The following is a 68103-nucleotide window of genomic DNA, read 5'->3' on the forward strand; positions in this document are numbered from 1 at the left end:
CAACGATTTCAGTGAATGGGAACCACTACTACGGATTGGGTACGGAATGATAACGCCCACTTCTCCGATTACGTGCAAGCAAGAGGGTGAATAGATTACTCTATAGAAGCTATACATGAAATAGTTAGGAGAATCTAGTGTACATTAGAGAACTACTCCTCAATCTACTTTTGAGTTATTTTTATTAGGGAATTTTAGGATATTACCCAATTTTTTAACATAATAACACAAATAATAAATTTTTTGACTTCTTTGCACAAATACCTAACTATGACCGGTCAACTGCACATGTATAAAATCAAATGTGACAAATAAGCTTTGACGGATTATGTGGTGCCACATCATCATGTCACATTAGCACCTAATGAGTCTTACACCATGTCATTGAGAAGCAACGTCGCCCCAAAGGACGCCATGTCAACCTGCCCAGCCATCAAATAAATATTAAAAAATATTAATTTTAAAATTAAATATTTAAATAAATTTAAAATTTTAATTAAATAAAAATAATTTTAATATTTTATTAACTTCTTAAATATTTTATAAGTTTTTAAAATAATTTAAATAATTATTAAAAATAAAATTATTTAAAAAACAATTTTAATTTTTTTGAAAAAAATTAAAATTTTACTTAGTTTTGAAAATATTTTAAAAATTAAATATTTATTTTCTAAAAAATATTAAATAAATTAAATTTTAAAATATAAGGTAATAAGATGTGTACCGATAAATTAAATTTTAAAACTTTAAAAATAAAATTTAAATATTTTTAAATTTAAAAAATATTTTAAAGAAATAATAAAAGGTGTTAACTAGGTAGGAAAATTTTTTTTAATTAATTAATATACAAACGTTATGTGTTGTAAATACAAAAAGAAGGAAATTATTTGTACCAATAAATAAGTATTTTAAAACTAAATTATTTTTTAAAATATTGTATTAAATTAAAAAATATCTTAAATTAAAATGATTACATTAAAATATTAAGTAAAATAAAGTATTAATAATATATTATAAATTAATTATAATAAAATTTTATAATTTTTTATTATATTAAAGTGAAAGTATAAAAATTTTTAAATCCAGAAATTAAATTTTGTTTTAAAATTTGAATTAAAAAATAACCGTAATCAATCATGGAAAAAATGGGAGAAAAAAGGCACGCTAACGTGGAGGGTGATGTGGCATTTAATGATGTGGCAAATGGAGGATAACGTGGCTTGCCTATGACATGCCAATTGATGTGGCGTAAGACTCTTCGATGTTGATGTAGTATGGTGATGTGTCACCCCGTAATCGGGCAAAGCTTACGTATCACCACTAACTGTCCACATGTACAGTTTACCGATCAAAGTTGGGTATTTGTGCAAATAAGTTAAAAAGTTGGTTATTTGGGTTATTATGTTAAAAAGTTGGATAATATCCTAAAATTCCCTTATGATTTTTATATGGTTTTGCAGTTTTGAATAATTCTTCAATTAGGCATTCCCTTCATAAGAGATGAGAGATGTGGGTTCAAAAGTATCGTGTGCATAATTGAACAACCTGTAAATTAATTGCATCTCTATTTGGAATAACTGCTACCTCGAATGTAAAAAGAATTCTAGTAGTTTCAAGACATCTAATATTGAAATTGTTTATGCATGAGATATATAGGATTATCTTTCTTTAAAAGTATTTTATTAAAATTTAAAATCAATGGTTTAGTTTACTTGATTTGTGGATGTAGAGATGGTTGAGGTATAGGTTCAGTTTTGGTTTTTTAAAACCCATCGTGTTAAACCTATTGGGTTTTTGGTTAGGTTAACAGGCTTGGATGAAAAATAATTAATTGTAAAATTTCTTAAAACCTATAATATTTTTTTGTAAAAAATTATTTACATTAATTAAATTAACCTCCAATAATAACAACAATAATAGAAATATAATTATTTTATCTTATTAAATTTATAGATCATTTTTTAAATATGTTGTTTAAAATAAACCTATAGGTTGAATGAAAATCCATTTTTTTAAATATGGCGTGGGTGACAATTGTGAAACATATTTTTTATTACATTTGTTAGAAATACGAATAGCTTGTATTATTTTATTTTATAATTATTAAAGGTTTCACAAAAATAATTAAATTCTAAATTTCTTCTCAGCATGCTAATGTAGACCATTGGGCTTAGTTAAGAATTAAGAAATTTTGTCTTAAAAATTTCTGTGCATACTGATATGTTCAAGTGTAGTTATTGAAATAAGAAATAAAACAGAAATGAAGAAACTAAAAGCATAGTAGAAGAATACACATAAGCAGTAAAATTAAGAAACGAATCAGAAAAATATTGGAGAAATGTCTGAGACTTTTATATGTATCAATAGGTCTTTTATCGCCGTCTTGTGAATGATAGACATTACCCACTTATCACTTATTTCTACTTTTCAGAGCCAGTGCCCGGGTTGGGACATTGTGATAGAAGAACTTATTACTACATCTATGTTACTTGGTTCAAGCTGAGATCACTATCATTACCTCACAGCTTGAGGGGGAGAAGTACAAGAAATTCAAGAAAGCGGTCTTACAAAGCCAAAATTATTATGGAAGTAGGACTCACAGAAGAGTTTCAGTTTAAAGGTGTTTTAGTTATGTTTGTCTTCTATTTATGTTGGGTTATTTAATTACGTTGGGAATTATCTTTAAGTGTTTGAGATTTGGTGTAATTGGGACAAGGGTAGTTTAATTGTAATTGGACTCTACTATTTTTCTCTATTATAAATAGGGGTTCATGTACTCTGATTACATTAGTTCAATGAAGTTATTCTTTTTTCCATAAATTCAACAAATTGGAAGGTGATATCCTCTTTATTTTAATTTATTTTAATTTTGAAGAAAACGTGATATGATTACATGATTTTCTGTATCACTACCTGCAATCATCAGTGAATTATCAATAACACACCCCTTGTTGGTATTTTTCCTTAATGTTTTTCTCTAGGCCTGTACAGAGAATATCTTTATTGATAAGGTCCCTTGTGTAAAGAATGTAAAAGACTATTTTTAAGTGGATATAAAGATCTTGAGTTTATTAGTTGTAAAAGAGTCTTCTGAACTTTACTAGTTATTTTAGATGAGACTTATACCCAACTTCAGAGAGTAAAGCTGGCATCCTTGTAATATTCTTCCTCTTCCATTTTGCTTAGTTTTTCATTTCTCACATGTACTGAAAAAGTTATTGAAAGATGAGTTAGCTCCTAATTCAGTCATAACCTGTGTGGATTTGTTCTAAGCAAAAATTCCTTAAAAGATGATTGCAGGTATCAGACCTAACTTTTTTCTTTTTTTGCGGGTTCTCTCAGGTTTGACATATAGAAGAAAGCTAGAAGCTTTTCATGGAAAATGACCTCTCTAGAGATTTTGTTTCTCCCTTATTTATAAGATGTTTTCACGATTTATCACGTTAATAATTATTAATCTATTTATCATTAATATAATCCAGTAATCTATTATTTTATTTTATAATTATTAGGGGTTTCACAATAATAATTAAATTCTAAATTTCTTCTCAGCATGCTAATGTAGACCATGGGGCTTACATAAGAATTAAGAAATTTTGTCTTAAAAATTTCTATGCATACTAATATGTTCAAGTCTAGTTACTGAAATAAGAAATAAAACATCAATGAAGAAACTAAAAGCATAGTAGAAGAATACACATAAGCAGTAAAATTAAGAAACAGATCAGAAAAATATTGGAGAAATGTCTGAGGATCATAATGGAAAAAAAAAAAAATTGGGCACTATTCTGTGTTGGATTCTGGAAGTGACGAGAGAGAAGAAATTCTGTTTATCAGAGAGGTCCAGAGAGAAGATTTAAGCATCAGAGCATATTTTGTGACCGAGGGCATTTTGGTAATTATGATTACGAAATATACATTAGAGAAATTTGATGTGTAGATGAGTTTCAGTTTGTGGCGCGTGAACATGTGTGCCTTGTTAGTACAACAAGAATTCCATAGAGCATTGAATGGAAATGATAAGAGTCCAGCTATGATGTCAGAAGAAGCCAAGGAGGATCTTAACATCAAAGCTCTCAGTTCCATTCAGTTGTGTTTGACTGATGTGGTTTTGCGGGAAGTTGTAGATGAGATGACAACAGCTGGTTTGTAGCTGAAGTTGGAGAGTATTTATATGATTAAATCTCTCACGAACAGGCTATATTTGAAACAACGCCTTTACACTCTTCAGATGAAGGAAGGTACATCTCTCAAAAAACATCTTAATGAGTTCAATAAGATTGTTATGGATTTGAGAAATATAGATGTTACCATTGAAGATGATGATCAAACACTAATTGTGTTGTGCTCTTTACCCCCATCCTATGAGCACTTCGATACGACTATGCTCCATGGGCACAATACCATATCTATGGAGGATGTTAAAGCATCTTTATACTCTAACGAGTTGAGGAAGAAGGTGTCTACCAGTGGGAGCAAGGAGCAAGCAGATGGTCTGTTTTTTCAATGGCGAACGAAGGAGAAGGATTCTGGAGGTAGTGGCCGTTCTAGGCCGAAGTCAAAGGGAAAATGTAGCAAGTGCTATTATTGTCATCAACCAGGTCATTTTGCAAGAGATTGCCCAAAACTCAAAGAGAAGGAGAAAAGAGAAGAAAAGGAAAAGGTTGTTGGGGTTGCTGAAGATCTTTCTGATGGTTCAGAATATGTTCTCACAGTTGAGTGTTGCATACTCACAGGATGAGTGGATACTTGATTCGAGCCACTCCTACTACATGTGTCCTATCAAGGATTTTTTTTGCGACATATCAGTCAGTTGATGGTGGTACAGTTTTGATGGGGATTTTTTGCTCTGTAAAACTGTTTGGGATTGGAACGGTTCAGATCAAGATGTATGGTGGTATAGTGAGAATTTTGTAAGAAGTTCGGCATGTACCAGTTTTGTTTTTTTTTTTTTCTCTAGGTTCTCTTGTTTCCCTTGGCTGTAGATATACAGCTGAAGGTGGAGTTTTTTGGAAGTCTGTTTGGGTACATTGGTTGTGATGAAAAGGAAAAAGGTTGGTAACCTTTTATGTACTTCAAAGCAGTACAGTCATAGGTACTGCAGCAGGTTCCTTATCTTCAGATTCAGATATTGACACGACTCGTCTGTGAAATATTCGGTTAGGGCATATCAGTGAGCAGGTGGAGTTTGAGGGTGATGAGTACGGCTATGCCGACATGGTCGCTTATGCATTACCTGTGGCAGAGACCGTTCAATTTCCAGAGCCCTCTAACTACCGTGAAGCTGTCACGGGTAGTGATACTGCTCAATTCAGACTTTCAGGTTCTACACTCAAGTTCAAGCATAATTTGGACTTTCGTTTGGTGTTCGCAATACCTGAGGAGGATGCCCTAAGGGGCAAGGTGGATAAGACGATAGACAGTTTGTTTTTTCAAAGAGGATTATTTCCATTTAAGCCAAGGTGGAGATTTGTTATTTGGGTGTCTTAAATGGATACCCGAATACCCAAGTATCTGCTCTGAGTTACTGTACCCGATTACGGACCTGCGTATGTTACCCGATTAAATCATTTAATCGTGATTTAATCGGGATCTCTCTGTCAGGAGAGTTTTGGAGTAGAGACTTACGGGAAGGGGGTTTTTCGTTGGGGAAGAGGGTTTCGTGGAGAGTAAAAGGGTTTTTCCTAGAAGAGGGCTTCATTCGGAGAAATCGGTGTTCGATTTGTATGCATGGAGCCGCAAACCTCTCTTCTTCACTCGACTTAGTGGAATCATCGTCATCACCCATGGAGTAGGCTATTGCTGAACCACGTAACCCTTGTCTTTTCTCCTTTGAGATTTATTTACTATTTCAGTACCCATTTATGTTTTCTCTCTTTGATTATATGTTTCGTAGTTTGATATCCTTGATTATATGCTCGGATTAGTGTCTTCGTTATAACATATTTTAATCGAATCGGTAATGGCATAGACATTGGAAGGAGTGGCGGAGGTGTTTTCTCCGCGGACACCGGCACTTATGTAGGACGAGTGGTTGATCGGTACTTAGCTGCTCACAAGGACAATGGTTTTGGAGGCCTCGGGTGCCATAATGTATGGTCCACCGTACTCAGGGTCACCGACCGCGTCGGGATATAAAGATCCGTAATAACTGCCAAAAGTTTTGATCAAGGACGTGTTCTGAGGAATGGAAGAGCAAATACTGCTACCTAGAGAGGCATCCATGACTCGTATCCGCTGAGACTCGTAGAAGATCTGTTTGACATAGAGCTTGTTGGAGTTGAGATTCAAAACGGTTTGATTGTTTCGGCACTCTAATTCATAGCTGACTTCACCGCAGTGGCTACCAGGATCACCTTTCAAACGGAAAGGATATCTGATGTTCGGAATATTTCCACAGGAAGATGGTTGGCATGAGTACCCTCCCGCGTCTGCGCAATTTAGCAGATGTGAGAGAGTGAGAAGGAAAACTAAGGCCATCGGAAGGAGCATCCTTCTTCCTATTTCATACATTACTCTGAAGTCAGAGGCATCAATTTTTTTGTTGGTGTCGCGGTGTTTAGACGTTAGATCTTCAAGTCAAGTCGTCGGGGTTGTCGTCTTCCCTGTAATGGTTTTTTCGCAGTCCCTTCCTCTACAAATCAGGTTAGACATAAAAGATAATCCCAATCCGCCTCCTTCAAGATATTTTTCCCGCGTTTGTTTTTCAGCCATCCAAATAAACATTAGAAAGATAATTTTTATAATAAAAATGTATTTCGACATCAAGGATGTAACATGTACAGCAACGATTCTTAGGGACTTCCTCTCAGTGTTATCTAATTCTTGTCAACTTCAAGACATAATGATTTTAAGGGTTATTTTCCAAGATAATTGTATTATTACTCAGAGTCATTTTAGAAATAACATAAATTCAACATTAACAATTTAAAGTTATGCGTATAAATAATACATCTAGTTAGATCTGTAATAAAAAGATCATCCATTTAAATCTGATTTAATTCGCAAATAAATGGATAGTCAAAAATGTTGGGTACAAACAAAACCTAACCTAATTTGATAGATCCACAATTTAAAAAGGATAATATTAAATTAAATGTGAAATTTTAAGACCCGACTAGATCGAGAAATAGTTCATTTTATTATATTTTATATACATTATTTTTAATAATTAACATTATGAATTAACTAAAACTAAACTCTTCCACATGAGAATATGTTCCTTAGATGTAAACAGTCCAATCATTATTTGTTATTGATCGATATGACTCTTACTATCTTAGTTTCAATGTGTATCATTCGCCTAAAGTTTGTAAACAACACATGTTAAAGATGTGTATTTACTCTTTAAATTCAAGAACAACACATGTCATTTAAGTAATCATGTTAAATATTAAAAATAGAAAGCAGATGTCACCAAAAAAATAATGGGTCAATCAATTCATGAATTATCTTCAATATACCTAAGCTAAAAAAAATATATCATAAATAATTCTTATATTAATTCGCTCCAATCTACACCTAATACTATCTGTATAGAAATAACTTGCTTATGGATTTCGAACTCAATCAATCCAATCCTCACAAATGACCAAAAAATTAAATAACGCAACCTCATCTACACTTTTAGTGTGTGAGACAAAATTTTAAACTCATGCAATTTTCCAATCCTTACTCTAACTTATAAGTTATTGTTGCAATGGTCAATTAGATTGGTTTTAAAGGTATTTGATTCGTTTTAAAGAAAACGAGACGGCAAAGTAATCTCAAGGCAGGTCCTGAATAAATTATTGAACTGTGTTTTTTCGTTGGTGTTGCGGTGTTTAGACGTTAGATCTTCAAGTCAAGTCGTCGGCGTTGTCATTTTCCATGTAAGGGTTTTTTCGCAGTCCCTTCCTCAAGATATTTTTCCCGTGTTTGTTTTTCAGCCATCCAAATAAAACATTAGAAAGATAATTTTTTTTATAATAAAAATGTATTTCGACATCAAGGATGTAACATGTACACAAAAGTGTGACACGTGTTTGCTATTTCTACAAAGAATGTCGATCACCAGAACTCTTGCAACTTACCAGTTAAATTGTGTTAAATATATTCGATGCACAAATGCCTCACATGAGAATATCCAGAGAGTTGTCTCGCAATGAATTATTGGATCCTTGAAAATTTTAATTAATTAATATACGAATTTTATGTTTTGTAAATATAAAAAAGAAAGTAAAATATTTGTACCAACAAATAAGACTTTTAAAACTAAATTATTTTTTCTACATATTGTATGAAATTAAATAATATCTTAAAGTAAAATAATTACATTAAAGTATTAAGTAAAATAAAGTATTATTTTGTCTTATATATAATTAATAATCAAAATTTATAATTTTTTATTATATCAAGGTGAAAGTATAAGATTTTTTAAAACCAGAAATTAAATTTTGTTTAAAAATTTTAATTACTAAATACCCTAAATAAATCATGAAAAGATGGGAGAAAAAAAGCATACTGACGTGGGGGTAACGTGGTATTTAATGATGTAACAGATGATGTGTCCTACATGGAGGATAACGTGACTTGCCTATGATGTGCCCATTGATGTGGCATAAGACTCTTCGATGCTGATGTGGCATGATGACATGTCACCACGTAATCGGTCAAAGCTTATTTATCACCTTTGACTATCCACACGTGTAATTGACCAGTCAAAGTGGGTATTTATGTAAATAAATTAAAAAAATGGTTACTAAAATAAGAAATAAAACAGAAATGAAGAAACTAAAAGCATAGGAGAAGAATACACATAAGCAGTAAAATTAAGAAACGGATCAGAATAATATAGGAGAAATTGTCTGAGGATCATAATGGAAAAAAACATAACAAGCAACAAAAGGGGCTAAACTAAATAGAACAAATAGCGAAATTTCCAATACCAATTATGTTTATTCTGTAGTAATCTAGCCAGCTAATTTGTGATGATATCTATTGTGGTCGTTTCTGCTCCAGTTTGCGAGTGGGATCCAACTTCGTAAACACTGGGTGATGATCTGCTGATATCTGCTGCATTCTCTCCATTCAGCACACGCGGTGGAGATGACAGGAAAGGTTTGCCAGGCAAAGACAGGAGTTGATTGCCTCCCAGCAACATTTCTACGACTCCGCTCATCGAAGGACGATCACTTGGCTTCATTTGAACGCACCACAGCGCAACAGTAATTAACTTTTCGATGATCTCTTTTTCATCTTCATTGGCATTCCCCATTGCTAGATCACCTCCTTGTTGAAGCTGGTCGTATGCCCACAAATGGAAAACGATTTGACTTGAGTGCTCTGCGACAGCATTGATATTTTTCCTTCTCCCTGTCATTTCCATTAGAAGCATCCCGTAACTGTAAACGTCAGACTTGTACGAGACCTTTCCGATATTCTGATAGAACAACTCGGGCGCCATATATCCTATCGTTCCTCTTGCGGCGGTCATCGTCACAAAACTCTTTCCTGCAGGGGACATTTTCGCGAGTCCGAAGTCGGAGATTTTGGGGATAAAATTCTCATCGAGGAGAATGTTATGGGGCTTGATGTCGAAATGTAGAATTCGCATGTCACAGCCTCGATGCATATACTCAAGTCCTCGTGCGATTCCTAGTGCAATCTCGTGGATCTTTTCCCAACTCAACGACTTTGTTTCGTCTTCTTCCTGAGAGAAAATATATTTCTCCAAGGATCCGTTCGGCATGAATTCATAGATAAGAGCACGCTTTGATCCTTGTGAGCAGAATCCAACGAGTGAAACGACGTTGACATGATGAATCCTTCCAATAGTGGCAACTTCGTTGATGAAATCTTGGCCGTCACCTTTGGATTTGGATAACATCTTTACGGCAACGTGTCTACCACTCGTAAGCTTTCCTTTAAATACACTTCCATAGCCTCCTTGGCCTAATTTTTGTTTGAAACCTTTGGTCATCTTCTTAATATCCCGATAAGAGTACCTTTTTGGGGCCTGACTTCTATACCGAAGAAGGAATTCCTCGACTGCGGTATCCATCCATATGGATCTGGTTCTACACTTGTAGATGAGAAATGCGGCAAAGCATAATCCTCCGATCAACGTTCTTGCCACCAACCACACTATCAGAAAGTCAGGAAAATAAAAAAACGTTGCTATCATTTTTATTTATTCTTATTGCCACGAAAAAGGAGGAGAAAATGATCTTACCAGGGATAACACCGTAGAAGAGCCCGACTATCACTGCAGAAGAAGTGTCAGGATATAGAACTAATTACACAAACTGAAAAAGGAGAAAGTTTGATTTGCAATGACGGGATCAATATTGGTAGACTGTGTTCTAAGTGACGAGGATGGGGCTGGTCCCCTTCAATCAATCATTTCCATTGGATTGGAGGGGTCCAATCCCATGTTAGAACATGATCCCCTAATTCTGAACTCTACAATGACATACCGATTTCAAGATTGGCTCTAGACACGAGACTATCTGGGATGATTAATTTCAATGTGATGTACGTGATTTTTGCTAATTGACCTGCACGTATCAGAAGCATAATATGAGCATTTATCCGTCGAAAAAATATTCAAAGATACTTTGAATGATCATCTGGTTAAAGAATATAACACGGGAAAATTAAAGAATATAAACGTTTCGGGAGTAGTAATAACCATTGTAATAGCAGTGGCGAGTACACTACAATGACCTACCATAAGGGACCAAGATCCAGTCCAATAGACCTGCACGTATCAGAAGCATAATATGAGCATTCATCCGTCGAAAAAAAGAATTCAAAGATACTTTGCATGATCATCTGGTTATATATAACATGTTTATCCGTGGGACACTTCTTATTAATTTGTAACACGGGAAAATTAAAGAATATAAACGTTTCGGCAGTAGTAATAACCATCGTAACAGCAGTGGCAAGTAGACAACTTACAGACAACTCCTAGGCAATCGTAGTTTATGCAGTGACCATGAGGCTTTCCGTAATCCCGAACATCTTTACCCATGGCAGTCACAAAGTCTACGCAACCCTGGTTTTGGGCAAGGCAATCACGACATGCGAGCTGCTCCTTCCAAGAGATATCAAACCCTTGGTTCAAAATTTGGAGAATATTCGTATTCCCTGGACTCAGAATTCCGTGAAACCGCGTGGGATATTTTGCTACAACGTCACAAAGTGGGTGGAAGTCAGAAATTTTAATCGAATCCGTAATGGCATAGATATTGGAAGGAGTGGTGGAGATGTTTTCTCCGCAGACACCAGCACTTATGTAGGACGAGTGATTGATCGACACGGGGCAGCTCACAAGGACAATGGTTTTGGAGGGCTCGGGTGCCAAAATGTATGGTTTGCCGTACTCAAAGTACTTAGGGTCACCGACCGCTACGGAATATACATGTCCATAATAACGGCCAGACAGAAATTTGATCAAGGACGGGTCACCGACCGCTACGGAATATAGATATCCATAATAACGGGCAGACAGAGATTTGATCAAGGACGTTTTCTGAGGAATGGAAGAGCAGATACTGCTGCCTAGAGAGGCATCCACGACTCGGATCCGCTGAGACTCGTAGAAGATCTGTTTGACATAGAGCTTGCTGGAGTTGAGATTCAAAACGGTTTGATTGTTTCGGCACTCTAATTCATAGCTGTAATCACCGCAGTGGGGATCAGGATCACCTTTCAAACGGAAAGGATAACTGATGTTTGGAATATTTCCGCAGGAAGAAGGTTGGCATGAGTACCCTCCCGCGGCTGCGCAATTTAGCAGATAGGAGGGAGAGAGAAGGAAAACTAAGGCTATCGGAAGGAGCATCCTTCTTCCCATTTCATACGTCACTCAGAGCCAGAGGCACCAATTTAAAGAAAACGAAAAAGCAAAGTAATCTCAAGGCAGGTCCTGGTCCTGAATAAATTATTGCACTCTCCGGTCTTCTGAACTGTTTTTGTTTTTTCGTTGGTGTTGCAATGTTTAGACCTTCAAGTCAAGTCGTCGGCGTCGTCGTCTTCCATGGAATGGTTTTTTCGCGGTCCCTTCCTCTTCAAATCAGTTTTGACTAGAAAGATACACCGAATCCGCCTCCTTCCAAGATATTTTTCCCGCGTTTGTTTTTCAGCCATCCAAATAAAACTTTAGAAAGATTAATTTTATAATAAATATTTATTTTAACAAAACATCTAACTCTGGTAATTTTAATTTTAGAGTTGTATGGATAAAATTAATTAAATTTGAAAATTTTAGGCCCGACTCGATCCAAAAATATTACCATGGTTGGCCCCAATGTTACGAGTGCTACGAGTGTGACACGTGAGAGTTGAGCAAGGTTACCAGTATAGGGACGGGCAATGAGCCCATTTCCAACTTAAGAATTATTGGATCCTTGAAAAGTTTGATTGCTACTATGGGTTTCATGGATAGGGGTCGTACTTATAGCACCTGAACGTAAAACAACCAAGATGGATCTCGACTCAGCCCATAAGGTCCAATGGGCTCAAACCCAAAACGAATGTCTAGAATTAAGATCCAGTCTCATGAGACTTTCACTAAAGGCTACTGTATTGTTCATTGTGGTGTGTACAAACTTTATATTAATCCAAAGCGACGTGTTTTATACTGGTGAAAAAGCGCGAGTGAAACAAACGAGCAGTGCACCCTACAGACTACACACGACACATATATGAGTGATTCTGAAAGCTGACAAAATTTGACCGCTATTTTGTCTTTTCCGCTCCTAAATCGGATAGCCAGCTCCTTCTCCTCAGCCACCGAGCTGTGCACTGACATATACCCCAACCCACCAACTTTGACCAACGTCCTTCCTTTCAACAAAATACTACAAAAGAGTAAGAAAACTTCAAGGACGACGCAAAGGAAATAATGGCATATTGGAAGTGCAACTCTGGTTCATGAAATGTTTTAAACTGGTGAAAAAGCTCGAGTGAAACAAACGAGGAAGACGATCTTTGGAATAACTTTGCGTACGTAGAAACCAGCTGCCTGAAACTCGAACCAGATCCCCTCTGCTCGGACCTTCCTTTCTATGACTATCCTTCCTGCCCTAAGAGAACATGCGGGCGTGTGCATGAAAAAATAGTAAAATTATTATTCGCGAGTTCAGAAGCTGGTCGAATTAAAAAAAACTTGGCTTTTCATCACTCTATCTAATTTTAGTCCCAAGCTAATCGCCTACGGAAATTCTGCACTCCTTTAGGCTCTGGGTGCGCAGTCGGGAGATGTTGTTCCTTGATCGGTTTCTAATCATTTTGGCGGTAATTTCCATTTACAGTCATCTGAATCTGTTCTCCGCAAAAAGGAGGTATTCCTTGTTCGCACGGTCGCTGCACAACAAATGCCACTTGAAAAGAGAACACAGGGAGCAGTCCGTGATAGGTGAAGCGGGACCATGACAAAGCAAAACTAGATAAAAACAGCTCTAAAGAGAGATTGCCGTGAATAGGAAATACTAAGTGACAGGAAACGATTTTTTTTGAAAAGTTGTTGCCTTGGTTCTCAGACAATGCTGCATCTGCTAATGGAGTGTTTGTGACTCCTGATCTTTTTGTTTTGTATTTTTGAGTAACTAAATCTAGTTTTACAACTTACACCGCATTCAAATGATCATCAACAACAAAGGGAAAAAAATGTAAATATTACAAGCCTTTCTTTCCCCTGATCTTTCGATGAGCAGGCGGCGGCGGTGGTGGTGGTGGCGGTGGCGGTGCCCGTGCCGGCGGAGCAGCCCTAACCTTCGGCTGCTTTTTCTCTGATTTTTGGCTCTTGTTTGTTGCTTTTGACTGAGACTTTCTCCTTTTCTTCATCCCAAAAGCACCAAGCCTCTTCCTCTCCTTCTCTCTAATGGTCTCCAGTTTGGGCTTCCACTGGATAGACCGTCGACACCCTACAAGTTGCGAGTAGTCTTTCTGCAACTGAGGCGTCGTACATACTTTCCCCTTTAGACCATCCGAACTCTCCGATGTCCCTTCTTCCTCTCCCAGTCTTCCTTCTTCCATCAGCTGGGCTATGAAATCGTCGGACACCCTGATCTGAAGAGTCCCGGAAGGTGTCTTGTGCACTTCAAAAGGCTTACATGTCGCAGCTTTCTTTAGAAAAGCTTTCTTCGAAGAAACGGCATCTTTAGGTAGAGAAGATGCGGATGGAGCTGAAGCGAAGGAGGCTATTGTAACGAAAGATAGAACAGATTGGAAAAAATGCTTGGGAAGGAGGAAATACTTGTGGCCAAGCTTGAGCTGATCGTTCTCAGAAAGAGCCGGGATTTTCTGGCCGATTAAGAATGAATCCGAGTGGCAGATGAGATGCTTAGGGAACTCGTGCATGAGCTCCGCGGCGTTGACTGAGCGGTGGTAGATCTTCACGAGGCCATCTGACTTGATGAGCTTCACTGTTCGGCCGGATGGATCCGAAGGAACCTGGTGAACGCAGGAAAAGTGATTTCCCATCACATGGAAGCACCATGGAAACGTGTGCAAGCTCAGGAATTTTATGCCCATGCGTCCATAGACAAACCCAAATCAGAAAAGCTACAAGAGGATAGAAAAGATCAGCAGAGAAGAACCTCCAGAAGTGGGAAAGATGAAGGAAGGGTACGAAGTGTGAAGATCAGGTAGAACCGGCAATGGGTTTCTCAGGTTCCCGGAGAAGAGAGCTGGAGCTCGTCGTAGGCTTTCCTTTTGAGTTGTTGATTGTAAACTTACTTCATTAGATTATATAGAGATGTAAGAGGGAGTAGTGATTGACTTGGTTTTTTGTGTCGCCTAATCTCACCCAAACGAGGGAGCGTAAAAAGAAGTAATTTTAAAATATTTTCTCAGTATGGCAAGGGTTTGACGATTTGACCAAAACTTCAAACGGCGACTAATGCGGGAAGTTTTTTTCCGAAGATACGGAATCTACAGAGCCAAGTCTAAGGCCTTTCCTTAGCTCCGACGCCAAAAGCGGCCGAGAAATTTAAGAAAATTAAAGCCGAGTAAAAGCCGGCCTCCTTGCTTGAGTTAAAAACTGGCAACCCGTGGACCAAGGCGGGACGAGAAACGAGAACACCGCGAGATGATATAATGAACGAGCAGATCACTGTCCCCGTGAAACTCAAGAGATACGTACGGAGTCGCTTAGAAAAGAGATTGCTCGAGGCACAGCTGTGTTGGACCCACCAGATTTAAAGGCGGGCCTACAATTATTTATCGATGTATACGCGACTGATCCAAATACTAGTTGATCAGATGGGGTGAGATAGCCGTTCGATTAAGATAGTATTTCCTATGTTTATTATTCATCAAGACATCTTTGATGGAAAACATTTGAGTCTGAACCTAAGAGTGTTCAACTCAGTACAAATGGTGGAACGAATGGAAAAAGAACTGAACTCGAACGATTCATTCATTCCAAATTTGACCAGCAACCTCTGAATGTTCCAAGGTCATGGGTCTCCCTTCCGCTCTTATTTGTTTCTCTATCCACGTGCATCGCATCCTAGCTATCTCCAACACCATCTTCTCGCGAAGAACTCGGAACCTTAGTCGTCGACGATGATATCTACATCCCCAGAAAACCATTTTCGCGTTTACTGCTGCTGAGAAAGACACTTTGGAATCGGCCACCTAACTTCTTCTTTACGATACGCTGCACGAGCGAACAACGATGCATTTCAAAGCAAATTGATAAAAAATTGTGATGCTACCGGTACGCTAGGAATTATTAACATATGGAAAGCAAACGATGATAACATTCGATATACGGATATCTTTTCTCGATGCAGGTCCGCCTTTGGGATTTTTTTTGTTCAGGCATTTCAGCTCGCTGCTCTGTTGCTTGTGGACGATGGCTTCGTGTATCTCTAACGTTGAATACCGGGTTTTGCATGATCAAGGTTGAGGTGTCTGGTTTTCTGTCTGAAGCTCTCTGAGACTTGTCTGTAGTCAAGGTGGCAACGGCACCATTTCCGCTGCCACTGCTTGGGGCATAACTCTTTTGAGCTTAGAATAACTAAACATGGAATCCAGGGTCTTGATTCGTGATATATTTTATTTGATCTTGGCTTTCCTCCAGTCGAGATCTTGATACGCATTTGGAAGCAGTTCTATTTTTAATTCAGGTCTAGAGGTGAATTAGGTGATCTAATGTTTACTAAAATCTGTTTTTTTTTTCCTTTTTAAAACACCAGAAGATTCAGTAGCTGAAAAAAATCAGAAGCCTTTCCCGTACGAAGCTTTCACTCTTTAAACTGTCGGTGGGCTATCATGAAAGTAATTTTGTTGCCTGCTGTTACATCTTCTTCAACAGGATAAAATACAGAGAAGACTGGATACCTGAAATTTTAAATTGCTTTGGGACCGGTCGGTGGGGGGAAACTGTTGAAAGGAACAACCATGTCAAAAATCATAATCTACAAATCCGGATTCTTTTTTCCATACCTTGGCCTGTCAAATCAATAAAAGGCCAGTATTTTCTTCAACTCTTTAACTGTTTGCATGCACTGCAGATTCAGTTTCTGGTGAACCCAGTTTGAAAACTTTTATACACTACAGAAGAAGTTCTGTTCATCCCCCCATCCCCATTTTTTAGTTCATCATTCTCCCTTTTACAATCCTCAGTAGGCACGCCTCCACCTTCTGTACATAAATTTCTCTGCAAATGTCAATATAGGCGTCTCGTTGTCCCTCTCAAATCGTAAAACTGAAGGGTCTTTTCATTTTTATCCAAGTCCTCATCCTCCAGATGATAATCGATTTACTCAAGTTTGTCTGAATCCGTCATCATTGTCATTGGGGATTTCTTTGAAGACTTCATTCAGAAGCCTCCACATCCAACCTAAGTACGAAACTTTTCTAAGGCTGCAGTAAGCATGTTTTACTTGTTTGAAAGGTGGGCCAACAGAGTAGATGCGTGTTCTGGTTGTAAGAGAAGACAAAAGTGGCGAAGCAGACTCTAGCAGACATTCCACCTTCTTCTACCTTTCATTCCACATGTCTTATTCACTGTACAATGAATTAGAAATTTGTCAGCCATTGAAGCAAAAGTACAAGTAATTAGCAAAGGTGGCTTTCAAGATTTAAATAATAAGAGATGGTAGCTAAAAGAAGAGGTTCTGGCGGCCTTTGCAGTTGTAATCAATATATACATTATTTTAATGGGTTTGTCTTTCAACCAGCAGAGCCACTGTATGATAACAGGCTTTTTTTTTCTTTTCTCTGAGTGGAGTCATCTTCAATCTTCTCATGTCTCTGCGCAAATTAGGAAAGTAGTTTCCATAAAGAAAACTGAGACGAGATGATAGGAATGAACCACTCTGTTTGTCAAAGGAGGATCTGTTTAACTAAAGGAGGCTACTACAACAAATTTGACCAGGAAGTGAAGAATTTGTCTCTATTCTAGTTCTGAACGAAGAATTTAAGCTGTTAGGAGAGAAGTTAGGTGGGTTAGGGCCGCATAAGAACAGATTGCAGGGCCCCCCGCTATTCAAATCTAATGAATTGAAGATATAATTCAAATGGGAAAACCCCCTTTGAAGATTTTGTTAGTCTAACGCCTGTTTGAATGTCTGTTCTTAGTCGGCCATGAATGATACACTAACCGTCCTGGTGGACAAATTCAAGAGTGACGGTTGTTCTTTGCGGGCAAGACTTGTCTACTATTTATAAAGTAGGGTAGGGATTTTTCATCCCCAACAAGAGCTTGTCTCTTTGCCCTCACTGTTTCTTCCACTCTGATTTCTTCTTTTTACTCCATCTTCTTTAATTTTTACGTTGTACCGAAGCATGTCGGAGGTTTCCGTTTCTTCGTCCTCCTTCTCAACCCTAAACGCCAACAGAAATTGGAAGAGAAGGTTTCTCAAACGAGGTTTTGATTGGTTCTGGTTAATTAGTAGATGGTATTTTTTGTTTTTGTGCCACAACGTATGTGGTTGGTGCTTTATGTGTACGTATTGATGAGTTGAATTGTACCTCGGAGGTGGATTTTGTGAGAGACAAAATGTTTGGAGGGAAGTTGGATCTCAGGTTTCCATAGATTGATCAATCGATAGTATGGCATTATTCTATCATTGGGCATTGATAGATCATCCAAATTGTGTTTTTTCGGTCGATCAATTAGAAGAAAAAAAAATGTCTTTTGGTGGTTGATTCATTTTCCCTTTCGTTAATTGTTCTACAATAAGAAGAAGAGAACTTAAATATAATATTTAAAATAAAAATATATACAAATACAAAAATAACTCTATATTAAAATTCTAATTTTATTGTTATAAATAAAAGTAACCCCACCCATACCATATAAATCTGTTGAAGAAAGAAACTCCAGAGATCGAAGCGAAAAAGCCTCAAATCAGTATCAACTAAACTTACAAAAATGACAGATTGAAGAAGAGACAAATAATAATCCCTGCAACATTTAGCTATTAAGGAGGCGAATACCTTCCAGGAGGACCAGTAATTCTGCCTCTTAAGGAGTTACCGAAGCCTGCTGCACCAGAAAATTTAATTCAAGACAGTCGGGAGGAGGCTGTGAAGGCAGGGCTTTCCCGGGCAGTTCTATAAATGCCAACGGGAGCAACTTCACAACTCGCACCGCCTTTCTGGTACCTTATCCGTCCACTGAATGAAACAGCCCTGGCGGAAGCTGGCAATCTCAGGTAGTTCTCATCAGGGCTCCACCATTCGAAACGAGAAAAAATTGCAGAAAATTGGTAAGTATAGATTGAAGCGTCTGCCTCTACTACATCGCCATGAGAGGCAGATTTTTTCTTCGCTCTGCAACGAAAGGGAGAGAAGTAGAAAATACCGTCAATGAGTATTCAAGATTTCAGAGAAGAGTACAAAGTACCTCGAGAAACGAACGAGAAATCAAGGCTTTGCACTACAAGATGAGAGACGAGCAAGAGAGCTTTGGAGCGACCAGCGACAGGCGACAAGAGAGAGTTTTCTCAGATCAACTAGCGAGAGAGCGAGGAAGCAAAGAGGGTTTCGTAGGATAGACGATGGAATTCCTTCGTTCACAGGGTAAGAGGTGATTCTCACTTTCTTCAAATGAATCATTCGCCTACTAACACTTTTAGAGTGACTTCCTCTAGGAAATTCACTTTCTCCTGTCATTTTCCCTGCGCACTAACCACCCCAGAGAGAAACACCTCTAAAGAGACAAACAGCAAATGGGAAAGAAAAAGATGAATCTTCCTGCTCGCCTTCACCATATAATTTCTAATTCCTAGTATGACGCATGGCGAATTCTTACTTCTTGCATCGAATTACAACCGGATAACCACAAAGTTAAATCCCAAGAATCGGCGTTGTGTATAAATATTCACCTTATTAAATTAGATATAACAACAAATGTTTAGTAAACATTGGCAAAAAGGTAAAAATGGGGAAAAAATAAATTAAAAGAAAAAACTCTTCCCTTCATGTTTTTTTAACTGCCTCAATTTCTATCTGAAATCCTGATAAACTAAACTATACTATCTCAACTCGCGTTCCACTCTCAAGGTTAATGATACGTTTTCACCGGCGACCACCACCAGCTTTCCTAACAGGTGGGGCAGATTCTTCATCATCAGATTGGATATCCCCATATTGCCACATTTTCAACCTCTCTCGCTTAGCTTTGGCTTGGTGTTCTTCCAGATTATCAAGTGCACTCTGTCTATCCTTAGAGTCCCACTTCTTCCTTCTTTCCAGTCTGGCAAGTCCTTCCTATCAAACACACGGAGCAGTTTAGAAGAAAGCTAATAATAGAAAAAAAAAAAAAAAAAACCTATTCACTTACCCCGCACTTCCAGATTATCAAGTGCAGTCTGTCTATCCATACATTTTTCGAAGCAGATAGATAAAGCTATACAAATAAAAACATGCCTAACGTGTGTAGTAAAATTAATGTGAACCAGGCATATAGAAACAGAGGCACAGTTTATGCTCAAACCTGCAGCATGGCAGCATTAATGCTCGAGCCAGCTTCTACATCAACCAGTGTTACAATCAAGATAGTGCCAGTTCCTTGTCCCTTAACCTTTCCTCCTGATGTGTCCTTCTCCTCCACCTGAACTCTGAGCTCTCTCGAACTATTAAGAGTGCACTCGCTTAGATATTCTGCTGCCTCCTGACCAAAATCTTCCTCCAGACTAGGGACCTTAATGTATGCAAGACTGCATAGCTGAGCAATGCCAGGTGCTGCAGAAATAGAGGAGTCAAGAGGCCGCAATCGACTGTAAGGCACAGTTTCTTGATTCCCGTAATCTATGTAGAAAACCTCAAACTTGTCCTTAGGAGTTTCAACAGCTCCTCGTGGTCCATTCACAATCTACATTAGCAGTTACAGAAACAAAATGGGTTTAAGCTCAAAACAAACATCAAAGTAAATGCAAAAAAACCATGAAATTTTGATCTCTCAGGACAGATCCTTTATCCTCTATATTCTTTGTCACCTGTTTTGAATAGTAAGTATCTAACTTATCCACTTACAAATTTCAACTAACAAGGAACACTATAAATAAATTACACTTGCTGAAGGACAGAATATGCATTGCAAAAGATTAAATAGCCAACCTCCATAAATTTGAAGATTACAAGGCTATGAGCGTTTCAAACTGAAAGTTACCAAGTTACTTCCACCATGCAAAATAAAAGTAATTTCAATTTACTGAAAAACATCAGATACAAATGAGTTTATTTTGGTTGATGCACTGCCCATATCATTAGTTGTACAGGACACGTTGGTCTACTGTGATAGGAGCAACAGTTGTGTGTAATCAACATTCAAAAATAAATAAATAAATAGTGAGAGAATCTCCGGCTGAGCTTAAGAAATGATTACTATTTTAATTACAACTTCACGGACCAAGACAACAATAGACACTGCTGTTCCATGTTTTATATGAGATAAGGAACTGTAGAAGTGCAGTCAGACTGCCCTAACATTTTTTTTTAATATGTACACACCTCTGCTTTTCTACAATTTTAATAATGTATGTGTCACTTGGAAATTTGATGAAGGAGAACTGTAATTGATGAAACAGTATGAACCTTATTACCAAGAAATCATTAGACCTTAATGGATAAAACAAAAATTAACTTACCATGGCCCTGTTCCAGGAATTATCTGCACTGAACTGTGCAAGGACAATATCCCCTTTCTTTGGATTAAATGCACCTACTACGGGGGCTTCTTGGAGATTCAATGAGGCCAGCTGCTGTTGAATAGAGGTCACTCTCTGATCACTAGTAGTTTGAATGTAGAATTTTCCACCACCCAATACTTCAGTGACCACCACCTGAACGAAAGGATAAAAAAGTAATACCACTTATATCATAGCAAGACAAAAAATAATAGCCATGGCTAAAGACAAATTCAAAGAACTACCTGAAACACTTCCTTCTTCTTGTCGTCAGAAACCAAACCATTTGTTACTTCTCCTCCTTCAACATAATTTTCCCATACCTGCAAGATTTTTTTGGATAGTAAAAACAAGAAATATCATTCAGTAAAAGTTTTCTTCCTTGAACTTAACAGAAAAAGACATAAAGACAAGAAACTCCGACATCACACTTTAGAACTGTTTACTCACTTTCAATCTCTGCTTTTTGGCAGATTGCTCAGCCTGAACAAGTAGGTGAGAATCGGGAATCCTGTCAACACCGAACGTTTGAAGCTTTGCAAGCCCAGCTTCCAGAAGAGCTGCAGCCATGTTGGTTTTTGATTCCCATAAGGAACCCAAGAAAGTTCCAGTTCTATCAACTGTTTCAACTTCAATCTGTGAAAAAAATGAACATTTTAAGTTGCTAATTACTGAAACAAAGCAATGAAAATAAAGACCACAAAAAAGTACCTCAACATCCCTCTGCAAAATCTTCCTTCTCATGAAGGCAATAGCTTCATCAGAATAGGGCTCATCACGGCCTGGGCATCTAACACCAGAGAAAGAGAAGGCAATGCTGCATGTTTCCTTGGGAATCAGCAATTTAAACCGATGACCACTAAGGCAATACTCCACAACTGCCGGTAGTCTCCTACTTCGTTGCAGAAACGGCAAGAAATCTTTGGCCTTCTTTGCTGAAGCCTAGGTAAACAATTGAAGAAATAAATCATCATCAAGTAATAAAGCAGAAACAAAAAAGTAAGCTAGACAGCTGTTCACAGTTCCAACCATTAGCAGGTCAGTAATGTGCATCACTGGTGGATCCTTGGCAGAGTGCATCCCTTTCTTTCCATTGATGGCACGAGACTCAGCAGCCAGCAATGCATCATAATAATTTGACCTTTCCTCAAAATCACGATGCCTAATGACAGTGGCTAAGCCACGTGAAACAACCAGCTCTGCAATATTAATTCCAGCTGGTTGGTTACCAGTAGAAACTGGAACAGGGGCAGTATCATCTCCTTCAACTTTAGTTGAAGAAACCAAGAAGACTGAACCAAAGTCCATGATTTTAGAATCCAATGAGCCAGAAGCAGGTACAAGACCAGGCACATCCACCACATTAACCTTTCGAGAATATTCCATTGAAACATTCACCTGCAAAGAAATAAAAAGAGAAATATATCAAGCACTTCAAACAATTTTAGGTATTTGTGTAAGCAAAACAATTCACACCTGTCGACCTATAAGGCGTGTACGAAGAAATTCCCGGGCCTCACGAGCATAGGGTGCAGGTTTTTCATCTCTGCGAGGGTTTCCAATTTTAGGGGACCTGATACTGGATAGATTCACACGGTGCTCAGCGGCTGGACTACCATAGGTGATAGCATCATCTGCTACAATAAGACAGTCTCCACTGACAACTTCCACAACCTGAACAATAGTGAAGGGATACATAGAGAAGGTAAGAAAAGGATGCACAAAGAAGGAACTCCTAGCTACCTGCAGTGGGTGTATCGGTGTTACGTAACATGTAACATCTGATACATCTAGGGTTTGGAGGGCAATGTTACCATACACCCACAAGTTAAACTGAGGGCAACAGCTTGTGCGATGAATTTGCATAATGCATAACATCTTTTACGTTTTGAATTTGGGGCAGTCCGATAAGGATGCATGTTATGTGATTACCACCCCTGCTAGCTAAATTACCAATGGACTATATACCAACCTTTCCAGTGAAATTTTGATCATGAATAGCCTTTGAATTAGTAGCAGGAGGAACATAGTTAGTCCAGGTTCTCAACCTCTCCTTCTTTGCTTGAAGCTCAGCATTCTTCAATCTCCTTTTGGCATCTTCCTCCATCATGTTTGCACTCCACTCCACAAATTTTGCCAAACCCTACATGAAGAGAGGGTAAAAGTAAAAACACGAATTAAAATGGATGTCCAGGAACAGAAGCAACAGGAAAAACCTATATGCTAAGTCAAAACTAATCACAATATATATGATTACATTACAGAAATCATAGAGCCGGTCAGGAAGTATCATGGGTGCACATGATGCAAATTTGTTTGGATTGCAGAACAACAATGAAATTTTATTGATCAGCTCTACTCTGGCCTCATTAATGTGTTTGACTCTAGCGCATTATATGGAAGAATGTACATTTTCGACAAGCTCCAAGGCCAAGTCCTTCGCTGAACCACCATCAGGATAATATATGGAACCAATCAGATTGCTGAATTTGTCTACCCCCTCAAGTACAATTCGGACCTGCCGAATAAACAAATAAAATGCAACAATTAATAACACAGGAAATGTCTTAGAAAGCCAACCAAAATAAAGACTCCCTTACATCTCTATTTAAAACACGGATCTCTGTAAAATGTTTTGCTTCCCTCCCAAATGGATCTGGTGAAACTTCAGTAGAAGATGCTGTTGAGGCAGCTAATCTTTGTGCTGACGTAAGTGGATGACTTTCTGAAGGAGCTTCTCCATTTGTGTCTTCTGATGGTAATTCAGGCTCAGGTACTGATTCCACCACAGCCCTTCTCCCCATGGATGGACTCTGGAAATTTTGGTCACACAAGTTATAGAGAATATACAAGCAGAACTGTAAGCCTATCTGATACTAACACAAACTCTAGGATAATCAAGATGATTACCTGAATTCCTGCAACGAAAACTTGAACAAATTGGAATTCTGGTAGCAAGTAGACTCGAATGGTACTCCCATCACGAACTTGTTCAACAATGCCTTGCATGGGTCTGCCCTTGTTGGCAGCTAAGAGTCCCATTGCATCCAAATTACTAGGATCCCCAATAGCAGAAGGAGGTAAATTTCTAATAGCCATTTCTGAAGCACTAGGCTCCTGCACAAACAAGTCTAGCATGTAAGCAACTGAGCTGATTAACGATCTGTAGGTAGTGATCATTTATTTATATTATAAAGATCTGCTTCAGATCCACCTAAATGTCAACCATCTTTATTTTTATCATGAAAGAAATGTAGACTTCAAGACCTCATTCATAACTAAAGCGTAGCAGGATTCTCTTTTGACTGTTGATGACAACCTAAGTGTGGCAAAAAAATAATAGGAACAGGATGTCCTGATGTAATCCTGAGCTAACAATGACAATAATAATATGTACAACCTCAGATAGGATTAGCAAATGTTATGGAAAACCAACAACTTCTAATAGGAGAGATGGAACCTGCTTGTAATGTAAAACAATTCCTAATTACTGTAAGTTGAGACAATTCCTAGTGTAAAAATAGCTCCAAAGTAGAAAAGGATGGAAATAACTTATGTCTCGAGCTAATACATAAAAGAATGTAAGAAATTTTGCAACTTGCCTTGTTCCAACGGCCTAGACCTTGCTGTTTGGCTTGCTCTTCAAGACGCTGGAGTTCTGCTAAGAAAGGGCTTGCTTCACCTTTCTGCTGACCCTGTTCTCGTACCTGCAGTGCATAAAATCCACCAAAGAAAATTTCAAAAACTGCAAAACTAATAGTGATAGAATGCAGAGAAATGTCAGATAAGACAAGATATTCATTGAGAAATAACTCTCTTTTCTTGGAATAAGTGAGTCTTCCTGTATGGGTAAAGTTGGAAGCCAGGTTCTAGCTTATACAACATCACCAAACAAGAGATTTCATAAACCCAGTTTGAAAAAACACCTGCTATTATATCAATAAAGTCTTACCTTTGCCCAACCTTCAGAAACAACTAACTGAGAAATGTTTTTGTCACCAAGGTACACAGTTCCAAACTCCCTGCCAATTGATGGAACAGTGTAATCCACTCTAAAGGAGACCTCCTACAGCATTAAACAAGTATAACAAAAGATTAAATTTAGGGATAAGGTAAGGACCCCACAAATTGTGCTCTTGAATAGCAAAACCCAGGACAGTAACAAAAAAGCTCAGTAAAATCACCTTTCCTATGCACAAATTTCTCAAATATTCCCTGCTCTCCCAGGCAAAGGGCTCATCAATACCACCTCGCCTAGCCTGGTGCAAAACATAACATCTAACTGATTATTTTAATATCTTAGCCACACAGGAAATACAAAGATATTATCAGTGCTAGAGTCTAGGGATAGACGAACCAGTCTAGGAGCAACAAGAGACGACAAGGTTATTGTCTTCTCAGGTGGAATCTCTGCCTTTGTGATACCCATGATCACTAAGCAATCCCCTGAAGGAACAGCTTTCACTTTTCCTTTCAGCCATCCTGTTGCTCCACCTGCTGATGCCATATCAAAGAGCTAAAACCTGCACAAGAACAAACATCTAATGAGATAATGAACATGATAACATCAATAGCTTTTGCATAGTTCTATTCGGTTTTTCTAGTAAAAAGCTTCTATATGTTTCATAAGATGTCTAAAATTGTAGAAGCTCCAACCAATAAGAAGAAACAAAGAAAAAAGTCAACTATAAAATTAAAATAAATGAACCAAAATCCGAACTTTCAAATTGCTACACAAGCAGAATTAACGTGATAAAAAACCAATCCTATCAGTTATGAAACCAAAAAAATACAGGTCGAACCAAGGCACATCCTTGAGAGTTAAACAAGGTAACCAAGAAACAGAATGGCACGACCACAGCAAGACTTTAATGATTAAACGTAGGGATTATAACTTGAATTGCATAACTCCATGCAGGTAAAAGATTTCCGCCCCTCTTCTCCGCCTTCCCTCCAGAGGAAATTTACTTTGGTTCAATTTTTACGATAAGAGAACTATTCTGTTAAAACCCAAAAGGAAATTTCTCAAAGTTACATAATCGACAAGACCACAAGTTTATCAAACTGCCGTAAGATTAGCCAAGGACAGCGTAGACTCCAGCTTATCCAGATCCAGAAAAGCAGAAACATAGTGAACCAACAAAATCGAAATTTCGAAATATAAACTAGATCCCAATCATATCGACACCGTTAGCCGGATTACGAAGTGCACAATGACCACTCCAGGTGAAGCATAACGAGAAAGTGATCGACGAGAATCAACAAGACTTACGCTGACGTCCGGTTAAATGATCGAGATATTACAGATCAATACCAGAGCAACATCATTAATAAAATCAATTCCAATCGGTACTTGGAACATAAAAGTACTCTAGATTTAGTAACATAAGAGTAAAATATGGTACAGAATGAGATTTCTTGTCAAGGAATAAGCGGATCTTAATCTCAGAGAAAAAAATTCGAGTCCGACATACCTCGAACAGAACGAGGAAAAATCCTCAGCAGTAGCTGATATCTTCTTCAGATCGAGAAGAGAGATAACAGACGACGCGAAGGCAGATATCTTCTGGATCTCTCCTCCGTGTGAAGAAAACCCAATGAGAAAATAAGAAATGTATTTATAAACTACGCCGGAGAGCGGCTAACAGAGTCCTCGGGGATGAAACGGATCGGTAAGAATCCGAAACAAAGAGCCAGGGACCAAATTTGGAACGAAGAAGGAGACGCGCCCTATTTTTGCACGGAATTACGTAGTAAAATCGAAAGTAAATTTACCGTGAAAGAGAGCGAGATCGAACGTAAAGTAATTAATGAGAAATATATAAGAAATTTATTAATAAAATATTTTAATAAATTTAATTTTTATAAGATATTTTTTATTTAACTTTTTTTCTGAAATAATAAATAATTTAATTTAAAAAATATATATATAATACTTAAACAATTTTTACTTTCATAATATCTAAATACTTAATCAAATTGTTATTTTTAATATCTAAATTTTTACTCTTAAAATATTAATTAAATATAATATTAAAAAATCAAAATTTATGTAAATAAAAAAGAGATTATATGAAATTACTTTTATAGATTTAATTTGATAAGATATTTCACTTCATTTTCCAAAATGAAACTGACTTTGACAGTCATCTTACGTAACCTTTACTCCTATTTATCTAAAATTTAAACGACCAACAGCTGTAACAACTAGTTACTCCTTAATTTGAAAATTAAGAGAGAATCAAATTCACTAAATATCATTTATCTTATAATTAGTGACGTGGCTTTGGAGATTTAGGAATCCTAGATCGCATATCGAACGCGTGATCAGGATGCGGCAATCGGTGAATCCAGTTAACGAATTCAACCAACGGATAGACCAATCGTGGTTCGAGATTAGAGGACTGAGGGAGACTTTATTCTTAGAAAGTCAAAAGATAGGGTAATTCCGTAGTTTTCGAAATAACGGGGGCTATTGTACTACGAAGGAGGGAGGACAGATTGGGTATTTCGGATTGCAGTGGAAAGAGAAACCACAATCCAAGAAAGCAACAGCAACTATATGCAAGCAGGTACGATATCGTTGCCAGATGTAAATGCCACCGTGTGCATACGGCGTTAAGTTGGAAACAGCGGAGGGTCCTCACCGTTAAAAAGGCCAACAGGAAGGGACGGATAACGTGTTCACGGCGGCCTAGTTTCGTCAAAGACGAGAACCACGGCGGATATGGTTGTGCCGTGCGCGATAGTGACGTGCGGACGGCGGATATTGTTGTGCCGTGCGCGATAGTGACGTTTCGGACAAAAGAAAGTGCGTGCTCAACGCGGATGTTACTAATAGAGGGCGCGGTGTTGTGTCACGTCTACGTTTAGGTTTATTTAGATTGGTCTATTGCCACGTAGAAATACTTCCTAGTATCATCAAGCTTCTACATTTTACAAGTTCGTGTGAGTCGAAACCACTTATATGCTCTAGCCATATCACCAAGCAGAGTGAACTCGTGGATACCTCATTTGTTCCACCTAGTAACCTCCCTTAATCTCAACCCGCGCATGGGTTTATATATTGTTTACTCTAACTAAATATACATGTAACCAATTAATATGTTGACTGGACTTGCTTCAATAGTAAGAACAGGACTTGGATTTAAAGTCTAGATTGATAATTCTTATATTTAAAGTCTTTATTCAATATTTTATATCAATCAAGTATTTTTCTATAATTTTGGTCCCTGTTTAACCTTTTTTAAAGGTTATTTTTGCCTCGAGAGAACGGCTTCCATCCTCTTCAACCTCCTCTATGCAGAGGAAAAACACAAAAGATAAGCAGGCCCGACCGCCCTCCTCGAAACAAGAGAAAGTGCCTGGTGGCAGCCACGTAAGCTGCCACATCTGACGCCACGTCAGAGATAAAATTTGTTATGCGCGTACGAGTGTCATTAGCGGTGCTCATGACTAGGAATTCTATTTCCGTTCTCTAGAAACGTCGGTAATTCCCCAATCTCTTTCCACCTTCTCTTCTGAAAAATAACCTAATCTCTCTCCCGGGAGAAAACTTGAGAGAACTTGTTGCAGGTGGCTGTTATCTTCCCTCTTCTTTCAACCTTCCATTTACTTTCAAGGTTAGTGGTCTGTTTCTCATCTCACATGCTGTTGTTTTCTTTCAGAAATCAGATACTACCTGAACTATTATTATGTGCCCAATCAGCAATATTTTTGGAATTATTAAGAGAGTTCTTCTTACTGTAATTCTCCATTAATTTTTGGTTTTGTTGCTCTAGTTTCTTTGTATTGCTTGTTATGTTTTCCGTAAGTACTTATCGTGCTTACCATCGTGCTTACCATTCAAAGAGAAACTTCTGTAGCTTAGTCAAGGTCTAATTCTAAAATTCTGTAAAGTTATATAACGGTGATAGATTCCAGAAACATAATTGTGGACACACTAACCAGAATCCCTCAAGAGCGACGCACTGCAGTCGGTCTCTTCTCCTACTAAAGGAGAATATGGGAGCAGGTCAAGGGTTAAGTTACAGCTGATACATTGAGATTGATATCGTCAAATCCCTAGTGGAATAAGATATGTTTGTAGAGATTAAAATGCCTTTCCGTTAATATGTTTTTTAATTACTTTTTCCTTCTGTCACTGTTCATCTTGAAATGCCTTTGTACTCTTTTGAGGATTAATTGATTTTTTAGGTTTATTTTTTTGAATATTTTCCCTGAACTTATGAGTCTTTCTCGGTTTCTCTGTTACGCTCGTCTGACATAATGCCATTCTGACAAAGAGGCGTCTCTTCCTGAAACTCTTATTTGCAGAGAACTTGCAAAAGTATTACGCGTTACCAATGTCATAGACCTTACTGATGTAGAGCATGTTATCTTGAATAGAGCATGAGAAGTGGTTACGTACCTTTCAAGATAGCATGCTCTTAATGTCAGATTAAATACAGAACTAATAGTCATGAAAATCTTATCAGGGTTTTCAAGGCACTTTTTTTCATTTCATGAATATTTTCTGGATCTATTTAGCTATTCAGTGTACCTCTTCATGCTGCAATTTAAGCAGAGAAGACATGTTTTGATGTCTTACTTTTTCTTATTCTAAATTGATGGCAATAAGCAATTGATTGGAAGGATTTTGTGTTTTTTAATTGAAGAGCCGATACACATGGTATTGTCTCAAAACAATGTTTGCTCGACCTTAGTTAATCTGATTATGCCCTCAGTAGTTTTCTTAGCTATTTCTAGCCAAATCGTGTCCCCATTGAGTTGGAAGGACTATTTATTCAATTTATTTGTGTGTCTTTCCCTTTCTCTAATACTTTACCTTGCAAGGGTTTCATGTACATGACATACAGGGAAAATGGGCCATGTGATTCGCTTACTACAATTTGTTCTCTGAGAAGATTGATGGGATGGATTGTCTTGTCCTTCAATAGTTAGACAAATAGCAACATCTTGAAGAGTGAATCGGGGAAGTAGAGGAGGATCTGAGCAGAAACTCCTGAAAAGAAGCTAACATAAAATAAAGTAGCAAAAGGATATAAGTAGAATAGTGTAAAATAAAGTAATGGAAAAAGAATATGAGAATATCTAAGTGTAATTGGCAAAGATGGCATTGTTGAAAGATGAAGCAACTAAAAGAAATGGAGATAATTGCTAATATATTCCAAGAGAAAAAAATGGATATAGTTGCTAATTTATGCCAAGAGACTAAAAAAGGGAGCAAGAGCTTGAAAGATCATGGGCTTCTGATGATATTATAGGTTGCTGGTTGATGGATTATGCCAGATAGAGTTTACTAGTTCTATTTATACCATGGAACTTTTATGAGATTCAGATGGCTTCTATTTTGCTATACTGATGATCATTCTTTGTCTGAGATCTTCAAGTTATTTGATTTGTTTCACATGCTTACCACTGAACAAGCAACTTGGCATTAAAGTTGGATAAGCCGCATGCTCTCTCTAGCAAGAAAGTTTACACTATTCCACTTGATACCTGAGGGAATTCCAAGCACCAAAGGGGTGTATTTCTTATTCCAGACTTAGCTAATGAAAGCTCAATGATTAAGTAAGTTTAAAAAAAAAATGATTAGGTAGAGCTCTATTGGATGTCAAATATCAAGATGCAACTTATTCCTGGTTGAAATTCTAGTGTCCCTATGTGTGGCCTGGGCAATTTTATCATTAGAATTCATAGCCTACGACCAAGTGAATGGACCTGGAAGTTATCTCCTTGAAAGCAATTTTTTGTCAAATCAACAGCAGTACTACTACAAGTGGATGGGACTGAATTTATGAGGTAGTTCAAAAGAAACCTAGAAGAAGGTCCAAAAATTGCAAGATGTTCACTAACAAAAGAGTTTTTTATGGCCAGCATTATGAGCATCATTCAATGACTGATCTGATGCGTGTTTTTCTATATTTTGTAAGTAATTTGAAGAACTTTAATTTAGAACATTTTCTCCCTAGAATCTTTATTTATCAGAATCACACTTGGGGAGTTGCTGATTAAAATCAGTACTTACCTTGAAATGGTCGAGTTCAATCTCCACTCATAAAGCCAGGAACTTTGAACTCCAAATTTTGTTACTAGCAAAAGAACCTGGATCAGCACAAAGTATGATTAAATAAATTGTATTACTAGTTGACAAATTAAACTATTATAGTAATTCAAACCATAGATTAGGTATCTATGTTGTTTAATATCTAATGCCATTTTGTTAGATCACTTTCTTTCATATATATCCATCATATATAGGGATGACCAACCCCTTGTATTAGAATTTGAGTAAAGACTGGAGAAACTATTCTGGAAGTATACTTGTCCTTTCTCTTCTTAGACCATCTTTGTTAATCGGGTGTCTTGAATCCGATTACCCGATTCGACCCTCTTTCTCTTTTTGGGATCCGCGTATATTACCCGATTAAGTCACTTAATCGGGAAATCAGTTTTCGGGAGGGTTGTCGAGACATTTGGGGATTTCTCTGTCAAGAAAGAGGGTTTTCGTGAAAGAGGATTTCACCGAGGGATTAATTGAGAAATCGATTTTGTAATCAAGCTCGGAGCCGCAAAGCTTCAACCCCTTTTCGATTTGAGTGGAATCATCGTCGTCTCTACCTGTGGAGTAGGCTGTTGCCGAACCACGTAACTCTGTGTCTCTCCTCTTTACTTTGCTGTTTGATTTACTGTTTATGCATCTTTACGATTTCTCAGTTACTATTTGTAGTTGATATCCTTGATTGTATGCTCGTATTTAGCCTCTGTTGTAACAATCTTAAATAGAGTCTGTTAAGTGTTCATTTAAGACAGATTTTGGCTTCTTCTTTTTTTCATTCAGAATGTATAGGAGCTAAAGTTGTTGACGGTCCCTGTGCAATTACTTGAACTTAAGGTACGCCTCTTGTCTCTGATTTTATAGGTTGGATTTGAATATTCTCTCTCTGTTTTTTTTTTTTTTTTAGTTTATTAGTTTCATGCTTTGTGGCTGATCACACTTATTATTGTGCTGTGTTTATTATAACTTGGATTATTGGAGTGTTAAGAGAGGGAGTGTTATGGATTTATCCTTCATTCTAACCAGGTAACAGGTACATGGGAGGGAAGTGGTTAGGAAACCGCCACACCCCCCCCCCCCCCCCCCATATGTTCATAATTGACAAGAAGCCCCCCATCCCTGTTGTTGATGGCAAGAATGGTAGGGGGCATGGAGAGAGGACCCCACTATCATATGCACGAACAAGAGAGGAGGGAACTTCCGTCTTCTTCTCTTTGTATGGGAGGGGGGAGGGTGACTCTCTTCTCTCTTCTCCATTTTGTCTATGCATGGAGGAGGAAAAAATATATAAAATGAATATTTTTAAGCAGTAACCATATAACTTTATTTTTGCCCAATATCCATTGACAATGTTACCTTAGTTATTCATTAGATTTAAATAGAAAAGGTCATATTTAGAGTTATAGAATCTAATCGATTATATCAACTAAGAAGATCATATTTAAAAATTCTTTATTTTTTTCCTTTTCTTGTCTTTATCAGGTGCCAAAAAGAAAGCTACTCGAGTCCTATGTTTATGAATTATTAATGATCTCATCTCGGATTTCGATGTCTTTTAAACCAATTCATGAACTAATCGTTTTTTCCTCTCTAAAAGTTCTTATCCGTACCAATCAATGGCACATGATAACAAACTGAAGACTCTAGTCTGCTAATGTGTGCTGGATGCCCTTTGGTACGCCAATCCAGCAGTGGCATGACACTCTAAACTCAAAAGTTTGGAACTCATTGATGTGAAGCACTAATCAACGACTGGATATCAGGCCTGTCATAATTTCTCTTGTTCGAACTTCCCTCTTTGATCAAAGAAGGCAGGGAGCCGTAACCGCTCTGTTCCCTTTCTCTTCTTTCTTTCTCTATTTTTTTCCTCTTCTAATGGTCACCGAAGAGAAGGGTGGCCCCGCTCCTCCCGGGGGAGGGTCGAGGAGGGGTGCGACCCTTCTCCTTCCATTTCCCCTTCCATGGTGTTACCCCTCCAAAGATTTACAGGAACAGGTAGGTGGTACCCTCCCCCTATCTTTACTGGAAGGGCAGGAGGGGGGAGGGGCAGCCTTAGTCATATTCCTATTTTCCCCTCTCTCCACACGTGCTCAATTTCTGAACATCGGCATTTTAAACTTAAAACTTCACTACGATTCTATAACGCTAAAGCGTGAGCCGGATGAAGTAGAGCCCGTCTGCACATCTTGATCAGATTATCTGCAGATTTGTAGATCAAGTTGGCCGCAGCAACGAAATGGAGAAGGCGAAAGGATTGGACGGAACGGGACTCAATCTACCCAGCAGTTGCCACGGAAATCTAAAAAGTGCTTGTAGTGATCAACATCTTAAGGAGCTTCTGCATAATATCAAGACCTCCAAGACTCCTGTAAGCAATTACCTCTCCTTCTGTCTATCTCTAGAAGGCAACTGGAACTCGGTTGCATTTGTGGATGTAGTTATTATATGAAGAGAGATCTGATTTTCGAATCATTGTGCTTTACCCATCAGAAATAATTAACAGTGAATGGGGAGAAGAGTCTGGTTTTCCTAACTTTTACTCTCGATTAATTTTATGAACACAAAAGCTTGATGTGGCTCCCTGCTGTTATGTATTTTGATTGTTGAGCTAATTTACTGAAAATTTTAAAAAGAATGATAATGAATTGTATGGCTTATATTTTGCTTGAGGCTGTTCCAAGTTTTGAGCTATACTAATATGAAGGAAAGAGGGTTAGGATAGTGGGCTAAGGTAATTTTTTGTTTGATTTGCCCTTCTTTTTCTTCTTGCTTAAGTGTCTTCATGAAACTTCATACAGAAAAAGCTATTTCGTATAGATGATGCATTTGACTTTTCCTTAAAATCTGCAGGCAGTTATCAACTATGGTGCATCATGGTATGTCATTGTGTTTTGCCCTTACCCTTTATGCTCAAATTTTTGCCTGTTTTTAGCATTCCTTGTTTTACTTTACCATCATTATTATGTTGCTGAAATTTGCAACTATCTGGAAGAAATCTCTTAGAATTGGGATTTTCTGAAATAGCAAATTCCTCACAACCGGATACCTCGTTAGCTGAGTGTGACCTGTTGGCCCCACCCGAATGGGCTCCACTCAGGGGATCAATCAGGTGCCTCTACACTAGATAAGAGAGAAAATTATTTGAAGAGAACTCATCATTATATGCAATAGCTTATGGTGAAATTTCTAAATTATTCCTCTATTGAAACTAAGAGCTCGAGAAGGTAATAAGCAGAGAAAAGATGACAGAAATTTATAAGCAGAGAAAAGCTCCATAGGCCAGCGGAAGATACACAAATATAATAAGCTGAAAGCAGCAACAACATGAAAAACAAATGCAAGACCTAGATACAACTCTATCTGGGTCAAATATAATTAGGTTATGAAGGGAAGTCCCCTCTAATTAATCTGCCACCACATTGTTTAATCTATGGACCTTCCAAGAAATTGTTAGAGGTGCAACTAAGTCACATATTTCCTTGAGGTGGGGGAGAAGCACAAAGGGGGTCAGTCTCTTTTGCTATACCTGCTGACGACCAAGGTTGAGTTACCTTCCACTAAGTGGGGGGAGCCAAAGTTGGTGGCAGCAAGGTGGATGCCATTGAGAACAGCACTTGTTTCTGCTGTAGCAATAAGTCTGATAAACCAGTTGAGTTGAAATGGTTTCCAATCAATTTGTGTGTTTAACATTTAAGCTTTTCAATCAATTTGTTTTCTTGCAGGTGTCGGGTTTGCAGCCAGATTCTTCCTAATTATTGTGAATTAAGTAACGAATTCCCCAAGATGTCATTTGTGTATGCTGATATTGATGAATGCCCAGAGACAACACAACACGTACGGTACACCCCTACTTTCCAGTTCTTCCGGGATGGTGAAAGGGTTGATGAAATGTACGGTGCTGGTGAGGAGAGGCTACATGATCGACTCTGGTTGCATTCTTAGCATAAAAATTTAATTCAGGCGTATTCTGCATCTACTTTTGGAACTGCAGTACTATTAAGCTACTTTGATCCAAAGTAACGAGCTCCGAGCCTTAGTTATAAAAGTTTCTTGGTGTAAAGCAATCACTTCTTCTCTGTAATGTGCAGAATTTAGCGAACTACTTATAAACCATTTCTAAGATACGGATATTGCACTAAAAATGTTACAGTAGCATCATCACTTACCCCATCAATTTGAACCCGTGATCATTAGGCTCTGAGTCTTCTATTTACATTTTTCTTGCTTTCTGGTGCTATCATGGGAAGTACTGTATTTTGGGCATTGAAATATGCTCTTTCTGAAGTAATAGAACTCCAAATAATGCAACTTTGAAAAGAAAAGACCTTCATCATGTCGATTTTCACCTCGGTGCTTTGCTACTGAAGCAAAGAGTCTCCAGTCTACTTGTCTGGCCTTTGATAAGCCTGCGTGCTGATCAAGCAGTGTTCATATGGATGGGTTATATGCCTTTGATCAAGCAATTGTAAAATAATTTTACCTTCTCATATTCTGAAGGTTTAAGTAATAAGAAAAACTACAGCTATCAAGGTAAAATAATCTCTCGGGTGTGGCCGTTACCAAAGTTACAATCAGCTAGGTTGATTGTTTCTGCAGCCACAGAATCCGACGGTTTATCAGCCAGAACGTAGAAAATCCTCGAAACTTGGATGTGGCAATCAGGTAATTTCAGTTGGCTGTAGAGACTCATAGAGATGGAAAATGCAAAAAAGACAGTCCACCTGAGCTCTGGGTATCCGCATTGAAGAAAAACATTTCAGCACCCATTTATAGCCTGCAGAATTTTTGTTCATCAAAGAAAAGCAGATCTTCTACCCAAACCTCATAAGAGTTATTCTTATCCTCTGAACTTTGGTTTGGGAGGAACAAGACATAGGTGGAACAAGAGCGACTACAAAGCAACAAAGTGCATGTCTGACAATGCTTCTAAAACGTTTGTAATCCATGTTCATGAAAGATGAGGCAAGGAGATCAAGAGCTTTTGCCAACTGATAGAGTTGAATAAGATGGCTGCAAGATGTTCTCCCAGTGCTTGACGCCCTGCCTCTCCAATTCCCTCACTCAGACCTCATACATCAAAATTTTCAAAATTTTAAGTGCCCAAGTAAATCAACAAGTGCTCCAAGGAACTCAGCCCTCAGACCTAAAAACCACCTCTGATTATAAAGAATCCCCTCCAATATAGTTGCTCCCTCCCAAATCGCTCTGCTGAGCAAACGCTTTTACAAGCTCATGAAAGCTTTTCCCTGTGAACACATAAATAAACTCTCCCATTAGACTCCATATTAACTTCTCTAACTTCTTCCATGGCTCTTTAGCCTGTAACCAATTGATGAACTGGTGCCCTAACTTTGGGAAGATTAATAATAAAATCTCACTCTCAGCACCAGCAGATAGGGCTAATGATTTTTACCAATAACATTATCTTTAAATCACTTAAAAAAATAGAAAAAGAAAGGGAGAAGCAGAACTAAACCTTTCTCAGATCCTGAAAAGCATCATATTGACACTTGAGGAAGAGGGGGGAGTGTGAAAATATGAGAAAAATAATATGTATTTAAGTTCACAATCTATATTGTAATTTTTTTAGCTTAGCTCCCCATTGTAGCCTTGAGGGTATTTTGGTCCTTTTATAACTAAATTCCTACATTTATGAATGAAGAGGAAGAGCTCAAGAGGCTACTTTAATTGTAGGCTAGCACTTGGATGGAAGGTCTTTAGTGTTCTTTGTCTGGTTTTTTCTTCTTTGCCTTTCTTTTCTCTTCTTCCTCATATAAGCTTTCTCTTAAACAAAAATCAAAGCCATCATATGGGACGGGTTAGGTTTTCTATTGTCATCCCTAGAAAACAAAATATTCTCCTTTTCATTTTACATGCGACGTACAAGTGCAAGTAGAAGTGCTCAAGACGAAGAATTCTATTTCCGTTCTTTTGCAACGAACAGCAATTCCCTTCTCTGCCCACCTTCTCTTCTCAAAACATTCTTAGTCTCGCAGAAAACTCAAAGAGAACCTCATTGCAGGTGGCTCTAGTTTCTTTGTGTTGCTTGTTATGTTTTCTGTAAGTACTTATCTTGCTTACCATTCAAAGGGAAACTTCTGTAGCTTATTCAAGGTTACTCTGATTCTGGAATTCTGCACAGTTATATAACAGTGATAGGTTCCAGAAAATATATTCCAGAAATATTATTGTGAACATACTAACCACAATTCCCCAAGAAGCGTAGTCCGTTCGAGCGACGCACTGCAGTCGGTCTATTTGCCCTTGGCTGGAATCCGACTTAAGGAAAAGTTGGTGCAGGTCAAGGATTAATTTACAGTTGATACATTGACATTGATGTCGTCAGATCCCTACTATAATAAGATATGTTTGTATAGATTAAAATGCCTTCCTGTTTTCTGGTTAATATATTTTTTAATTGCTTTTTTGCTTCTGTTACTGTTCATCTTGAAATGCCTTTGTACTCTTTCGAGGACTAACTGGCTTTTTTAGGTTTCATTTTTTTTAAAATATTTTTCCTTAACTTATGAAGCTTTCTCTTCTTCTCTGTTGCACTCGTCTGACATCATGTCATTCTGACGAAGAGTCTTCTCTTCCTGAAACTCTTATTTGCAGAGAACTTGCAAAAGTATTACTTGCAAACAATGTCATAGACCTTGCTGATGGAAAGGATGTTTTCTTGAAGGTAGGTAAACCAGTTCTCATGCTCTATTCATAACATTGATAATGTCAGATTAAATACAGAACTAATAGTCATGAAAATCTTATCAGGGTTTTCATGCCCTCTTTTTTCATTTCATGAATATCTTCTTGATCTATTTAGCTATTCAGTGTACCTCCTCATGCTGCGATTTAAGCAGAAAAGACATGTTTTGATGTCTTACATTTTCTTATTCTAGACTGATGGTAATAAGGAATTGATTGGAAGGATTCTGTGTGTTTTAATCGAAGAGCCGATACTCATTATTGTCTCAAAACAATGTTTGCTCGACCTTAGTTTATTTGATTATGCCCTCAGTAATTTTCTTAGCTATTTCTAGCCAAATTGTGTCCTCATTGAGTTGGATGGATTATTTGTTCATTTTTTTTTGGGTGACTTTTCCTTTCTCTAATATTTTACCTTGCAAGGGTTTAATGTACATGACATACAGGGAAAGCAGGCTGCATAATCCACTTACTACAATTTGTTCTCTGAGAAGATTGGTGTGAAAGATTGTCTTGTGTCCTCCATTAGTTAGGACAAATAGCAACGTCTTGATGAGTGAATCAGGCAAGTAGATGAGAGCTAAAATAAAATAAAGTGGCAAAAGGATATGAGCATAGTACTGTAAAATAAAATAAAGGAAAAATAAAATGAGAAATCTAAGTGTATTTGGCAAAGACGTCATTGTTGAAATATAAGGAAATAAAAAAAATGGAGATAATTGCTAATTTATGCCAAGAGAAAAAAAAATGGGAGCAAGAGCATGAAAGATCGCGTGCTTCTGATGATAGTATTGGTTGGTGGTTGATGGATTATGCCAGATAGAGTTTACTAGTTCTATTTGTACCATGAAACTTTTATTAGATTCAGATGGCTTCTATTTTGTTATACACGTGATCATTCTTTGAAAATGAGATCTTCAAGTTATTTGATTTGTTTCACATGCTTACCACTGACCATGCAACTGTCACATGTTGGATAAGCCACATGCTCTCTCTAGCACGAAAGTTTACACTATTCCACTTGATACCTGAGGGAATTTTAAACCCAAAATGGGTGTATTTCTTATTCCAGAACTTGGTTAATGAAATCTCAATAATTAGGTAGAGCTCTATTGGATCTCAAATCTTATGATGCAACTAAATCTTGGTTCAAAGTCTAGTGTCCCTGTGTGTTGCCTGGGCAATTTTATCATTAGATTGTCAGAGCCTATGACCAAGTGAATGGACCTGGAAGTTATCTCCGTGAAAGCATTTTTGGTCAAATCAATAGCACAACTACTACAAGTGGATGAACTGATTTTATGAGGCACATCAAAGCGAACCTAGAGAAGGTCCAGAAATTGCAAGGTGTCAACAAACGAAATAGTTTTTTAAGGCCGGTATTACAAGCATCATAAAGTTATTATTCTCATGCTTGTTTTTCTATATTTTGTTTAAGTTTTTTGAAAAACTTTAATTTAGAAACATTTTCTCCTTAGAATCTTAATTATCACAATCACACTTGGGGAGTTGCTGATTAAATCAGTACTTAACTTGAAATGGTTGAGTTCAATCGCCACTCATAAAGCCAGGAACTTTGAACTCCAAATTTGGTTACTAACAAAAGAATCTGGATCAGCACAGACTATGAATAAATAAATTATATTACTAGTTGACAAATTAAACTATTATAAGTAATTCAAACCATGGATTAGGTAATTATGTTGTTTAATAGCTAATGCATTTGTTAGATCACTAACTTTCTTTTATATATATCCATCATATATAGGGTTGACCAACCCGTAGTAGTAGAATTTGAGCCAAGAGTGGAGAATAACTATTCTGGAAGTAGATGCTTGTCCTTTCTATTCTTAAACCCTCTTAAATAGAGTTTGTTTAGTGTTCATTTAAGACACTGATTTAGGCATTTTGTTTTTCATTCAGAATGTGTAGGAGCTAAAGTCAGTTGACGGTGCCTGTGCAATTACGTGAACTTAAGGTACACCTCTTGTCTCTGATTTTATAGGTTGGATTTGAATATTTTCTATCTGTTTTTTTTTTAAGTTTATTATTTCCATGCTTTGTGGCTGATCACACTTATTCTTATTCTATTGTTATTAAGTTGGATTATTGGAGTGTTGAGAGAGAGAGAGAGAGAAATTATGGATTTATTCTGCATCCTAACCAGGTAAAAGGTACAAAACACTCATTACCCATGACTGTAAAGTAGCTGAATCCAGATATGGGTATTCCTTGCATGTTTAGATAGATGGGTAAAGTGGTAAGATGGCTGATTGGATAAAATTGCTGCCCTATTCATGGCATCTATGCTGTATCTTCAGGTAGGGTATCTGGGCATCACATCTACCTGTCCCTTAATCCTGAGCTTCCATACTGGTCTTGCTTTTTCTTGTAGTAAACCTACTGAGAGGATTAGAATCCCTTCAAAACCGGTGCTTGTTATCTTTAGCCCTAGTAAATTTTCAGGCCCATACACAATGCTGATACTTCAGCTTCATTATTTCTTGAAGATTGAAACAGGGTGGACCAAGGTTCTCTAACTTGGATTCAGGAGATGAGTTGGGTTCTCGGAATTCTGAGTTGGATCAGGTGAGTGGGAGTGACTCGCTCAATATAGAAGCCCTACCAGGTTGGGCTTAAATGGGTTAATTATTTCACTTTGATTATTTATAATTAATGATAATATCTTATTCTTAATGACTATTTCTCACTAATTATTAATTAACAATATGTTAATAGTTAAACAATACATTAGTGGTTAACAATACATTAACTATAGCTATTAGTGCATTAACAATGGCATTGGCAGCCATGAAGGATTGAACATGCCACAATTCCAACATCTTAATCCCTTCAGATCATCGAGGATGAGCTGTGTACAATGCCAAAATTTCACCAAACACAGTGACAACCAAAATATTAAGTTATTAAAGAACAATAGAGTTTAACAACCAAACCATAAACTTTAAATTTTGGGAAAGAGGGAAACAATTCACATTTTCGAGCCTGAGAGAGAAGGGGAAGCAGAGCCAATGGGTTGAGAGAAGGGGGATTTCTTCCTCAATGCTAGTGGCGTCTGATGAGTCTGACTACACAAATAGGCAAGGGCAATGCCAGAAAATGCATTCACGGTCGAGGAAGGAAACTATGAGAGAAATGAAGGAGACATGGGGTACAGGAAGATCTCTGTAGTGTGAAGCAAGAAATGGCAAAATGTCAATGTGAAAAATGGTTATAATACATTGGAGGAGTTGGAAGACCCTAGGACTGATGGAGGAGGGAAGTCTTAGGAGTTTTTACTAGGATTTTCATGATAATGATTCTACCATAGTCAACTTGTTGTCATTAGGTTTCCCAAAAAGTTATAAAATTGAAACTATTAACTTTTCAAAAGAATATTTGCAAAATTACACCCATTTTCTAGAATAGTGATGACTATTTTAAACATTCTAATTTAAAAACATCGTTATTTGAACCTCCTTGTCCTGTTTCTTACGTGCTAAAAATGACAAAGATACCTTAAAAAAGATATTGAATCAATTTTTATGTAATCAAAGAAATTAATCAATCCTTCCCGCCTTTCTCTCTTTCGATTTGTAAATATATTAGGATCGAAGGAGCCTTAAATTCCTTTCTTCTTTGTTCAGAAGAGATAGGAGAAAGTCCTTTCTTTTTCACATTTTTTTATAGGTAAGTGTTTGATAAGTAGAATTAATTTAATCCATTATTCAAGTTGCAGGGTTCCATCTCCTGTAAAACTGAGTGGCAACGCATCCACACACAACTTTGCCATGGTTTCTGGCCAGAAGCTCTCTGGCATGCAAAAGCATGTCTTGTCTCTCTATAGGTCATTTCTTCGTGTTGCACGAGCCAAATCTCCAGAAGATCGCCGAAAAATTGAAAGCATTGTCTCTGCAGAGTTCCGCAACAACTCCAAATCAGTGGACCGCAAAAACTTTCTCTACATTGAGTATCTTCTCCGGCGGGGGAAAAAGCAGCTCGAGCAACTCCAGAGTCCAGATATTGTTGGTTTGTCCTCGAAAGAGGTCAGCGAGCATTAATGACTGGTTGATCCATGCTGTCACATTGATACAGACTTCTTAAATTCATATGAAAAATGGAACCCTGAAGATGTCAATCATTTTGCACAAGGAAGAGAATAACATCCAACAAAATAAAGCATGGAGGAGGAGTTTCTGGAAGTTCCGGAAGAAATCTACTCGCTGCAGACTCAAATGTTCAATATCTTTTTGGTGAGAGATGAGCATGTAATTTCCAACCCTAAAATGTGGGTTGGAGGAGTTTATATTTGAATTTGATTAGAAGTTACAGTGAATTGTTTCAAGTTTTTTATGTCTCCAAAATGATTTATAATACTGAATGAGCATGATCTTAATTTTAAATCAACACACTCAATCATTTTTGTGCATTTTCTTTCTTAGGTAGGAAGTAGAGATTGAGGTACCTAGAAAATCAAGAAAAAAGCATTTCCTGCTTCATGATTTACCTATATCAAGTCAGAACCAGAACACGAGAGCAACATATACCATTGGAGACCGCATTAGATGGTAAATTATCAAAATGCATTAGAAATACAGCAAGGTAGAGATTTATGATGTGTTAGATGTGAGTGTGGCCTTTCGCTCAATGGTGACATGGGTGTTTCAAGTACGGGGTCTTGGGTTGAAGTTTCACCAGGTAATGGGTTTCAACTTCTATAATAAAAAAGAGAGATGGTTTGAGTCTTTTATATTTAAGCTTCTCATTCTCTGTTGTAAGTGCCAGAGACTACAACGTGAAAGAGAAAAAACTTTCAGCTACTCTACTGGCAAATATGAGATTTATTGCTTTGTTGCAAACACCAGGTTACAAAGTTGACGAATGTCCTTTCTGTTTGTTTGTTTATTTGTTTCTGATGGCACATATTTAAGTAAATCAGAATTCTCCTATTGACTTCGCTATATTTTCTTTTCTAACAATTTATTATCTGTAAACAATTTGGAAGTCGGCAAATGTACACATTAATGAAAGGCTAACCTTCTTCCATTCAGATATGAGCTTAGCTTCCATATAGCTTCAATTAGAGTTCTTTCTCAATAGATGAAGATTTCTCGTTTGCTTTACTTGAATCATCTGCAGCGTTGAAGAAAACATCTGATTCACTTTACCTAAGGCAAGTTGAATTCCCGAGCCTAAATTAGATATTACCTTTTATATAGTTAGTGAGCCAGAGATATATAAGGAAGAGAGATTACCTTTTCTTCTGGCTAGTCTTGTATATGAGCAAGATAAAAGAGAAAAGGTTGAAACAACCTCTACAGTCCATGTGAAAGAGCACTATTGAACTGATACGAAAGTTTGTCTTACAAGCAATCTTTGCAAGGTAATAATGAGCATTCTTTACTAAGAAAATAAGTAACACAACTGAAAGTCAAGGGCCATAAAAATTGGGTCCACTACGAAAAAAGTATGATTCAGTGAAAAATCACAAGGGGAAATAACTTTAGTCTTATCTTACCATCTATTTCAACCCATTGCTCCCAACTATTTTTCATGCCTAAGCCTCATGGCTTGACAGTAGTCAAGATCACGTAACTGGCAAGAGAATTTGATAAAAAAATGAAGTTTAGTTGCAGTAATAGATGGCAAAACGTCATGGTTGTGACAATGGTCAGACCTAGAGGGTCAATAATCCATCCGTTTCTGAAGTTTCAAATCCTTTTTTTAGTAATAGTATTGGACCAATAATCTCCTCATTGTGAGAGTGCACAGAGGAAGTGTATAGCTTATGAAAAAAAAGTTTAGGTTGTCTCAACCATTTAGGCAGTGCAGGAAATCTGGGGTCACTCAATCTTTTATTCTTAATATAAGGTTGAAATTGGTATGAAGTTCTATCTGATTTTGCTTTCTCCAGAGAATGAAATCACAGTGTTTTGGTGTGTGTTTTACTTCTATCTGAATTAAGCTTAATGAAAGCCAATTCTGTAAGTGGAGTGAAGTCCTCACTTTCTTCATGCAGTGTCTCATTTTTGTCCAATTCTCTGAAAAAGTTAACTCTCTAGCAACTTCTCCTGTGCCCTACTGGCCCTTGCATAGAAGGGGTAGACTTCAAAGAAAAGTGAGATGGTACTTCTGTCTGGGAGCTCATCCAGAAACTATTAGTTGCCAATATCAATCTAGAAACCAGTACTGCACAAAATGCTTGCTTCTACTGGGTCATTACACTTCAAATTGAAGCATAAGGTGGAAAGAGAACATAGCAAAAGAATAGACCATGCTAGAGGGAATTCCTCCTTAAGTAACATATACCCTTCAAAGAGTTGCCCTAAATAACTACAGATGAGGCAGCAGGTGAAAAAGATGATTTTTTTTTTGGGTCAATCTATCAGCATTTCTCTAATTCTGTCTGCATTTTGCTGAAATATGCAAACCTATCTATCACATGTTCCTTTTGATATTCTTTAAGCTATTTAACGCATGATTGCTTCAAAAATTCAAAACACAGCAACCTGAATTGAATAAACTAGAGAGAAAGTACTAGCAGATGAAGACATTGAACCTTGCCCTACACCCTTACCCAGTGAAATCTAAATTGGAGAAACTAAAAACCTGAACAGACCTAAAACTGGAAATTAGTTATCTAATAGAAGAGTCATCACACAAATTGTAATATCTCCTGAACATTCCAAAAGCAACAGATGTGACTACAGCCTGAATAATCCTCCAGTTTCATAAATTTCTTTTTTATCTTTCTGGATGTAAGATTTCTCCAATGAGCTCACTGTGAGCCCTGTAAATACCAGAAGATATTATAAGTGAAGACTCAAGTTAGATGAAATATTTGTGTCTCCTTTCATTTTTTTCTAAAAATATTTGCCTCTGCTTCTGACACTCTTTTCTAGATGGGTTTCAAGATCTTGATGAACTGGTTTCTTTCACCACTCCTGCCGTTCTAGCTCAGTACTTCCAGTCCTGAGAATTTCAAATGCTTAAGAAATGTATATAAAAACTGAAAATTCCACTTGTACAGCCAAGAGTGAAGTTTTGCCTTTGATGTGGAAGGCCTACTTAGCACTCCACTTACATCATGTCATGTAAGCAACAAAAAAGGCCTTTCTTTTCCAATTGCTTCTTTCTCTTCCCCTAGTCACTTCCTGCTCTTATCTCTCCCTCTCTGTAGCAACAATATACTTCCTCCCATCCTGCCTATTAGTTCTTCCTGAAAATCTTTGTTCTTTACCTTCTACTCTCCTCTCCTCCTTTTCTTATCCTCTTTGTCTTGTCCTTTTTCAAAAATACTGTATGAGTCAACAGCATCAATCTGGTTGCAGTAAAGGAGGCAATACATGATTCTCATTTTGTAAAGTGGTATAGAAGCAAAATTTTTGAATTCTGTTTTGAGGTTTTGTTAGAATACTGGTACAGGGGTATTTTGGTCATTTCATGATTTCATATGGATGTCATATGTCTCCAGCATGTTAGTCTACTTATCATGTGCTTATGTTTCAAGTCTCATTGAATTTTGATATGTATTGGTGAGATATAAGACTTTTTGTATTTAGGGGCATTGTTGTCCTTTACTGTAAATTCACTTAAGTGAAATGTTAAAAAGGGTCAGGCTCGAATTTAGAGAATTATTTTTCATGCAGCTCCTCTTTGGTTGCTTTTCCATCTTCTCTTCTCTCTTTATTTTCCTCTCCTACCTTCTTATTTCTTCTTAATCCTACACTTTTACAAGGTATGAGAGACAGTAGACTTCAATTTTGGGAGGTTCTTCTGTGGGTTCTTTCTACAAATTTCTCAACCCTAATGGAAGGGCTCAATTCGATTTCTCTCCTGTTAGGGTAAAACTTCCTTGTTTTTTTCTTTCTCCTCCTGCCAGAACCATCTAGTAGATGGTCGCTACTATTGATTGAGTAGTTACTATGCCCTAAAGGATCTTTATTGAAGCATTTTGCTTTCCTCTCGTCTATGCAGCCATTCCTATGCCTGCGTCATCACCCATCATACTAATTGAGGTTTAAATGTTATGTTACGCTGCTTAATGACTGAATTGAAGATTGCATGTGGTATTACTGGTTGACTTGAGGTGGATATGCCCTAATTTCGTAGCGTAGGGCCAGAAGACTTGTTTTGGGTGACATTATTACCTTGAGTTTGGAGCATCGTTGGAGCATATTCTTGAGTTTATTTGAAGGAATAATAGCAGATTCCATCACACATGTCGCTGCCTTTAAACACTTTGAGACCTCAAAGAGAAAGAATTTTAGTTCCATCCAGATTACCTCGATAAAATTGAATGCATCAAACTATGTGAATTGGTCTCGCTTGGTTCTCATGTTATTGAAGGCCGAAAGGAAAGCAAAATATGTCACAGATGATCCTCCTAACCCCATAATAAAAGATTGGGAAACTAATAACTTGGTTAGTAAATAGTAGCGTCTGATCAAATCTTGAGTTACGGGACAGCCAAAGAGATGTGGACTATGTTTGCTCCAAGAGAGTAATTTGTCTTGCATAATGAAGTGTACATCTGGTATTTCAATAAGTAGAGAGGTGAGCGGACAATTATTGATGACTTTACAGAGATGAGGGGTGTTTTGAGGAAATCAACTTTTATTATGAATATTGATGACTTTACAGAGATGAGGGGTGTTTTGAGGAAATCAACTTTTATTATGAATATTGATGACATTAAAAAAGAGAAAAACCAGATTCAGGTAGCTTGATTTTTATGGTCTGAGATAAGAATACGATGCTATACGGACTCAACTGCTAACAAATGATGAATAACTACACTTGAATAAGTTTTTAACCGAGTTATACGTGCAAAAGGTGTAGTGGCAAGCAAAGGTGAGAAAGATACACAACTTCTATTCAAGGTCATGGTCATAATGACTGAGGGGAAATGAAGTGTATCCATTGTGGGAAGAAAAACCTTGTTTGATAATGTTGGGAGAAATTTTGAAAGCCAGTATGGGCCAACTCCATTGTGACAGGTCATGATTCACCTTCCTATTCAGCTCCTTAGGAAGAGATTCGACCATTACTTTGAGACTTGGTCAATTGACGACCACTCCTATCACCTCTACTACCCTTGAACCAGATACCTCTACCTCAGCAAGTGCCTATCGATGGCAAGCACAAGTATGTCATCATTGGATGTGTTCCATTCTCCCTCTTAGTCATCGATGGCAGGATCCTCTACTCACATGTTAGGTTTCAGTCCATTAATTCTTCTCAGTCCTATTGTCATATTATTTAAGCTGATGGATCTACCTCCCCAATTCAAGGGAGGGTACTATACTAACCACTCTTCACATATCATTGAGTTTTGTTACTTTTGTTTCTAACTTTCCTATTAATTTGTTATCCATTAGTTACATAACTCAAGTCTCTTAATTGTTTTGTAATTTTTTCTCCTTTTCATGTGTTTTAGGACTTGTAGACGAAAAAATGATTATTTCTAAACATAAGAAGGGCATACTCTATTTGTTGGATGATGTCTCTACTCCATACACTATGACACTTGCAACTAAAGAATTTCCACTCCTATAGCGCTTGGCATCCAACATCACAAAACTCCATTAGTCATTTTCCATCTTTATCAGAAAATATTTCCTTTGATTGTGAGTTGTGTCAACTGGGAAATTTTGATGCAAATTATGCTAGGTGAAAAATGGATAGGAGGTTGGTTATTGCTGTTTTGTTGGAAGTAACTTGGTGAGTTGGAACACTAAGAAACAGGTCTCTGTGTCTTGAGCTGCTATACTTGAAAATGTATCCCCAGCTTTAATTATTCTTCTCTTTGTCTCTTGAGATGCTTGGTCAAAGAGTTTGTCTGGGTGTGATAACTCTCGCAACGAAAACGAACACAAGAATTACCTTTAAACATCGGAACGACCGTGTTGTTCAGAGCTGACTCGCTCTCGCAGCCCAGCCGCCAATCTCTCGAAAGTACACCTCCTCTGAAAGGCTGCCACTCCCTCCACGCAGCAGAGATGCTCCAGGACAGTTGTCGAATCAAAATGGGAAGTGTCATCTTCTTCGCCCTCGTGGCTCTCACCAGCTTCCTCGCGAGAGACCAAGCTCACGCAGCCGAAGTTTCCGATACCGGAAACTATGTCCAAATGGTCAGCAGAAATATGCTCGCTCGTACTTCTTATTATTTTAGAACTGTCTTTGATTGTTGATGAGTTTTGTGGCTAGTGAAGTCACAGTCTCTCTTGCCGACTTAACCCAACTCAATTTCTCCTTGAACTCTTCTGTTTTTTCTTTGGACATCTTGCTTTTTAACCCTGAAATAATTTTAGTGGGGATATATATTCATGACATAACGATTGCTTGGCGATCAATGGCCGAGTTTTAAATGAAGACAAGACTGTTGTAGAGGCTCTCATTGAGTTGCAAAGACATTTCTCGTTGCTTCTCTCACACAATCCGATGTGCGTGTATCACGGAGAACATGCGATCGTGTGATTTATCCTCAATGCTGTCTTTCGGTTGAATGCAAAATCTAATAGAGAAAGATTAATGAGTCAATGTGGTTGTACGGGACATGGATTGTAATGGTTCTGATTATGTATATTTCCACTAAAATTAAAATTTGAGCTTTACTGAATTCTTTTAGTGGTGTTCATATTTGATATGATAAAATGAGCACCTTGGGTATGCAAAATGTAGCAACAAACGGCTTAGATGTTTTATCCATGGAAAGCTTTCCTTGTATCCACTCCTTATCTTGTGTAAATCAGGTGTGTCAAAGTAAAAAATTCTGGGATCTAATGTGTCAGAAAACCATTGTCAGTTACCGAACCCATGTTTTTCAGGTAAAATAAGTTTATATGGAGGCTACTACAACCTTTGATCTCAACTGAGTATCTGCAATTTATACTACCTGGTATTACCTGATCAGGGCAGGGGGGGATTGGTAACCAAGAATGTCACTCCGTGTGCTGACAAAGACAGAGAATATTTGCTTCTTAAAGATGCAATGAAGCTTTTTGATGCAGATTTCTTTGACGACTCAAAGGTGACAATGAACCGTCTTGAACTCATTGACTGCATTACTTGTTTTGAAGAGTTCCTAGTGAACGTTTCATTTGGTATGCTGACAAAAACTATTTTGCTTATCCTCAGTTGCAAGAAATGGCGGATGGTGCAAAAGAGTTCAACATACCTGTGTTTAGAGAGAACAGGAAGATGGTTGCGTCTGTCAATGGAGGATTGCATGACTCATCAGTTTTAGTTTTCAACTCAAGCTGGGGCGTTAACAAAACAATCCAACAAAGTGAGAGGTTCAAATATCCTTCAGTGTCCGGTTTGCAGAGACCAAATAAAGAAGAGGATATAGCCTTTATGACAGTACGTAGTCATGCACTGTGGCATGAGATAACCTTTTTTTTTTTTTTTGGTGAAATGTCTGGATTAGATAAATTCAGCTGACACTTTTTAGAAAAGTTTTGCATGAGTGGTATCTCTGAAGCATAATCATCGTGATAGGAGGCCAATGCTTCAGAACTTGCGTTTAGTTATTGCCCAACAAACATCAAAATGTTTAGACAGTATTATTTTCTGATTCAAAAGAAATATAACATTATGTGAAAAGAAGATGATTATCACATGTTCAGGCTGGCCAAACGTGCCTTTCTTAAAACAAAGACATGTACAGGTCGGCCTAGAAGTCAAGTTTAGGTCCGTGGATGGTGAAGACTACAGAGATGGATAATTTTCACTGAGGAAGCTAGTGCATTACTTATCATGGAAGTAGTCTCCTCTAGTTAATCTCCCTTATTTTTTTAACCATCTAGCTAACTCTTTTCCCTGTTGAATTGGCTGTCAACCAGATCCTTGAATTGGGAGAGCTTATTAGAACTAAACAAATTACTTCTAGAGAGCTTACTGACATCTTCCTGAAGAGATTAAAGAGGTAAGACAAGAGCTTGAGTAATAAACCTGTTTTCCGTGATTCTTTTTCATTTTTTTACTATTATTCCTCTTTTGGTTATATCTTGTGATTAATATAGAAATCCCATAGGTACAATCATGTTCTGGAAACTGTTGTGTCATTCACGGAAGACCTGGCACTTGAGCAGGCTAAAAAGGCTGATGATTTACTTGATCAAGGAGTTTATCTAGGTGTGATACCTGCACTTTAGATTCATAATTCATCTTTTAAGGAAAAAAAAAGAATGTGCTGGTGTAATCTTGCTGAGGAAGTAGAATTTTGATTTGACATTCAGATTTTTCATGCTTTAGGTCCTCTACATGGAATTCCTTATGGTCTGAAAGATATAATCTCAGTGCCTGGATACAAGACAACCTGGGGTTCAGAGCATTTCAAAAATCAAGTACTGGACATGGAAGCTTGGGTCTACAAGAGGTACCCGTTAGATTTAATTTTGGAAAGCTACTCTTTTGGATCTGATTGGTAGTTCAAAACTTTATTAACATACTTCCAACACATACTCATGGAGCTAATCAGCTTCTTGATGCACTTGGTAGAAATGAGACTTCTTAGCAAAACCTTACTGTTGGGACCTTGTAACCAGTCGCAGACAAGTAGTTGTCTAATTTTTGTATCTCAGTTTTCCTTTTCTTGTGTATTCTTTCCTATTTTGTAGCCTCTCTTGTGTTGCTTATATTTATTTTCTTCTTTTGCTTTCTTATCATGGAGGCTGTTTAGTATTCTCTCCCCTTTCTTAATAAACCCTATCATCATTTTCAAAAAAAAAAAAAAAAATACATATACTCTGTTTCAGGTTATGCTCTGCTGGGGCAGTTCTTTTAGCAAAATTAGTCACAGGCTCGCTTGCATATGATGATATTTGGTTTGGTGGGAGAACCCGGAACCCATGGAATATTGAGGAATTCTCAACTGGTTCATCTGCAGGACCTGCTGCTAGCACCTCTGCAGGTTTATCCTTGACTCTCCTGAGGATATAAATTCAGGATTTTTCTTGTTTTCTCTGTCTACTTTGTGCATAAATACTAATTAATACTTTTTGTTAATGCTATCAGAAGTTAATAAGAGTTTTTTTTTTTAATTTCCATTGTCACAGCTCAGGCAATAAATGGTTATTGTAGTGAAACTAAACAAATCTGTTCTCTTGTTTAATGTAAATATGTACTAATTATGACATTGCTTTGTACTTCTTATATTGTACTTTAATGAAACCACTTATAATCTTGTAACTGCCAATGCATATGCTACTAATGGGATGAATTCGTGTGTAGCAAGTGCACTAGGCTTCTGGGGATCAAAAGGGAGGAATTGGTGTGAAGTGTCTATCTAATAGTTCATTTTCCAGGGTATATTTACTATGTGGTAGCTCATATTCTCTATCCCAAAGCTCAGGGCTTTTTGGGATCATCATTAATCATCATAAATAGATGGTGTTAACTATGTTCCGAAAGTTAAATGAATCCTTTTCCATTATTTTCTATTGTTTGCTAGTTCTATTATTAATCTGTCTTTTTGATGGTTATTCCTCCTAATTGCCTTATGTAGCTTTCTTTTATTTCGTGCTGGTCCCTATTGACAACCATAAGGTAACAAAACCTTTCTAAATAGTGCACTACTAGATCTACGTTCAGCATGCACAAACCATCCCCAAACCACTCAATTTTAGGTATTTTCTAGTGTAAGCTTTCTCTAAATTAAATAGAAACATTATATAGGTTTTTTGAGAGAGAATATGCATCAACCATTGAACTTGCTCATTTAGGTGTATCTTTTTTCTCCAAAGCAAAGTGATTTTGTCCTCTATATCTTTTGGAATACAGAAGCTAGATATAAATCTAACTTATAAAACTATATGAGAAATTTTTTAGTAGTTACAGAATATGACAAGGTCACAAATTTGCTATGATTTGCATAAACAAGGGAATGGTCATAATTTTCAAGGTAAAATGAGTGCCCAATCGTTGTATATTCCATTGACTCATGTCCTCTGATCACAAGATGTGATCATGACCAGGTTTTAAAGAATTTTGTCTACCGGAAATTTCAACACAACAAGATTCTGTAATGATAAGCCCCCTGCCTCTAGGAAGATCACTACTTCCATGCGTCAATTCTGTGACTTCATCAGAGCTCTTGAACCAGAGGAAATTCAGACTTATGGAAAGCACCACACCTGGAGCAATGGTCGCCACAACCCAATTCTTTGTCACTTGGACAGATTTCTCTCCTCTCGTAGTTGGCTGCAACTCCGTAGCTACTCGATGGGCTCTATCCTCGGAAAATCTATCTCTGACCATTGGCCAATGCACCTGGACACTAAATCCACTGCATGGGGCCATAAACCTTTTCACTTCGAGAACTATTGGTTAGAGAATTAAGACTGTTATCGGCTCATGGAGTCCTGGTGCAATGAGGTTAGAATGATGGGCTTCGAACCTGTTCCAAAGTCAGCTGTGCTCCAATCAATGCTTTCAACCTGATTGAAGAAGGTAGAAATCTCACTCAATCTGAATTCTCTGATAGAGTTGCAGACTCGGCTATGGTGCAGAAAATCATCAATCATGATAGAATCCTTTAGAAACAGTGTGCTCGACACAAATAGCTGAAAGAAGGGGATGCCAATACCCGGTTCTTCCAGTCCATTGCATCGGCCCACTCAGGTCTAACAAAATAAGGTCCCTCCTCATAGACAATGAGCTGACTTCTGTTAGATCTAAGATTACTAATGAGATCTTAAGTTTCTACACAGCTCTTTATAAAGAGGACTCCAACCAGCTGTTCATTGACCACCTTCCAGTCAATCGCATTTCTACTCAGCAACGAGATTTCCTTGAGAACCCCTTCACCCACTTGGAGATTGAAAATGCAACTTGGCTTATGCCTCTTGACAAAGCCCCCTGGACCAGATGGGTTTAATGGGAATTTTCAAGGCTGCTTCCCGTTTCATTGATAAGGATGTTCAGACTATGATGGCAAAGTTTCACAAGAAAGGAATCACATATAGAGTCCTTTTCGCTTCCTTCAGCTCTCTTATTCCAAAAAAAGAGAAAGCTGAATCAATCAAAATTACCACCCAATCAGCTTAGTATCTGAGACATACAAGGTCATTGCTCATATCCTAGCCAATAGGCTCAAGCAAGTCATGAACCATGTTATCAACAAGAGCAAAGTGCTTTCATCAATGCTAGAGTCATCCTTGATGCTGCTATGGTCATCCATAAATCAATTGATTGTTGTAGAAGGTCCTCCAAGCCTATGATCATGTTAAAGCTAGACTTTGAGAAAGCTTTCGACAAAGTTAGCTGGTGCTTCCTTGACTCTATGCTTTGCATTAATGGGTTTGTGGAAAAATGGAGGCAATGGATCTATAATTGCCTTTCTTCTGCTCAATTCTCTGTGCTTATCAATGCAGGAGCATGTGGATGTTTTGCTACCTCAAGGGGTCTCAGGCAATGTGACCCAATATCCCCACATCTCTCAACATTGTTGTTGATGGCCTCACATGTCTCTTCAAGGTTGTTGAGGAAATCCAATGGTTAAATCCTATATTTGATAATGGTTGATCGCCCTTACCTCCGGTTCAATTGGCTGTTGATACCCTTTTCTTTAGGGAAGGAAACTCGGACCAACTGCTTTGAATTAAGGCTCTTCTCCATATTTTTTAACTCATGTCAGGTCAAAAAATCAATTGGAAAAAGTTTGCTATCTATGGTTTCAACATTGGTCGTCAATTGCTCGAACAATGGGATGTAATCTTGGCTCCCTTCCTTGCTCGTATCTAGGCCTCCATCTTTTCACTACTGGACGGACAAGTATCTTTGGAACCCGGTGCGTGAGAAGCTCCACGCTAGACTATCTATGTGGAAAGGTAAACACCTTTCTAAGGCTGGTGGTATCACTCTCCTCCAATCTTTCTTTGGTTGGCATCCCTACTTACTATTTCTCCTTTCTTCACTGCCCAGTTAGCATCGCGAGCAAGCTTGGCGAGGAACTGCCTATGAAGAGGAGCAACATAGGGGTTCAAACATCATCTTGTCAAATGAAGAGACGTTTGCAAGCGAAAATCCTGGGGAAGTCTCTATATCATGCAGATTAGGTTCACTAACATTGCTCTTCTCACCAAGTGGCTATTGCTTCTCAATACTCAACCTAACCTTCCCTCGAAGGAGCTCGTCACTTTAAAGTTGGGCAGGATCAATGGCTACTGGTGGACGCACATCGGCCACCCTCACCACCTCTCCCCAATTTGGCGCTATATTTCACTGACCTTCCAACACTTCAAGAGTACTGCGACTAGGTGCAGAAGCAAAGTTCTTTTCTGGTGTGACCTTTGGGTGTCAAACTCATCTTCAGAATCGTTACCCCCGGTTATATCGGCTAGCCAAGAACAAACAAATCTCCCTCACCTAAGCCATTGGACAGCTGCCTCGCCAAAGTGGGTTGGTCTTAGCTCTTTCGTAGACTGCTCAATGATCATGAAGCCATGGAAGCATGCAATCTTCTCAAAGACCTCCTTGATCAACTCTACCTCCGACCTTCTGTGGACAAGCTTATTTGGTGCCCTGAGGCTGACAGCACCTTCGCTGTTTCATCTTGCTATAAGCTTCTCTCATATGTTGCTCCTAATGATCTAGAGCCTGATCCTAAGGGGGCAAGGCGTGCCTGGCTAGCTTCCAGGCCTCATAAAATGAAAATTGATCTCTAAAGCAAACTGCATAGCATGATCCTAACCAAAGACAACTTGGCAAGGCATGGTTGCAGCTTGCCACCCTTGTCATGCTCCTTGTGTGACCTATCTGACGAGAGTATAGATTGCTCATTCCTTCAATGCCCGTATTCTTGGCGAATTTGGTGTCACTTCCACAACTTGTTCTAGATGCCTCTCTGCTTTCCCACCACCTTTGCCAGTGTCATCGGTATCTTCCTTGGAACTCACCTTCCCCTTCTTGGGAAGATCATGTTGTGATCTTGTGTTGCCTTCATCTCTTGGCGTATCTGGTTTGAGAGGAACCAAAGGACCTTCAACAACATTGCCACCCCTTGGTTCATCTCTATCGAGTGAATTGGGGAGAGCATCATTCCCCGACTCCTCACGCTTAAGCCAATAGTAGTTCACTGAGAAGTAGCTGGTCATCCGTTGCAAGCCTCCCCCATCCGAAGCCCATTGTCTTGTTGGATTGTCTCCCCATTGTGTTAACATCATCAAACTTAACTTTGATGGTTCATCCCTTGGGAAACCAGGGCCAGCCGGGTTTGGTGGTGTCTTCCGTGACTCCTCTAGCTCCTTCATCGCCTACTATGCCTGTCCTCTTGGCACCTCTGCTTCCACCTTTGCTAAGCTTCAAGCATTGAGACACGGTCAATGAATCATCAATGATCGCCTTCAAGGCTCCTTGTCTGTTGAAGGTGACTCCTCCACACTCATTTCCTGCTGCTCCTGCAAGAAAGACCCTCCTTGGCGCCTGTGGAACTTTTTTTTTGAAATTTTAGATCTTAGTTCCCCAATTTGCTCCTATGCTCATGTGCCTAGGTCCACTAATTGTATGGCCGATACCATGGCTAGAGAGGATGTCACCCTCCAATCCCTTGTTGTAAGGGGGCTCCCCTTCTAGTCTTTGTTCTCTTCTTTCTGTTGCTTCTTAATGAAATGTGCCACTTTTCAAAAAAATAAATAAATAAATAAATATATATATATATATAATATGTAATTGATAGATTTTTTATGCTTGAATGACTTTGCTTTGTTTGTTGCTTCAGCTTTGGTGCCATTTGCTATCGGGTCAGAAACAGCAGGGTCCATAACTTACCCTGCTGCTCGCTGTGGAGTAACTGCTCTACGTCCTACATTTGGGGCTGTTGGTCGAAGTGGTTGCATGAGCATATCTGAAAGTTTGGTAATGCCTTGGACATTTCTTTTCACAAATAAATTGTTAATGTTTTCTTATATTTGGTTTCTTCTAAATAATGATGAATTCTAAAGTTTTTAATGTGTAACAGGATAAACTTGGTCCCTTCTGCAGGAGTGCTGTGGATTGTGCAATTATTCTGGATGCTGTACGAGGCAAGGATCCAGATGACATTTCATCGAGAGAAGTTCTTCTTGAGGATCCATTTTCAGTTGATATTACAAAGCTTACGGTTGGTTATATTGAAGATGCTGAGATGGAGGTTGGTTAACAGTAATGAGATCACACAAAACAATGTAATTGTCAGAAAATTTTAGTTACATGACCCTTAAAAGTCCTCTGACATCAAATAAAGCAATGTTATTTCAGAAAATCTTCAGTTACATGATCCTTAAAAACTCGCAGAAAAGGATGACTGTGACCATATTCTTGAATGCATTTTATATGCAGATTCTTATCCTTTCAACACTCAACTGATCCATGTGACTACCAAGACAAGACTTATTTTTGAAGAATATTCATGAGGCTTGAATAGGATAAAAAATTTAACTAGTAGTATATAGAGAATAAATTGCTTGGAGACATAAATGAAGATGCATGGTAAAAAATAGTGTGACCACTGCTAGTTCTTCCTTCTCTTATGGGTGAATATAAGCAATGAGATTCAGGTCTATGTCAGGAGTATTTTCCCTAGTTCACAAAACTCTGCTCTTGATTTTGAGACCCTTTTTTATCACTGGCCTTTCCCTTTTACAAACTTAAGGCTAGCATCTTTTTCTTTGTAAAAATGGCTTACTGTCTTCATTTAGATGATCTGTCAAATATGATATTAATCTGTAAATTTTGGACTTTGTTGGTGAATCTGTTTCCTAAAGGTTCATGAAACCATTCAAGTAGCTCTTCTTTTCTTTTGCCAGGTTGTTTATGTCCTTGCCTCAATGCGTGTTATGGTTGTCCCCTTTAAACTCAATTATACTGTCGAATCTGTACAAGGCATTCTAAACTTTACCATGGATGTGGATATGTTATCTCACTTTGATGAATGGCAACGTGCTAAACTTGATGACACATATGAGGCCCAGGATCAGTGGCCAGTGGAACTCAGGCGTGCACGATTAGTGCCAGCTGTAGATTACTTGCAGGTGAGTCATTTGATTTTCTTATTTCTCTGTAGTTTGGACTGTTAGTAAAACTGTGATTCATGCTATTGATATCAGCTCTTTGCTGTAATTTCCATTCTGCACATTTTTTTCTTTTTTGACTATAGGCTAATAATCACACTGGTGTTTTAAGGCTGTTAAGGAATAGTCCCACATGGATTAGCAAGTATAAAGATTTTGAGTTTATTAGCTGGGAAAGAGGTTTCCTAAGTTGGTTAGTCATTTTGGGATGGGCCTTGGACCCAACTCAACATGGTATAAGAGCAAGTACTCATATATGGGCCTACAACTAAACTATGCACTTGTAGAGCCACAAAAGAGGGCCTACACCTAAACTATCCACTTGTAGAGCTGCAAAAGAGGGCCTACACCTAAATTATCCACTTGTAGATCCACAAAAGAGGGCCTACACGTGAGGAGGAGTGTGAAGGAATAGTCCTATATGGATTAGTGAGTACAAAGATCTTGAGTATATTAGCTGGGAAAAGGTTTCCTAAGTTGGCTAGTTATTTTGGGATGGGCTTTGGACCTAGCTTCATAAAGGCATATGGATATTATAATCCATTAATAAGCATATTCATAAAAAAAATGATATGGATGGATAAAAAGCCTGAGAACTAAATAAAAAAATAAGAAACAAAAATTACAATGTGATAATCATTCTGTGCCTAAATAAAATTTCATGCAATTATCATCTGCATATTTCATAGACAAAAGAAAGGAAGTGCTACAGTTATTGGTTGTTCTTCCCATCCCTAGGATCCAAGAGAGTGACCATATGGTGTGCAACAATCACCACTCTAGCTACATTAAACCACTTCAAAATCCACTGAAATCTCTTGACATTGGACCTTTGAAGTTCCGAATTTGTTCTCTTTTGGGTTAGTTTTTATGCTTCCAAAAAGGATTAGTTTCAGTCAATTCCCCTTTAGTGGATCCTTTCTCTTTAGTCCATAAGAGGTAAAAGTTGCATTTTCAGTGGGCTAATTGAAGTTACTAACGAATAGACCTGCCTAGTGGATGGATGCAATTTGACATAACTAGGATTTTGTTTTAAAAAGATAAATAATTATTCACTAAATTATTGATTAGGCATAAATTATGTTGTACATAATTATAAAAATTAAAAATTGTAAAGTAGTCGAATCTTTGTCCTTAATGGAGCTTTACACCTATCTCACATCCTATGAAAGATTTTAGAATTTATAACAAGGTAATTCTTTAATAATTAAAGAAAAATTGTTAAAACTTAAAGAAAATATCAAGTGTGTTAGTAGGTGCTAATTTTGGGAGGCGAATTAAGTAGTTTAAATCGTCGTCCTCTTGTAGACGTAGAACTTTAGATAACTTCTTAGAAAAAAATTAGAAATTATATTAAAGTGGATTTTTAAGGATATTTAAGTAGGTTTTTAAGAATTAGGAAATTTGATAAAGGGTTGAGAATATTTCAATTGAGTCTAATTGTCCATGCGTGGATTTTTGGGCAGGGTTGGGCATCTGAGATCTCTTGTCCGTTTGAAAATACTAGGGGCTTGTTTGGAACCCACAGAAAAGAAAAGAAAATGAGATAGAAAGTTTTTTTCTATTGTTTGGCAATAGATGATCATTGAGAGAAAAGAAAATAAGAGAGAAAATCACTCTCCTAGTTAATAAATTTTCTCTCGCAAAATGATGAAATTTGGGGAGAAAAGAAAAAAAATAGAAACTTGATAGAAAAATTTATTCATCAAAATTTTAAAATATTACTCATTTTTTGTTTCTTTTTCATCTTCCATGTGTATCCAAACAAGAGAAACAATATTTTCCTTCCATTTTATCTCTCATTTTTCATGGGCATCCAAACAAGAAAAAAAAATCTCTTTTATTTTTTTTTTTTTTATTTTTCTTTCTCTTCTCCTCACTTTTGTGTTCTAAACACAGCCTAGACGTTTTGAGCTTATTCCTTGAGAAGTCTCTGAAGATATGATGCATATAGTTAATTTATAAACGGGCTATCTTGTGTTACCCCTCCACAAAAATAAAAAATAAAAATAAAATCCAAGATGTCTCGTCCAATACGTGAGACGTTTCAGCGAGACACATCCTTGTTTTTTGGGACGAAGGGCATAATTATTTTTAATGTAAATTAGAAAGAACTAGTTTCTCACTTATATAAGTAAAACATTTTTTAGTTTTATTGGATCAAACTACCCTTTTAACATTCGTACAGTGCTACTGCATGAAAAGGTTTTCTATAAGCTTGTAGAAAAACAAAGTTGCCTCCCCCTCCGAAGAGGGGACTTCTCTACATGGTTTTCTCAAGAAAAGAAGAGGGGATCCAAGTTCGTGTTGGGTGTGCAGATCTTAAGTCCTATTTTACTGAGTGTAGAAGGATCAAAATGCCTCTAGTTCTATTTGATGCTCAGTAGTCTTATATTCGGTAGTTGCCATGTTTCTTTTGGAATTTCTGTTAATTATTGACTTCTCTTGAATTCAAAATAGAGGATACTTTTAAGAGTGAGTTGTTTTTTGAACCCGGGAATTGGCTTCTACAGGCACAAAGGGCCCGCGGTCGACTGATCAGGGAAGCCCATGCAGGCTTCACTGTTGATGCTTTCATTGGGAATGTTACTGATTGGGAAAGAGTGTGTTTGGGGAATCTTGTCGGTATGCCCATAGTCGTCATCCCAACAGGTTTCAAGAACATTACAGACCCCCCAGAAACTGGTACACGAAGGAGGACTACTATAACAACTGGCATTTATGCTCCTCCTGATGGAGATCATATTGTAAGTATTCTTACAAGTAGATATCTTGACTATATAGTAAGTATCCAAAACCTCTAGTTGGCAATCTCCCTCTTCTTTAGCTACTCACACAGTTCATCTTAGCATTCTTTTCATTCTGAAATCAACTCTAAAAGCAGAATATCAATAACGTAACTAGGGGCAAAAGGAGTGCAAAAGAACATAAATTCTAACTCGTTCATTTAAATTCTGAGTGCCATGTTCCAACGAAGTAGAATCAATATCAAACATGAATGGGATTCTCAATCTTGAACCATGTAATGTTGTCAGTCACGATAACAGTTTTTACTTGGATTGCAGGCCCTAGCATTGGCAATGGCTTATCAGTCCGTCACCAATCATCACAAAGAGCGGCCACCAATTGACAATGTTGGACCCGGAAATTCAGTCTGAAATTTCTGAATGCAGTAAGTACGATTTCAATTGTTCAGATTCAAGAATTGCTGGCTTACCAAGCATTGTAGTAGTATCCAATAGTTTAAGAGTGTTATTGGTCACAAGTCACAGCTTAATCGAAAAGGAATCGACAAGTTAAGTGTATGTGTACTTTATACAAAATGTCATGATACGCTTTGTAGGAGAAAAAAAAAGAGAATAACAAAATGATCACCTTGTTACATGTTACATGGAATGCCCACATAGCATGGTTTATTTGGGTCAATACTTTCAATTATTTCATCATAATGAATTTTTTGTGTAGGCTTAATTACTCTTGATTTTTCTTGTCTTTAAAAATATTTAAAAAAACAAAAACAAAATAATTATTATTTAAAATAAAATAATAATAAAATAAAATGAGAATTTAATCATTATTATTTCAAAAAATAGTTAATAAAAATGAGATAATGATAAAAAAAATTCAATAATTATTTTTGAAATAATAATAATCAAATTCTTATTTTTTTCCTTTGCCATGGGTTCTGAACAAACCCTTAGAGAATCACTTATGTCTTCATCTATGAAAGGTTTAATTAGGGTAAACACAGATAGAATAATTTGTTTATGTTAAATTTTGCTTATTAAACCTATGGATAAAGAGATTTACCAAAATTGAGGATATACTTAAAAAACTAAATTGAAGTTTGATAGGTAAGGGAAGGTCCCTTGGCTTTCCCCATTGAAGGGAGGGAGGCTATGACTTTCTCCCCCATCATCAAAGGGAGGGAGGGAGGGGTCACCCTCTTTGTCATGGGTTCAAACCCTGAACCATGTTAGGCCAAGTTGATTGCCTTAAAAAATGCTCAATGAGCATAGTGGGCCTACTTGAACTTTTTATAAAATTACAATTTTGTATAGAGACTAAATATCAATTCACTACATGGGATTTGTATAATTGCATTCAGCCCCTCGTCAAATATTTAGTTCTCTTTAGTCTTAATTGCCTTTTAAGAGTCGATACTCGCACCCACTTAGTTTTCAAGGCCTACATAAGGGATCCCAACGCCTCCCTTCCCTCCCCATTCCCTCCCTTCCGATTTCCGAGTGAGGGAGACCTGCGACTCCTGCAGGACCCGATTAGAGCTTGGAGATTTGCCTGGAAAATGGGGAATTTGCGGTGGTTTTCGGCCCTCGCTATTCTTGTGGCCGCTTTGGTGATTCTCAGAGGTGCCGGCAAGCAGTACGGGGTGGACAAAGACTCTATCCATCAAATCTTTCGTGATCTCTCAGAAAGATTGGGATTTTGGGCTCTTCCCTTGTATACGCTAGTTCACACGATTACGCTTGCCCTATGTCTGCCCTATGCTGTGTTTTTTGAGGCTGGGGCTTCTGTTCTTTTCGGATTCTTTCCCGCCGTGATCTGTGTCTTCGCGGCCAAAATTCTTGGAGCTTCTCTCTCATTCTGGATTGGAAGGTGAAGTTTCCGCCCTTTTTACGTATTTGGGCTCTTTTACTATCTTGAAAGATTTTTTCTTCCAGGAGTAGTGGTCAGTTGATTAGAATAGACTTCGATTGAGTGGCAGAAGTCGGAGAGTGATTGGGAGTTCAATGAATTTTTATGAGTTCAAATACCTAGCGCTCTGGGCTATTGACTGGTTTGGATTTAACAATATTTTTTACGTTTAGATCCATCCAATGAGGCGTTTGATCTCTGAAAATTAGTACCTTTTATCACTTCAACTGATGCTGGTAACACATGATTAAGCCAACTTAACATGATTGAACCAATTCTATTCGAAGTGTAATCCTCCGCTGAGAAAGTGTGAGATTAAAAGGCGAACTTCTCTTCTTTAATGTGGTGAGTTGCTTTAGATTACCTTAGCTTCTCATTAACGGCCCGATCCTGTTGTGAGCACATTTGTTAATTCCAAGATACCGTGTCACTGTTGCTGAAGCTCCCCTTGAATAGCTCCTAAATTCTTTCCTCTCGATTGTATTTCTGCATTACCCTGGAGGTTACTAATATAGATACTGTTGTGGTTTGTTCAGGGCTATCTTTAGGAACTCAAGATCAGCAATCGAGTGGGCTCAGAGAAGCAGATACTTCCATGTTCTCTCTAGTGGAGTTGAACGAGATGGGTGGAAATTTGTTCTTCTTGCACGTTTCTCTCCCATGCCTTCCTATGTCATAAACTATGCATTAGCTGCAACCAAGGTTCGGTTCCTTCTTGACTTTCTTTTCCCTACAATCATCGGCTGCCTGCCCATGATTCTACAGAATACATCTTTAGGTAGCTTGGCCAGTGCTGCCGTGGCTTCCACTAGTAGCTCTCAAAAGTCTCAGGTCTGGTCTTACTTACTCCCATTACTTGGAATTGCATCAAGCATTCTCATCTCCTTGAGGATCAAGAAGTATTCATCACAGCTATCAGTGGCTGAAGAAGTGAAAGCCAGAGAAGCCTCTGCTGCGCAAGAGTGCAATACCGATCTACTACACTCGTCCCAAACTAATGATATGACAGAGAATGGAGGACTGAGAAAAAGACAATAAATCTTATTTTATTGAATTTCTTTTTCTAACAAAAATCTAGTTGGTGAAACTACATTTAAACAAAACTTCCACTTATGGGGCGACCAATTTACTTCTATAACTCTATTTGATGTATTTCTTTTGTAGAGATTCGCCAGAGGCCATTACCTTACATGAAATGCTATTTATCCTTTTTTTTTTTTTTTTGTCTAATTTTGTTTCACTGTAATTACCTGGTCTTTTCTGAGTCTGATGAAAGGTAGAGGCAATGAGAGTGTGGAGCAACTGAAACTATTTACCTGTTAGGGCAATGAATGTTGCCTGAGATTATATATTCTTGAATACTTCTCTAATTTGAAGTGATTGACAATTTGATTCATCTGGGTAGCAAAACATTTCCAATCCCTCAAAAGCAATGCCTTGAGGTAACTAAAGCAATAACAGAATTTCTCTGTAGAGTGCACAGTTAGCTACATTTCGTTTTGGGGTTTGGGTACTGTGGGAAGTGCGCCCGCCCTAAGACATGATTCTTCTTTAAGCAATTCTCTTCTTAAATCATAATTTTCAGCTGATCCAGAAGTGCACTCCAAAGCCCAACTTTGCCTGCTTGTGCAGTCATAAGCTCCCTATTTATAGAAATTGCTCCATCTCAGGACATCCTTAGCAGGCAGTGAAGCCATTCAAGATGTCTGTCCAGCGGCAGAAAAGAACATCTTGCCTATAGATTCTATGTGAGCCCCGGAATTGTTATCGCTGGGTTAGTTGACATAAAAGGTCCCCTGTTTCAGAACTATCTGCGTGTGGGAGATGTGTTTATTTTCCCAAGGGATTTGCTGCACTTCAGTTTGAGGCTTTTAGCTTGCGACTGCCTTCTCTGTGCTGAAAAGCCAGAATCCGGGTGTGGTGAGGGTTTAGGGTGCCATTGTTTCACATTTTAACGCGCGAGTGGTCACGGTCTGGCAAGTTAGCTGAGACATGTAAACAAATTTGTTCTAATTTGATTCAGGTGCTAATAAGACTAAGATTTTAACACGCTGGATTGGCGATGGATTATTTTCACAAAGGCTATATAACGTAATTAAGTATAATTTTTTTATGTACTTAGAATAGAAAAATTAAGAAAATATGTTTTATGTAATTATATATTTAGGTATAAATTATTTTATAATTTGAAATATCAAAGAGTGACAATAATAATGCACATTTATTAAATTGATTAGGGAAAATACATAACTAACTAAATATGATTTAACATTAAATATGTACATAATTATCTTATAACAATAGTAGTTTCATAATAAGCAAATTACAAAAAGGTCTCTTAAAAAAATTATACCTATTAATAATCTTAAAAAGAATTAAGTTGAAATAACTCGTTATGAAAATCGTAGTAAATTAATGATGATAAATTACCTTTTATACCTCTTCATATGAACTGACAGATTTGCCCCTCTTCTTCTACGGGTTCTCGTTTAACTCCTTGTGATCCCCTCGGGGAGAAATTTTTCATGTTGTCCTCGATACGTAATTACGGTCAGGGTGGTTTCTTTCCCGCTTCTATCATCAAATTTAAAGATCTGAAAATTTGTGGGATCGCACATTCACGCAGGAGGAGAAACGATTATCTCAGAGGACTCAGAGCACAGTAAGTAATGACGCTTCTCTGTTTCTTACTCGATCTGCGAAGCTTACCGCCTCCACTGCTCAGAGATTTAAAACAGGTGAAGATGCTTTTCTCGCGCTCTGATTTTCTCTACGGCGCAAAGTGTTCCACCATCAATTAGTTCTGAATTGTTTCTTTGAAGAAACTTATGCTTGGACCGGTTCCTGAGTTTAGCACCGACTAATGCTCAGCTATTCTATTCTTTTCTTTTTTCCCGCAACAAGTGTCTGCTGCAGCTCGCGAATCTCTACGCAATCTCGCGTGGAGGAGCAGACAGAAAAGCAACGGTTCTCAAAGATCGAATCGGGTTGTGCTATTTTCAGAGAAGCAGAAATTCTAGCTCTGACGAGGTTTGTGAATCTTGAGGGTTCATTGGATATTCACTTGCTAATTGCCTTCTAAAAGCTTTAGGTGTGGCTTTTTGAGGTGTTTGACAGTTCAGCTCTCCTTGTGGTTCACATGAAAATGTCAGAAAAAGCACCTATATGGAGTAGAAAAACATTTACGTCCTTTTTTTAGATTTCTCTGAGGTAAGAAAACATTAGGCGCAAAAAAAAAAAAAAAAAAAACAACTTAAAATGGCTTGCTTCACATTTTTTTTTTCATTGCTTTTTTTTATTGTCAATTAAAACAGGGAATTAAGCATATGTGAGCTGTTTCTTGTTATTTTAAATATCGTATATTACTGATCAGAATTTTGATTTTATCAGCTGAATTTGGCTTATATCCCAAGAGGAAATTTCAATCTGCGTGACTTTCATCATGCTGTTAGTAGCTTGCCAACAGATGGCGTTTCCGTCGACATGATTGAACTCAGAGCAAATAGAAGTGAAGATCTAGGTAAATAGCTTTCTAAGAGCGAAATTTTGTGTTGTGTACATGTGGTAATCACCATATAAGTTTTTTCTGCTCTTCTTGGTCTTCTCTTATCACTAAACGTCGCCGAAGTGAGATAGATGATCTTAATCAACCGAAGTTTGCAAAGAGCTGAATAGTTCTTTGTAGTTTGAAAATTAAATCTAGCAAAAATCTTCTGATTGCTAAACCTAAGAGTCTATAAGTAACTAGGTGGCTCATCTAGGTGATGGTTTTGTCTACTATTTGCTCTGCAACGTTGTTTCCGGGTTCTGGATAAAAGCTTTAACGGATGAATTATAGTGTTGCTCCTCAACTGCTTGCAGAGAGAATTTTTTCTGTGCTTCTCAGCGAGGAAATGCTGTATTCTTGGGGTTGCAAAGACATTCTAAGAAAAGTAATTTTTGTCAGCTCGTGTCTACCAACAACTGTTGATCCCATCCGGAAGGTTCTAATGGTATGGCGAACATGTTGGACATATCATAACCTTATACTCTTCACTTTATCTCGACTAACAAATCAAAGGTGTTGTGACCTAATGAAAATTATATGACAGGAAGCTGCAGAGCAATGTGTTTCACTAGAGTTTCTGCTACTGGAGCAAGAAGTTTATGAGGATATGCCTGACTATGTCGAGGAATTCTCAAACAGTATTTCTGAACTAGACAACTGCTTGCTCGGAAGGTGCTTTCCTGGTAAGAGTTGTCTGATCAACCAAATAGAATTTTTCTTCTATTGTTATTAAGTTGTGAGACTGCGAAGACTCTCATAGTCATATTTGTGGACCGTCCATGAGATTTGCCAGGGAAATTCATCCCAACGACCTTCAACCTAAAGCTTCTCAGAAGGTGTTTTAGTTCTCATACTATTCTGAATACATTCCGCTTGTAGAAAGATAATACATGTCTCATATGCAGTAGATACATGGGTTTTGGCCGGGCTCGTAAAGAGGTGGGTTCAGGAGCTCAAGGATGAAGACGAGGACTCAAGACAAGTTATCTTCGTCTTCAAGAATAAACTCTTTGGCACCACAAATCAGCTCTGCTGCAATTTGTTTTCTTTCACCAACCAAATAATTGATGGATTTGATCCCTGTCAGGTACTAAAGACGATTAACAAGTTTAACATATGAAATCCATCATGGATGGGCTACTCCTATTAAGTAAATGTCTGTCTAACACGAGGAAATATTCTGTACTGTGTTGAACTTTGTCTAGGCATGCAGGTGCCATGGCTTGCCTACCGAGGGAAGTAAAAAAGCAAAACGCGACACATCATGTCCCGTCACTGGCCTTGAGCTTGGCGCGAACGATTTGGTGGACAATGCAGTGAGCATTAGTGAGCATACATTGTTGTTTCTACCCTCATTTCAGAGCTGCCCGAAGCTTCCTTTGGTTGCTTCTCCCATTACTATTAATGTCTTGAAGCGCACCGGTTTGGCTTCTCTTAGTGAAGGTAACTAACCTTTACGCCTGTGGTTTTGAATACCTAATTTCTACAGCTCCAAAATGCAGTCATAGATTATAACAGTTTAAGCACCTTCATTGTTCTGAAATTATATTCCACCCCCTTGGAAAAATAAGCCTAATCGTAAGGTTATTTCCTTAGGTTAAGTATCGACACTTTTCTGTTATGTGCATCAATTATATCACACCAATTTACGATGACAAGCACGGAAAGTGTTTGGGTGGTTATGCAGGTGTTATGGTAGGAAATTCATACATTGTGACTCCAGTGCAATGTCATGAGATGGAATCTGCTTCAGATAAAAGCTATAATCCAGAGTTAAATGTTCAACGTGAGCACACTTTATTTTGTGCTCGTTCAGCATTCATTCAGCAGATTCTATGGTTGATTGATGTTTTTTTTCAGCTTTTTTTCTACAGTAAACGAGAACGCTTGCTCATGGTAAAAATGCTTCATGACTTATTTCATAACATGTGCAGTTTTTCATGGGCTTTCAAGGGCTCTTCATTCCCTGGATCAAGGATTAGTGTGCTCTTCAAACTGTAACCTTGAAACGATGAAAGAAGCAACTTTCCAGTGCTTTTATATTCTTCTGCCTGTTGAGAAAGGACCAATGCTCTTAAGAGTAAGTGTTAATGTTCATGATTGTTCGCGGCGAATGCAAGCTGATTCCTTATTGCCTTCGATGACATTACACCCGGCTTCATGTTACTTGGTGTTTGTTTAGTTGATAACTCTCTTTGATGATTTCAGAGGGTGGTCGGAGCTGAGGAAATTTTGTTAGTTCCAGATAGCACTGGATTGGATTGTTCCGTGCCGAAGGAGATACAGGATTCCGTTCAGGGCTTTTTAACAAAAGTATTAGCTTAATTCTTTAATCCGTTTTTCCTTTGCACAAAGAAATAATAGTGCCCGAAATACAGACACCGGTAATTGCAAGGGAATGGGTGGCGGATGTCGCTATAAAGCATCCGTAATATTTATGTCTGACGTGGTTATAAAACGTGCTTCTGCAAGCTGTGAGATTATAACCGATAAATAATCTCTTTTTAGCTTCTTCAGTTGAAAATTTCCTTTTTTGTTTTTATGTACCTGTGATCCTTGACCGATTACTTCTAATCTTTTGGTTTTCAGATGGAGTTAGAAGAATATAATCCACTTCTTCACAAGAGGGGGCTCCACACGAAACTAAACTGCCTAGTAAAAGAGAGCCTGCACTTTGGGTAATGCTCATTTCTTCAGACCATGTCTAATAGACCGGTATCCTGATAGGATGTTCAATAATGTTACTTACAGTATACGGGATACGGTTTGCCAAGAACATTCACAAGCTAGTCTATGTTATTGGCCTCTCTGTGGCAACTGCCCATGGTTCCCTCCCCGAATGTTCTACTGAAACTCCTAATCTTACTTTGTCGCCAGATCAATATCCAAATCTCCTAAAGAACAAAATCAGCAACCACCTATACAGCCTCTTTTAACAAGTGACAAATC

The 68103-nt window shown here is 37.8% G+C and overlaps 9 protein-coding genes across 17 annotated transcripts in view; 5 read left to right on the plus strand and 4 right to left on the minus strand.

The window, feature by feature from the left end:
- Nucleotides 1-6045: 6045 nt before the first annotated feature.
- LOC137963381 (LEAF RUST 10 DISEASE-RESISTANCE LOCUS RECEPTOR-LIKE PROTEIN KINASE-like 1.2) lies at nucleotides 6046-6480 on the minus strand. The gene has a single exon (XM_068810506.1). The coding sequence runs from the start codon at nucleotides 6478-6480 to the stop codon at nucleotides 6046-6048; it is 435 nt and encodes a 144-aa protein (XP_068666607.1).
- Nucleotides 6481-8867: 2387 nt separating this feature from the next.
- LOC137963382 (LEAF RUST 10 DISEASE-RESISTANCE LOCUS RECEPTOR-LIKE PROTEIN KINASE-like 2.4) lies at nucleotides 8868-11842 on the minus strand. The gene is made up of 4 exons (XM_068810507.1): nucleotides 10945-11842; nucleotides 10458-10538; nucleotides 10214-10246; nucleotides 8868-10125 (listed from the first exon to the last, which is right to left on the minus strand). Exons 1-4 carry the CDS (start codon nucleotides 11840-11842, stop codon nucleotides 8960-8962), a joined length of 2178 nt encoding a protein of 725 aa, XP_068666608.1. The 3' UTR covers nucleotides 8868-8959.
- Nucleotides 11843-13665: 1823 nt separating this feature from the next.
- On the minus strand, nucleotides 13666-14523 carry LOC137963383 (uncharacterized). Its single transcript, XM_068810508.1, has one exon. The coding sequence runs from the start codon at nucleotides 14521-14523 to the stop codon at nucleotides 13666-13668; it is 858 nt and encodes a 285-aa protein (XP_068666609.1).
- A 4782-nt stretch (nucleotides 14524-19305) lies between these two features.
- Nucleotides 19306-26818, minus strand: LOC137962895 (ribonuclease TUDOR 1-like). Its single transcript, XM_068810020.1, has 17 exons — nucleotides 26609-26818; nucleotides 25492-25657; nucleotides 25319-25393; nucleotides 25087-25200; nucleotides 24737-24841; nucleotides 24045-24251; nucleotides 23735-23947; nucleotides 23545-23652; nucleotides 23107-23277; nucleotides 22611-22808; nucleotides 22164-22532; nucleotides 21846-22076; nucleotides 21585-21770; nucleotides 21380-21457; nucleotides 21096-21290; nucleotides 19943-20320; nucleotides 19306-19716 (listed from the first exon to the last, which is right to left on the minus strand). The coding sequence occupies exons 2-17, from the start codon at nucleotides 25639-25641 to the stop codon at nucleotides 19525-19527; spliced, it is 2970 nt and encodes a 989-aa protein (XP_068666121.1). The 5' UTR covers nucleotides 25642-25657; nucleotides 26609-26818; the 3' UTR covers nucleotides 19306-19524.
- A 1756-nt stretch (nucleotides 26819-28574) lies between these two features.
- On the plus strand, nucleotides 28575-35316 carry LOC137962734 (thioredoxin-like 3-3). 4 transcript variants are annotated; one of them, XM_068809770.1, is made up of 5 exons: nucleotides 28575-28756; nucleotides 31978-32031; nucleotides 33400-33562; nucleotides 34045-34070; nucleotides 34917-35316. In XM_068809770.1, the coding sequence occupies exons 3-5, from the start codon at nucleotides 33431-33433 to the stop codon at nucleotides 35134-35136; spliced, it is 378 nt and encodes a 125-aa protein (XP_068665871.1). In that variant the 5' UTR covers nucleotides 28575-28756; nucleotides 31978-32031; nucleotides 33400-33430; the 3' UTR covers nucleotides 35137-35316. The 4 variants fall into 4 exon arrangements, with proteins under 4 accessions (XP_068665871.1, XP_068665873.1, XP_068665872.1 ...); XM_068809772.1 differs by lacking the exons at nucleotides 28575-28756; nucleotides 31978-32031 and adding an exon at nucleotides 32717-33015; XM_068809771.1 differs by lacking the exons at nucleotides 28575-28756; nucleotides 31978-32031 and adding an exon at nucleotides 32717-33005.
- A 1585-nt stretch (nucleotides 35317-36901) lies between these two features.
- Nucleotides 36902-42278, plus strand: LOC137963750 (uncharacterized). Of its 4 annotated transcripts, none has more exons than XM_068810933.1 (5): nucleotides 36902-37254; nucleotides 37810-37879; nucleotides 39823-39877; nucleotides 40410-40488; nucleotides 41639-42278. In XM_068810933.1, the coding sequence occupies exons 4-5, from the start codon at nucleotides 40454-40456 to the stop codon at nucleotides 41958-41960; spliced, it is 357 nt and encodes a 118-aa protein (XP_068667034.1). In that variant the 5' UTR covers nucleotides 36902-37254; nucleotides 37810-37879; nucleotides 39823-39877; nucleotides 40410-40453; the 3' UTR covers nucleotides 41961-42278. The 4 variants fall into 4 exon arrangements, with proteins under 4 accessions (XP_068667034.1, XP_068667035.1, XP_068667037.1 ...); XM_068810934.1 differs by having other exon boundaries at nucleotides 36902-37216; XM_068810936.1 differs by lacking the exon at nucleotides 40410-40488 and having other exon boundaries at nucleotides 41633-42278.
- A 5570-nt stretch (nucleotides 42279-47848) lies between these two features.
- LOC137963550 (uncharacterized) lies at nucleotides 47849-62229 on the plus strand. 2 transcript variants are annotated; one of them, XM_068810668.1, is made up of 13 exons: nucleotides 47849-48032; nucleotides 48815-48931; nucleotides 49039-49263; nucleotides 49746-49828; nucleotides 49937-50037; nucleotides 50158-50281; nucleotides 50661-50815; nucleotides 55622-55758; nucleotides 55862-56032; nucleotides 56688-56912; nucleotides 59465-59698; nucleotides 60017-60123; nucleotides 62144-62229. In XM_068810668.1, exons 1-12 carry the CDS (start codon nucleotides 47901-47903, stop codon nucleotides 60107-60109), a joined length of 1797 nt encoding a protein of 598 aa, XP_068666769.1. In that variant the 5' UTR covers nucleotides 47849-47900; the 3' UTR covers nucleotides 60110-60123; nucleotides 62144-62229. The 2 variants fall into 2 exon arrangements, with proteins under 2 accessions (XP_068666769.1, XP_068666770.1); XM_068810669.1 differs by lacking the exons at nucleotides 48815-48931; nucleotides 49039-49263.
- LOC137963551 (uncharacterized) lies at nucleotides 61160-62825 on the plus strand. The gene is made up of 2 exons (XM_068810670.1): nucleotides 61160-61568; nucleotides 62144-62825. The coding sequence occupies exons 1-2, from the start codon at nucleotides 61258-61260 to the stop codon at nucleotides 62643-62645; spliced, it is 813 nt and encodes a 270-aa protein (XP_068666771.1). The 5' UTR covers nucleotides 61160-61257; the 3' UTR covers nucleotides 62646-62825.
- A 1423-nt stretch (nucleotides 62826-64248) lies between these two features.
- Nucleotides 64249-68103, plus strand: part of LOC137963757 (uncharacterized) — a 4739-nt gene continuing 884 nt past the window's right edge. For both annotated transcript variants that reach the window (XM_068810951.1, XM_068810950.1), the window contains exons 1-12: nucleotides 64249-64345; nucleotides 64512-64637; nucleotides 64998-65127; nucleotides 65469-65599; nucleotides 65699-65837; nucleotides 66060-66241; nucleotides 66360-66597; nucleotides 66842-66940; nucleotides 67089-67234; nucleotides 67363-67467; nucleotides 67744-67832; nucleotides 68032-68103. The exon at nucleotides 68032-68103 is cut by the window's right edge. In XM_068810951.1, coding sequence (XP_068667052.1) covers nucleotides 64277-64345; nucleotides 64512-64637; nucleotides 64998-65127; nucleotides 65469-65599; nucleotides 65699-65837; nucleotides 66060-66241; nucleotides 66360-66597; nucleotides 66842-66940; nucleotides 67089-67234; nucleotides 67363-67467; nucleotides 67744-67832; nucleotides 68032-68103 — 1526 coding nt within the window. In that variant the 5' untranslated portion in view covers nucleotides 64249-64276. The remainder of the gene's footprint in view (nucleotides 64346-64511; nucleotides 64638-64997; nucleotides 65128-65468; nucleotides 65600-65698; nucleotides 65838-66059; nucleotides 66242-66359; nucleotides 66598-66841; nucleotides 66941-67088; nucleotides 67235-67362; nucleotides 67468-67743; nucleotides 67833-68031) is intronic.

The sequence above is a fragment of the Aristolochia californica genome, unplaced genomic scaffold, assembly GCF_029961685.1.
Source record: "Aristolochia californica isolate CCGP_79_NKW_82.1479 unplaced genomic scaffold, dmAriCali1.0.hap1 SCAF_4, whole genome shotgun sequence".
NCBI classification, from domain to species: Eukaryota; Viridiplantae; Streptophyta; class Magnoliopsida; order Piperales; family Aristolochiaceae; genus Aristolochia; species Aristolochia californica.

What these genes read in the sequence shown, in the direction of transcription:
- LOC137962895 (XM_068810020.1), bottom strand. Translation starts at nt 25,641, where the DNA reads ATGGCATCAGCAGGTGGAGCAACAGGATGGCTGAAAGGAAAAGTGAAA. An exon ending in ATCAAAATTTCACTGGAAAG is followed by an intron (nt 22,809 to 23,106) that starts GTTGGTATATAG and finishes ACTATTGTTCAG; the next exon opens with GTTGTGGAAGTTGTCAGTGG. An exon ending in TTAATGCTGCCATGCTGCAG is followed by an intron (nt 19,717 to 19,942) that starts GTTTGAGCATAA and finishes TGTGTTTGATAG; the next exon opens with GAAGGACTTGCCAGACTGGA.
- LOC137963550 (XM_068810668.1), top strand. Translation starts at nt 47,901, where the DNA reads ATGCTCCAGGACAGTTGTCGAATCAAAATGGGAAGTGTCATCTTCTTC. An exon ending in AGGATATAGCCTTTATGACA is followed by an intron (nt 49,264 to 49,745) that starts GTACGTAGTCAT and finishes GCTGTCAACCAG; the next exon opens with ATCCTTGAATTGGGAGAGCT. An exon ending in TTCCTGAAGAGATTAAAGAG is followed by an intron (nt 49,829 to 49,936) that starts GTAAGACAAGAG and finishes GAAATCCCATAG; the next exon opens with GTACAATCATGTTCTGGAAA.
- LOC137963381 (XM_068810506.1), bottom strand. Translation starts at nt 6,480, where the DNA reads ATGGCCTTAGTTTTCCTTCTCACTCTCTCACATCTGCTAAATTGCGCA.
- LOC137963551 (XM_068810670.1), top strand. Translation starts at nt 61,258, where the DNA reads ATGGGGAATTTGCGGTGGTTTTCGGCCCTCGCTATTCTTGTGGCCGCT. An exon ending in CTCTCATTCTGGATTGGAAG is followed by an intron (nt 61,569 to 62,143) that starts GTGAAGTTTCCG and finishes TGGTTTGTTCAG; the next exon opens with GGCTATCTTTAGGAACTCAA.
- LOC137963382 (XM_068810507.1), bottom strand. Translation starts at nt 11,842, where the DNA reads ATGGGAAGAAGGATGCTCCTTCCGATAGCCTTAGTTTTCCTTCTCTCT. An exon ending in TAGAGCCAATCTTGAAATCG is followed by an intron (nt 10,247 to 10,457) that starts GTATGTCATTGT and finishes CTTCTTCTGCAG; the next exon opens with TGATAGTCGGGCTCTTCTAC. An exon ending in CTTCTACGGTGTTATCCCTG is followed by an intron (nt 10,126 to 10,213) that starts GTAAGATCATTT and finishes ACTTTCTGATAG; the next exon opens with TGTGGTTGGTGGCAAGAACG.
- LOC137963750 (XM_068810933.1), top strand. Translation starts at nt 40,454, where the DNA reads ATGAGTTGGGTTCTCGGAATTCTGAGTTGGATCAG. An exon ending in GGAATTCTGAGTTGGATCAG is followed by an intron (nt 40,489 to 41,638) that starts GTGAGTGGGAGT and finishes TTCAAGTTGCAG; the next exon opens with GGTTCCATCTCCTGTAAAAC.
- LOC137963383 (XM_068810508.1), bottom strand. Translation starts at nt 14,523, where the DNA reads ATGGGCATAAAATTCCTGAGCTTGCACACGTTTCCATGGTGCTTCCAT.
- LOC137962734 (XM_068809770.1), top strand. Translation starts at nt 33,431, where the DNA reads ATGGAGAAGGCGAAAGGATTGGACGGAACGGGACTCAATCTACCCAGC. An exon ending in TCAAGACCTCCAAGACTCCT is followed by an intron (nt 33,563 to 34,044) that starts GTAAGCAATTAC and finishes TAAAATCTGCAG; the next exon opens with GCAGTTATCAACTATGGTGC. An exon ending in ATCAACTATGGTGCATCATG is followed by an intron (nt 34,071 to 34,916) that starts GTATGTCATTGT and finishes GTTTTCTTGCAG; the next exon opens with GTGTCGGGTTTGCAGCCAGA.